Genomic DNA, 62,353 nt, shown 5'->3' on the forward strand with positions numbered 1-62,353 from the left:
TTTGGTGGAAGAGGACCTCACAGAGACATGCAACCAGATGCAGGCTGATTGCCTGGTGGGTTAAAGTAGTAGCACAGTTAAGGACACCAAGAGAAAGCCATGCTGTACTTCTCCCCCAGTAAACGGTCAGCAAACTTGTGTAGGACTAAAAAAAAATCCCTATGTTAAGCAGCCTGACCTGACTCCAGCCTGTGGACCACTGTTGGCTACCGCAAAGAGCTCGGCCTCAACGTCTGGATAAAAAGCCAAAAATATCCCACATGTGATACCCAGACTTTCAAAAATGGCAGGTGTCTCCTTTGTCTGCAGGAGTCTGCAGCCCAGAAGGCTTGGAAGAGCACCCGTGTCTTGCACTGGAGCCCTCAACATGCTTTCTAATGGCTTGCGCAGCCTGTACTCCCACTCCTGGATGGATATCGCTTGGTTCAGCAAGGCTGAATGGTGACACTTCCCTGCGTGTGGGATAACTGACAGAGCACACACGTGGGATAACACACCAGAACATCAGCCTGATTGAGAGACCAAGAGGTCACCAAGAGCTTCTTGCTTTGCTGCTGGCTGGAGATGGTCAGGAAACATTTCTGAGGGCCACAGGAGACCCACATATGAGCACTATGAGGCAGAGATTGACTGGCCTGCATTTGGTAACCTTGGCCAGCAGCCTTTGCAATCTGATTTTGCCATTTGTTTTCTGCTCTCCTGTTGCTTCCTCTACAAGCATGATATCCAGGAAAAGCCAATCCACATAGGCCCTGGGGTAATTTGGCTTCCCTTTAAGGCACTTTTCAACTGAGAAGGGTTTGCTGGAAGTACTGACCCACAAACAGTGCCAGAGAAGATGTTTAACTCCCAAGTCACTTAGTTTAATGGCACACTGTGGTCAGAAGTTCCCCAGATCTCCAACTGTAACAGGAATCATTTCATTCTCTTCATTCTGAATTTGCTCGGTTTAATGCCTGTTCTTAAGGCACATTGCTTCCCTGTCATGTCAGGAGCTCACGTCTTCACTGTGTCTTAACTCCTTTCATATTCTCCCTGTCTCAGGCCAGTAATTCCAGTTTCCCGGACTCTCTTCCAAGCACAGCTTTGGGGACTCCCATGCACATGAAGAGGCATTTTTGTCACCACCCTTTACAGTGCTCCCATTTTTAATTCTGCCCCCTCACTCTGAATTATCCCCACATGCAGCTCCCTAAAAAGCTCCGCTCTATTTGTCTGAAAGGTTTTCAGGCTGAGAGGGGCTCATCCATCAGCCGGAGATTTGGCAGCTTTCCTGGGACTGTCAGTTCCCAAGAACAAACAGCTGCAAAGGCACCATCCTCTTCCCGGAATCGGGGAGGAGCACACATGGCTTCAGCCCATTGCAGAAAACAGCCAAGCACCAGAACTGCTGCCCTCAAGCCAGCAAAGCTGAGTTCACGGGTCATCTCTGGATTGAACTGGTCTCCTGCTCATCTTGGAGGCAGCAGCATTCTCCAGGCGGCGTCTCCATGGTGTGTTCAGACCCGGAGCTGAGCCGAGCATGAGATTGTGTGCTCCCATCAGGCACAGCCAAGGACACTGGATTTGTGTCCTAGGGGACACAAATGCTTGAAGCCGCATAGACAAAAGCCTACACCTTTGTGCATCCCTGTGCACAAACCATCGCTGTGAATCTGTCAGCTGCCCACCTCCATATGGAGGGCCCCGTGTCTAAGGAGCTTGTGCTGTCCACACACTTCTCCCATGAGTGCTCTGGCTGTGAACACACCTTGCTCTGTGCAGCAGGCACCATTCCCACACCTGGCACCAAGCCCTTCACCAGCCCAGCTCTACAGCTTGTCCAGCCAGGATGTCTCTTTGTACTAGTAAATTAAATGCATCCAAGACTGTTCTCCAGCACTAACGTCAGCTGGTTTCATCCACCCCACATCCAGGCTACCAAACTCTCTTCAACCTCCACAAGTGAGCTCAACACACAAATTGCTCCTGAGCACAGTCCCTGCCCAGCAAAACCTCCCCGTGCTCATCCAGGAACAGTTCGGGAGAGCATGACTTGGCCTGAACCAAACCCACCTAGAGATGTTGGCTATCCAGAGACAATCCCTTCACACTGTTTAAGTCACTACAGCAGGCATTTGGCCTCTATATCTGCAGGAAGACAGCAGAGTTTTCCCCCAAGGTGGAAAGGAGAGTGCTGACCTATGTGTCCTGGTGAGCCTCAGCAATGCCTCCTGCAGCATGGCCTGGCAGGGGAGGCAGGCTCCATACGTACCTCCAGGGACAGGGGATGCACCCAGGGTGTCAGGAACTGGTGGCTCAGCAAGTTGGAAGCAGGAAGGCTGTGTTTACCGCCTTGCTGGGCAAGAGGTGCACACCCACAGAGGTCTTTAGCAGGTCCTTCTCAGGGAAGAGTCATGCTCTTATATGTTATGCATTTGAGGAAAAACCACTCGCTGTGTCCTGGAGGAGTATACCACAAGGAGCACCAGTCCCCTTGGCTTGCCTCTTTTCCATCCTCCCAACAGCCCTCATGCCTCGCAGACCCTCATTTCCCTCCCACCCCATTGCACACACTGAAAGCAGGACAGGGCCATTGCTGAGCTCCCCTTTGCAACAGCATTTGGTGGTAACAGTTTGCAGGTCCCTAAAGCACAGCAGAGTGGAGACAGACCAGAGGCCTGACACAAGCTCTGGCCTTTGGGGAAGGTTGCAGCTTGCAGATTCTCAACACAGCCTTGCTTCTGACTGCTAGTGGGGAAAACAAGAGCTCGAGTCACCAAGAAGATCCTTCCTTCACGGCACTTTGCTTCCCTCCAGCTCCTGTTGTGCCTGCCAGGATGATTGCTTTGTTATTTTTTTGTGTTCAACCCTGAGAAGTCATATTTAACAGCTCTGTAATAACACAGCTTACATAACTCTTCATGCAGCAGAAAACTGTGCAGCCTCTTCACTGCTGGCTCACCATCCGCCACACACTGCAGGGCTTCTCCCTCCCAACATGAGAGGACCTTATTTACACAGACAGCTTGGCACAGTGCAAATGTATTCACAGCGATACCTTGGTCACCTCAAGTTACCGCAGCCCCTGGATCTTCTACACACTCCTGGAGGGCCTCTTCCTCCAGGTCTTCCTGGCTTCCAGTCATCCTCCTTCCATCACCTGGCAGAGGTATCAAGAAGAGGCCAGGCTGCAGTGCTAAGAAGACAGCCAAGGGTGCTCCTGGGCTCTCCGGACAGCAGGACCAGACCTCAAGTACACCGCAGGCTGCTCTGCTATGGTTTTCTGGGGAGCTGCACCCATGAGTGAGTCAGTCTGGATAACCTTGACAGAAATAACACAGACTCTGGAGACTCTGGGAAGATGCACCATTGCCTATGGGGAGAGGGAAAAGCCCACAGAGGAAATTAAGGGCTGGAGCTCCCTACCTGGAGGAGCTGGGCATGGCCTGGAGGTGTGATGTCCAAGTGTTCTTAGTGAAAAGCCATCACCAGCTCTGAGAACAGCCATGGAGAAGATGTACCTGATGCAGGGCTGGGCCTCTTAAAGGTGCTCCCAGCAGGCTGACATGGATTCTGGTGAGTTGGAGCTGTTTGGCAAAGGCAGTCCTCACATGAAGAGCATAAGCCCTTTCTTGGAAAGGGTGAACGCCAGCATCAGCAGCTGGCTTACGGGTACCCATGCCAGGACTGACGGAAGGAGCAGTGTTGACTAGTATTCCTTAAATGCAACAGCTAGACACATTTCTACCCATCTTACCATATATTCAGCCTGTCCATACCTACCCAGTATGGCTATAAGGATGCTTTGTGATGTCAGAAGCCTTGCTAAAAATCAATATAAACAATATCCACTGCTCCCCCTTTTTCCATACAGCCAGACATCTCATCAGAGGAGGTAATTGGGTTGGTCAGGCATGCTTGGTAAATCCCTGCTGTTGTTCCCAGACATTTTGTGTCCTTTATGTGCCTGAAAACATCCTCCAGGAGGTGAAGCTGACCAGCCTGTAACTCCTCAGACCCTCCTTGCCTTTCTTGAATGATGGATCTGGGAAAGCAATGTCTGACTGGATTGCCTGGGGGAAGCAGACACTCTGCATGCACTAGGAGCAGCTGCTGAGCCTCACTGAAGGCCCATGAAAGCCTCTTCCCCTCCTCTCCATGCACTGGTACCTCAAAGAAGTCTAGACCTTTTTCCTGGAGCCTCTCTGTCTCTCCCTTTGGGAACCAGGAACATTTTGCAGCAGACTATGTGTCACCAATTGTGAGTATGCTGCAGGGATTAAGCATCTTTCCCCACCATCCTCACAGACAAATCTTCGTTGAGGTTCCATCCACACTGACACAGGGAATTCAGAGCCAGCTAGGCTCAGCAGACATGGCAGGAAGTGCTGGGATACCTGCACCATGAGAGCATGCAGGGAGCAGACACTATTGGAAGAGGGAGAAGTGTCCCTGGACTCAAAGGAGACCATACAAGGTTTTTCTGCACCTCAGAAAGTCAGATGACTAAAGACAAGCCTAGGGGCAATACTCTTTTCTGCAAGTGGGCAGGGGGGAGTTAAATAAACACTTTTTAGTCCTATTTGATCTGATCTGTCTCTTTGAGATATCTCTGTTAAGTATTTTAGCTGATATTACAATAAAACCCAGCTTGTTTGAGTTTAAAAGCCTCTTGGTTCCTTTAGAAAGCTGGCTGCAAGAGCAGATCAAGACGGATCACCACAAAGCTCTGGCCAGCTCTGCCTTCACATTTATTTGAACCAGAGCAATTCACCTGTCAAATAAGAGGTGCCCAGAGCAAGCTGAAACACTATTTGGTCTCCAGTGACTGTAAAAGAAGTCAAGACATCACATTCGGCACCCACAGAGATGCCTATCCCTGCACACCTACACACAGGCAGCTTAACCCAAAGCAGACCAGTCATGGGTCAGATCTTCTGGGTGGCTGCAGTGCCTAAACAACCGCACCCAGGGCCACTTGAGATGCCCTGGGGCACTTGAGACCCACCGCTGGAGGACAGGACACAAGACCACGTGTTCCACATCCCAGGCACAGCCCGCGGCAGTGGGCATAGCCGAATGGGGCCAGCCCCATCAGAGGGCCTGGAGAGGGGAGGACAGGGAGTGACGCTGCAGTGCAGCCCGAATCTGGCATGCCCATCATACCCATCACACCAGCAGGACCAGTCTGTACCATAAGAGGTGTGCTCTGCCAGGACAGGAGAGCAGCCTGCCCGTTCATCGCCACACTAATCCACTCTGCCTAGTTTCTGACAGTTTCAGACTGTTTATTTCTAACACTCCTCCTGCTTGTTAGAGCAGCCCTGGGATGACAGCAGTAAACACTTGTGTTTGGGCAAGCCAGACTTCTCATCTTCAGCATCTGCTGAGTTTTACGGTTTAGGCTAAAATTGCCTTATTTAAAAGGATCCTTTTCTGGAATTACCACTTGGTTTCTGCCAACTCAAGCCACTGTCTCAGGAACAGACCAAGCCCAGCTGAGCTCCTGCTCCAGGGAGCTGCTAATGAGCGTGCTACCCACATCCCATCCCCAACCTGCAGCCCAGCGCGATGGCCAGCAGCAGCCCTTTTCACAGCAGAGAGCACTGAGCACGATCCTGTCTCCCGGAGCCCTTGCTCACCTGCTGATGGCAAACCAAGGACCCCCTGCCTCGAGGTGTCCAGAGCCTAATACTAATTTCTACCAGTAGGCAGCGGATCAGCTAACAAACATCCATCTAGGAGTTAATATTTCACTGAGCAATTCCAGGAGGAATTATCACAAAAGTTGTAGCTGGCCTGAAGTTGAAGCATCATCAGTACAAAAGGGAGTAAGGTTTTTCCACAAGAAGGGCTGCCTGATCTTGAGGTCTGGAGTAACATCACTCCAATGCAATCTAGCAGAGGAAAGGAACAGGCGCATGCTTAGGCACTGATCCTAAGGATTTCTGCTCAAAAATGGGAGTCCATCAGAAATGACAGAACTCAGTTTGTTCAGTGCAACAAAGCGAAGGCTAAGGAGAGGCAGAAACGCTTGCTATAAATATGACAGGGAAGTAAACACCATGGAGGGAGACCTATTTAATCCAAAGCACAAATTGGCACAAGAATAAATAAATATATATTTGCCATGAACATAGGCTGAAAATTAATAGGATTCTAACCACCAGAGAAGTAATGTTCTGAAACCACCTTTTGACAAGCAAGAAACCATACTGATTTCAGGATGGCTATTGAACCATTTATAGTTCATAAGAGGACAAGGACAATAGTGGACAACACGTTTAATGTCTTAGAAATCTGTGTATACAAACATTAGAAACAGAACAAACAGGAGGAGCTGAAATTCTTCATACAAAGCAAAATTCTGATTTAATTGGCATAACGGGCTTGTTGGGATAACTTACGTCTGGAATATTAATATACAACTGTATAGCTTGTTCAGGAAGGGCGAACAAGGAGAAAAAGGAGGATCTCAAAAGGTAGGTACATTCACTGAGTAGGAGACTGCATGAGGAAATAGTCTCTGAGTAAGAATTAAAGAAGGAAAAATGGGTGCCACTAGAGCAGAGGCATACAGAAATTCAGCTAGAAAGAGAAAACAGACCAGCCATTTTAACAAGTCATTCACACTATCATCCAAAAAACAGTATTTTGTGGTAGCAAGGGATTTTAGCTAGTCAGAATTACTTGACAGGCATCCTGTAAATCACTGATTGCTTGGCAAGTTTTATGACTGCACTGGCAGAACAGCTTTTATCCAAAAGGTAAAACAGACAAACAAAAACCCTAAAGCTGAAGCTTTTCTAGATTTTATTCTGGCCAAAAGGGAAGAAAAACAAGAAAAAAAAAACCAGCTGCTTTATAAACTGGTAAAATTGGTGAGGAAGAGCCCAGGGAAGGGAAGTCTACGCAGGTTCTAAAGAGAACTCGTGGTTACTTAAAGAAACAACAGCAACAACTGAAAACTATTCCAATGAGGAAGCAGCAGGAAGAATTTAGTAAAAGATCAACTTTTCAAAACGAGGAACTTTGCATTGACGTCAAGCATAGGACAGAAAGGAAAAGAAAGGTAAAATACTTCAGGTTACTTGGGATGGACAGTTAAGAACAGCACAGGGAATTAAACACAAATTCAGAGGGTCCGGGCTCCAAACAAGACACAACCTCAGACCCACCCAAGAGCACCCATGACTGCTCCATAAGGCACTGGCAGTACACAGAGGGTGACAGCAAGGAGTGGTCCAGCAATTCACCACACAGAAATGCTGTCGAGAGGTGACAGTCACAAGCACAAGGCTCTTTTTGCTACAGCCTTTACTCAAAAGAGAGCTACTCCAGTAGCAAAGTGTGAAATCTTCAGTGATACAAGGGAAGGAGATAACAGATTAGGAAGTTAATTTTTTTATTAGCTGGGCTTGATGACTTTCATCATGGACGGCTTCTAGACTTCCAGGTCCAGAGCATTCAGCAGTTTTCTCCAAGAACCCACCCGACATCCCAGAGAAGGTGCCATGTACAGGGATTTCCACACAGCTTTTGACACCATCTTGTATGACATTCCTATAGATGAGGTAGAGAAAGTAATCTAAATTAAGCTTCTCTGAAACAAGTGCAAAACTGTCTACTACTAAAAAAATCTACTTGGGAGATGGTTTTAGCTCAAAATGTGAAAATATATCAAAAGGAAATCTGGCTGAGGCCTAGTGTTATTCAGTGTTTCATACCTGACTTTCATGCTGACATAAAGACTTTTCTTATTAAATCTGCAGGTGGATCAACTTAGAAGCCAAGAGCAGAATTAAAATTAACCTTGACAAATTGGGAGAAATAGTCTGAAAAAAAAACCAGGCTTCAATTTAGGAAGGACACATGTCCAGAGTCTACATAAGAACAGCCCATTTCCGAAACACAGATTAGGGAACAAATAGCTTGATAGCAACTCTAAAATAATATGGACACCATACCAATACAACCACGCCATGCTGGAGTGTGTAAACTTGCTTATAAGATGGGGTTGAACAAACAACTGGGAGGAATGATCTTCTCCTGGGACCCTGACTGTTACCCTGCATAGGAATTTCTTTTTCTTATTTCTACTCCAACTTTCCTTTAATGCAGCTTATGCCCATCACCTCTTGCCTTCTCTGTTTTTCCTGGGTATGTTTTTTCAGAGTTTCTTTTTATTCACTACCAGTAATTTTCCTTTGAACAATCCTTTGAATGCATTTACTTATTTTTAATGGCATTATGATCATCTGAGCAAAGAAGTGTTGCATTAACATGTAAATACCCAGCGTATTAATCTCAGCAACAAGGTGCATGCTAGGCATTTCATAAGGATGCTTTCTCCCACAAGGATGACAAAGTGTGTTTGTTTCTCTATAATTACAAGCGGGAGTACACCTCCACACTTCACACTTCAGCTCTGCTTGTCTATTTATTGCAGTTTTGGCAAATTCATATGTCACTGAATGGGACCCTCTTGTTTGGTTTCTTGAGTTTTGGTTTGGTTTTTGTTGTTTGGTGTGGGGTTTTTTTCCCTCAAATTTGTCTATTTTGCTGGTTCGAGGATTTTTATTTTTTTTTTTTAGTATTCTCAAACTTTTGATCGAGCATTTGTGTCCCTTCTTGCTGCAGCCCTTCATCATTTAGCTGATCAAGGATATCTTAGGGAGTCCAAATTAAGCATTCCTCCTAAGCATTAAACCTGCAACCCATTTCAAAGACTTTCTTGTGCCTCTTGCAATATCACAAAGAAGAGGAATCCTTCATCTTTAAGATCCTGGGAGTGAATTCCCTAAAACATAGAGGGAAAAGGTGCAGGATGGGGGGACTGGGAAGCAGTCCAAGTATCACTCATGGTATCTATGCATCACATTTGGTCCTAGAGTACATTGCAGTTAGTAAGGTGCTGACATACTTGTTAGCCTTTAAGGTGTATTAAATATGAAATGCAATAGGAAAAAAGTGACTCTATACCCTAGAGAGAGAGAATTGTAAGCATTTATGGTTATGGTGACAGTTCAGGCGGCCTATCCAAGACTACAGGGCCAGTTTTGGGTCTGTTCACAGCCCAGTGGCTCCAGGTGCTGAATCCTACCCTTAGCACAAATTTAAATAGCCTTGAAGATTTTTATTTTTTTTTAACTGAGCATCCGGTGCACACCAGTGTACTTAAAGACACCCTGAGCCAATTCTGCAGCTATTGCTGAATATTGGTCCTGGCAAATTTTCTCCAGAGCAAACATGAGAATCCCTCGCAACACCCAATACATGTGGTGAGGACTCAGTTTTCTGCAGGTCCTTATCTCCTTACAGATCTCCTCACAGTGACTTTTTGTCCTGTGATTCTAAATTTGGGGCACTGAATGCCAGGGCATTGAGTGGGGCCAAGAACAGCCATAAGACAGCAGGATCTCTTTTAGAGCTTAGGATGCAGCCCAAGGACAAGGGAGCTGGTGCAGGGCTGCACAGACAGCTTTGGATTTGACTATCCTAAACAATACTGCACCAATGAAAAATACTGCCACTTGCAACCACAAGAAAAGGAGATAATTATGTTGAGCACTGCCACCTCCAGCACAGATCTTCACACCACTCAACACTTAATTCCCCTTCCCCATGAAAACCAAATACTCATTCTAGTCTTTGGTCCCCATCCCTTAACATGCTATTAGTCCCTGCAAGTGGTCTCCCCTTAATCTGTGACCACTAAATTTCCTTCACAGCTGTCACAGGAGGGCTTTTCCCACACTTTTTATAAATCCAAATACCCACTATCACCCGGATCCCATTAGTCAAATAGCTGCTAATACCTTCTAGGACACTGCAGAAGCATGTTGGGTAAAATCCCTGCCAACACCACAACTGCCCATGTCTTAAGGCTGGTGATGTTTTCTGTTTTCCTTTTTGCCTTATATATGAGTTCAGGCAGCTAGAACTGCTCTGATGAGTCTTTCTGCAAGCTTTCAAATCCATCCATTCATGATACTCTGTGCTTCCCTTCATATCAGAGCCCCCAGAGTTGGTATTTAACACTCGTTAGCTTTTCCTCATTCCATTTTTATGTAAATACACATTTATCATGTTTGCCCAAGGAGGAAGTATTTGTGGTTTCCAATTCCCAGTGCTGCCTAATGCTTGTGCGCACAGCGTTTAAACACTGTGACCCTTCTGTTGGGAAGACAGCAGAGATTTTGAGAGGGGTCTAAATCCAATTGTTTTATTTACTGTATACTGAAAGGTACTGAGTTGGTTAAACTTGCCATTTGTGCTGCTCTAATTCCTTGGTTCTGTGTCCAGCAGTGGCAGGTATGGAGAGAGTCTCCATTCAGCAGCAGATCTCTATAGAGCTACTTTGGAAAGAGGCAGGTGAGAGAGGATCACTCACATGATAAGTGAACTGAAAAGAGCCAGCAGCCAAAGATACATGTGGGTTGGGACTTTGGCACATACCTGGGTTTGCTCCTTAATCCTAGCAAAGGGTTTACTAAGCTTGCAGGGAAAAAAATTTGATCCAAGAGAGCCTGAGACTGTCAGCAGGATTCCCAAGTTCCCAACAGCAGGCTTCTTGCTTACCAAGAAGATTCTAACTGAGAAAACAGCCAAGGAGCTCACCAGACCAAAACATGAGGAGTGGCCATGTGTGATGTACAAGAGAAACTGAGGTAGGCTTGCCAGAAGGACTGATGTGTGACCACCAACCAGGGAGCATCACATCATCAGCACGGATGGATACCACGTTCTGCCTGTCTGGAGGGCTGGAGAACTCCTCAGCCTTCACAAGATCATTGTGAGTCCAATTTTCTCCTCCTCGAAAGATGCCACAAAATTATTACAAGTTCTCTTTAGACTGACCTAGTAACCCAGATTTCATTGCAAATATTGCTCTCAGTAAGGATGTCACACCTTGATTCATAGAAAAGGAAGAACAAACCCAGGGGTGGCTCCCCACCTTTCAGGATGGGCAGAAATGTGACTTCCTTACAGGAAGAAATCTTGGAGATAAGTGAGAGCTCCTGTTCTGACCGAAGGTAAAAACCTGTGCAGACTGCCTGGGTCTGCTAGCATGAGAATCGGCCAAGGCAGATCTATGGACAGAAGTGAGAACAGAGCCAGGAGGTCCAGCAGATGGGAAAAAAAGGTATAGTCTGTGCCAATATTTAGAAAGGTAAATGAGAAGACTTGGGTAATTACAGGCCTGTCAGTCAGACAGGGAATAGCTGGCTGTTCTACGGGAGTTCACAGAAAATAGACTTCATCAGCATAACCTGTTTTCTTGATGGAATGATAAGTGTGGGTGATAAAGGTAAATTAATAATTTAATGACAATTAAATGTGAAGAGCATTTCATTTGGTCCCATATGACATTATGACCATGAAACTCAAATGGTAAAATCAACATCACCCCATAAAACAGACTGAAAGCATCACAACCCACAGGTCCCAACCTGCACTGAAAACGTGCCACCACCAGGAGGTCTCCAAAGCATCCTGCAAAATGCAGCTCTCGGACAGATACAAACAAGTAAAATGGACACAATCCTAAATCCCATCTGGAATGTTCATCTTGCATAATTGTGGATATACCCAGTGCCAGCATCACCATCTCAGCTGCCACCTCAGACTCCATTTAGAAACAGAGATCGCATTCAGCCAGGGAGAGCCAATTGAGGGGTTCAGCTCAGATTTGGACACCTACAAGGGAGCAGGATGTACAGCTTCCTACCATGGTCAATGGAGCTGGGATTCAGCTGCATACATGTTGACTCATAGTGCTGCTTTGGATGCCTTGGGGTATCCCAGACATTCACACAGTGCTGAGAGATAAAACACAGGGTCTATGGGAGACTCATGTGCAGGTGGGGCACCCTGGGGAATCTGAGATAGTACTTAGAGATTGGTATTAAGGTAACCAAACCAAGTCCTGCAGCTCTAGTTGGCAAGGTCTGGAGAGAGATTCAAGTGAAACCAGCATCTGCTCTGCAACCAGAATATGGATTCAATTGCCTACACAGATGTCTGGTGCCATTTGGGATGCCCTGGAGACCAAGCTTTGCCTCCTGCTGTCATTCCAAAAGGACATGGGACTCCAGCAGGTCCTCTGTAACAAATTCCATCCCTGGGGTGACTTTTTATGTACTCCAGGACCTCTCACATCCCTGGACATCTCTGTCTGGGCAAGCAAACTCCACCTCACCCCATACAGACATCCCACTCCAGGTTACTGGGAGCTGCACCAGAGTAGCTTAGAAGTGTCTTCTTGTGTCAGCTTCACAAGTAGCGAGTTGCAGGGGCCTGTGAGAATGCAATATACAGCTGCTGCTTCCAGCAGTGCAACCAGGTACCTCTTGCCTTGCAAGCTCTGAGTTTTACAGGAAAAAACAGTTGCTAAAAGCCCTGCAGTGTCATCTAGCAGAGCCAGCCATGGGTTGCTCCAGCCGCATACATCAATTCACAGGGCTTGGACTGATGCTGGAGCATTCAGCACTGCACATTGCCCATCAGCACAATGGCATCCATGTCCGGGCCAGGCACGTTTTGAGCAGGGATTGAACAAGCTGCCCAGTTACCTGCAGGTATGTTCACATGGCATGATGCAGTGCCAGATGGATGTTCATATCTCCTGTAGGCAGAAAGAGGCCTGCAGATATCCCATTTCCTGGGCAGATATTCAAAGTTCTGGAACATTGCACACATTTTGCTCGGCTTCCTGTTGCTGTGATTAGGCATGCTCCTAGGAAATCCAGCTTTTCAGGGCACAGGGACTCCAGGTAGCCTTTTTTCTGGTTCCCAGATAGCCTCAGGGAAGAAGTGGTCAGCTCACACGAGCTCCTCCAGGCATGCTCAGTAATTAATGCAGTTACAGGCACCAGTGGAAATTTATTCTCCTGAAAGTCAAGGTGCCAGGGAATACAGCCAGATGAAACTCCAGGATCCTGCAACTGCAGGCAGTGGGTAATTCACATGGAGACATCAACAAAGGGACTATCGTTTAGCCAGATGAGACCCTGTCCTGGCTTCTCAGCAAGCCCAGGCACAGCAAAGAAAACACAAGGGCATCACTGCTAGCAAGAGCAGGTGCTAGATTACCACACCATCCCCTGCCCAGGTTCCTGCTACGGTCTTCAAAAGCTGTTGGTTGATGGCAGATGAATGACAAATCCAACAGCCGCTGGCAAAGCTGTCCCCTTCCAGAGTCTACCCCAAGAGCTGCACCCAGCACTCACCAGCTGACCCTCCCATGGGACATGCCTCGTTTCTGTCATAACTCCTCCACAACCATTCAATAAGACAGTTAGCAAGGAAGGTGGCAGCACCAGGAACAGGGGTAAATACCTGCCCTCTAGCTTGGCTGCTAGCTCAGACCTCAAGTTAAAAGGATGGTAGTAACTGCAAACAATCTCAGACATTAAGCAATGAAACTGTTATCCCTTTTAAATTTACATTGATATGTTTTCTAACATGGAGCTCTTTCCCAATGCAGAGGCCAGAGAGAGCAGTAGATTCAGTGAGAATATAATGGGCTTGAAAGGTATTTGTCAGTGCTGGTTTCTCAGGTCAGGCTAAGTGTCTGTGCTTGAGAATTAATTTATAAATAGGAGGTTTATAAATCAGAAGTTCATCATCAACACACACACACACTTCAGGAACTCACCAAGGGTTATATAGGTGCGACCTGGATCCCTAATAAGCTTTGGGCACGGGGTCTATTACCTCTTACTGGAGGGAAGGGAGGAATAAAATCTCAATTTCTAGTTAGTCACAGAGATTTAATCAACACTTTGTGTTAATGATCTGTATAGTGCAAATTGCATGAAATCCAAAGAGACACAGAGAAGAAGATGTTACAGACTACAGGTGCCCAGACCCCCAATCCCACACTTGGCCTCTGAGCTGCTTTTGGGAAAAGGAGCATTTTTGTTTCTCTGTGCAGCACCTAATATAATAAAGTCCCAGCATAATATAAACAGGGTTCACTAGTGCTGCTACTGGGCAGATACTAAATAGTCGTAAGCAAGTGTGAGAGAACTGTAGCATATCCTTACCTGGCAGGGTCAGACTTTGCATACTGTGCTTGCAAGCATACATACTGCATGCTGCGATTAGTGTAGTTTCAACAGGGTAATTTTTCACAAATGTCTGCAACAGAACAACAGTGAGGTTAATATACAAGATCCTGTGTAAGTGCCAGCATCAGCAATTTAACTGCAGCACCTTGACTCTGTCACCACAGGGCAAGGAAGACAGGCTGACCAAGTGCCTCCCTTGAGGCAGGTCCTACTGCCTTCCCCAACCTTTTCCTCAGTTACCAAATTTCCACATTTTTCTCCTCTACCACGTGGCAGCTCTTGTCTGGATGTGTCCCTAGCTACTCCGTCCATCTGTTCTAATGCAACAGAATAACTTCCCTCCCGGCCCTTGAGCAACTGGGGGCGGGTAAGTGTTAAAATCCTGTTTTATCCATATATTAGGATGTGTCCAGAGAAAGCTGTGCCCCACTCTCTGTGGCTATGGCTCAAAAAGCAACACAAGAAGGCACAGGCTCTATTACACACTTCTGCCACCTCTGTAATTAGCAGTACTCGGGGCAGGGCAGGACTGGCATACTGGTCCCTTTCCATGTTCCCAAAACCCTAGGTAAATCCAGCTGCAGCCAAATCACCATCCACCAGAAGTTTTTTTTGCTCAGATTCATACAGACAGGAATTGGGAAGGGTGTGACCAGGGCTCTGTTGGTGCAGGATGAAGTGGTGGTGGTGCTGTGAATTACTCACTCTTCTATGCAGTCCTGTTTACTCCACAACTGCTCTATTGCTGCCTCAGGCCCCCTCCACAGGCAGTCTTATGTGCAAAACGAAGCCACATCCTCCAATGTTTGAACAGAAGAACACAACCACCTGTGAAGGCATCACATTTGCAACAAGTTAGGCCTTCTCTTGCCACAAATTGGGCAAAACACCCCATTTTGCCATCACACCTGCTTTGAGGATTTGCTTCTCAGTCTGGGAATTAAATGTAGCAGAGGATTTTTTTAAAAGCTCTCCTCACTCCATCAGAAGTGCCACTCTCACCATGTTCCCAACCAGGAATAGACAATATCTTGTTGGGAGAGTAAATCCAATATCCCACAGGTCCATATCCTTGTGCATGATGGAGCCACCAGCCCTTCTCCACAACCACTCGCTTTTAGACCAGAGGCATCAGATGCAGCTTGTCCACTACCACTTGTCTTACTGCTGCTAACCCTTACAGCGCACAGCACCCTTGCCGTGAGGGCCCACAAGTCCCAATCCATAAAACCTGATTGTTGTCAATCCCACAGATGCTCATTGCCTAGCACAGTCTATTAACACATTTCTCCAAAATGCTCTCACAGCTCTAGGCTCCTCTATAACTGCATTTTTTTGCACCAGCAGCAGCTATACCCCTGCTCTGTATGTTTGGAACAAGTGTACCTCTCACCCACCACTTCCCATGCTCCTTTAGGAGAAGGAAGAAGCCGTCTCTGGAAGCATAAATTGGTGGGATAAGCTGCTGTTAGCTGAGCCCACTGAGCTCCCCTACTTACTCCAAGTGAACTGCTCACTTTGAAGGGATAAACAGTCTGATTAAACTAACAGCTCTTCCTTCCTCGCAATGATTCTCTTTGAAGGATATAGGCAAAGCCAGAGTGAGCGCAATCTCTGGCAGCAAATCCATTGCTGACTCCTCCTGGGAGAGAACCCTCTGCGCAGAATGGGAGGAGGAGAGCCAGAGCGGGAAAGCTGGTGGAGATTTGCTTTATATCAAGTAATCTCGTTATTGCAATTTCAGAGCTAAATGGTAAATAGGCAGGAGTGCTGAGCAGTGCAGCAGGAAGCAGGCCTGGGTCACTGGGTAATTTAGCTCATATAAACAATAACCTGTGCCTGGATGGTTGGCGTCTGCTGCTGGTGCAAACCTTCAGCATCACTCAGAGTATCAGCGGAGCTGTGCAGTGCAGGTAGACAGTCCTGTTGTCTGAGGCTGTATCCAGAAGTCCTGGGAGGGCTGATACAGAAGAACTAGGAAAGATAACAGCTAATTAATGTCAACCAGTATAGGTGTACTAAGAGGCCTTATCAAATGAATAAGGAAACTCAGTGGGTCTGTTCTTGGTCTAACGCTCTCCTGTGTTCATCCCCAACGCAGAAGGGGAACAGTGGTGGGGAACACAGAGCGGATACAGAAAGCAACTCACGTGGTGGCCTGGCATAAACTTGAAGCATCTTTATACAAACTGACAAGACATAGAAACAACAAGGGTGATTTGCATTTTCCAAGGAGAGTCAGTGCTCTCCAGTCAGCTCCGGGGCACAACAGTCTCACGTGGTCCCGCAGAGAAGGAAGAGCCCTGGATGGGTATAATCTCTGTCACAGCAGCCAGACTGGGCCCAGATGTTGCTATTAGTGTTTGTTCCCTTGTTTTTCTAGGTTTGAATACAGTATATAAGGGATGACCATCCACACGAGACTTCTTTCAAGGCAGAATCACACCCAAGACACCACTGCTGCATTCCCAGGCACAACAGATTCCTTTGATAATGCATCAAAACTCCTTGATGCTTGCAGCTCAGATTGAAGGAACCACTCCTGCCTCCTCTCTCAATTTGCAGCATTTCTGAGTACCCTCCTGCCAACGAAGTGCTCAGCAGTTGCAGTGTCCTGAGTGGGTCTATCTCACTGATCCACTCCTTCTCAGGTCCCGAGCCTGCCTCCCGGGCCAGCACTTTCCAGCCAGTTTGCTCTGAGCAGCCTTGGTCCATACTGCCCCGCACACCTCTCATTCAGCTGCACTGGCTCCTTTGTGGAGCTCAGCACCTGCAGTGCTCACCAACTTCACACTGACATGGTGCACTGTCTGTGCTCCACACCTGTATTTCCAGACAGATTAACCAGTCCTTTCTGGACAGCTGCACATTACACTGTTTTGTGCTGCGTTCTGCACTGTTCAGTGCAGTTTGTATCTTCATCATTCAGTGTACAGCCTCGGGGCTTGTTTACTACACATCAAACCCTGCTCTGAATAGGGAATCTTTTGCTTCCTCTTGCATTTATCTGTTGCACTCGTCCACTCGTCATCGGGAGAAGTAAGTCTTGGAAATATCGGGGAGGTTATGAATTCTCACAGTGCCCTATGACATGAGGAGACGTATTCTCCCGCTTCTACCTGGCTCCCAGATGTGCCTCTCTCAAAGGCAGTCCTTGGACACTCAACAGCACCGAACTTTGTTCAGCACTCATGCTGCTAATGCAGCTGTGGTCCCGCCCAGCTAGACCCCCTTTGCTCATTACTTGGTGTTCTGAGTGCAGTACGTGTTCTCAGAAGAAAACCAAGTTGTCCAGGAAATTAGAGCATGAATAGTACAGTTTGTTTGCCACAGGCAAAGATGAAGTTATCTTATTTCTGGTACTTCCTAAGATCTCAGTTCTTGCTTAACCCTCTGAAGGTGTTCATAACAGGGTAAGGTTTTTATCAAATATCTTAGGTTTCAGAAACAAGAGGGATGTATCATGTCCTGCTATACTCTCCACTAAAGTGCGCCAATGCAATAATCACAAAAAGATTTTGGTCGGTGTGGACCCTGGAGGTCTCTCATCCAACCACTGATCAGAGCAGAGCTGACCTCCAGCTGAATTACATCACTCAAGGCCTTGTGCAGTCAAGTGTGGAATACCTCCTAAAATGGAGATCCCCACCACCTCTTTGGCCCCTGTCCCACTGTTTCACCACCCTAATGGGGAAGATTGTTCCCTTATGACCAACCAGAAGTTCTGCTGTTCCACATTGTGATCGTTATCTGTTGTCTTTCAAGAGTCTGGCTTCCTCTCTGTGAGTAGGTAGCAGAAGACAGCAGTTAGATCCCCCTTCACCTTTTCATAGCCTCTCCTCATTTGCTGTATGCTTAAACCCCCAACCATCTTTGTGACCCTCCTCTGGACTTGCTCCAGTATGTTGATTTATCTCTTGAACTGGGGAGCCCAAAATGGGACACTAGTTGTGGCCTCACCAGTGCTGCAGTAGAGGGATGCAGGGTCCCAAAAGGAAGCCACTAGTAGCTGGCCACCAGTTGGACTTCATACTGCTGATTGCAACTCTATGAGTTGGTAGTCCAGCCAGTTTTCCACTGGAGTCATCTGTATCTTGTGAATTGACAGACCACGTTAAACACCTTGCTGAAGACAAGGTATGCAGTATCCATCGCTCTCATCTGTTGACTCCTCTCACACAAGGCAATCAAATTGGTCAGGCACAATTTTCTGCTGGTAACTCCACCCTGGAGAAAGGTCAGGTCTTCCTCAAGCAGAACAGGGTTACAACAAGTCATCAGCACCCTGAAGTCATTGCCGAGAAAAGTCTGCCATTCACGGTAGTGATTTCTTCCTCCTCACTCTTGTGCATGCTTGGATTCATTTTCATATGTTTTGCTAACACTGTCTTCTCGCTGGTTCCCAGCTGAAGTTTGGAAGTTTCCCAGTAGCCTCCTCCAGCTTCATTTAACATAAAGGGCTGTTGTTTGCTACACAGCAATGCCTGGGTTCACCAGTCCTTTAGCACATGTTCACAGAGCTCAAGCTAGAACAAGTCAGGCAATAGTTACTGACCAAAAGGCAGCTGTTAAATGCAGATAAAACCAGCTGAAGCCCAAACAAGACCTGAGACTTCACACTATCTGGTCAATGCAAAACCCCTGGCCTTCTGCAATAAAAACAACAGGAATATTACTGGGAAACTAATAAAATCCAGTGGTCCCAGTTTGGTCCCTGGCTGCAGAAGTGCTGTACCTGCTTACCAGGACTAAAAAGCCCTGCCCACCCACAAGGCCAAATGACATATTTGTTTTGCAGTCTTACATTTGCTTTCCAGAGCTCCATGTGACAGCCCAGAGATGTCCGCAGATGTGTGCCATGCTCCATCATCACTCATTTGTCCATGGGGTCAACCAGCTCAGCAGGGTCAGCTCAGTGCAGACTTCTTCCTTATTGCAGGTTTTCCTAGCCTGAAACTGAGAAAAAAATGGTTCTACAACTAATAATAGAAGCTGCGAAGAGTTAAAATGTCCCAGGAGTAGAGGAAGCTTTGATTCATTTCTCCACATAAAAAGTTTCTAATTATACTGAGTCTTATCTCTGTGCTAGAGTGGATTCATAACACTGCCTTTGTCCTTGATGTTCAGCAGCAATGGCTAGATTTCGGACAGTGCAGGGATGACAGTTTAGGAAAGAAGAACAGTTACCAGGCATCCTTCAGGGAGGAGGGGCATTTGTCTGAAGCCTCAGGAACTCCAGAGATGGGTATTGAGCAAAAGCAGAATCGTTGATGAACATACCCCATAGCTATAGCCATGGACCAGATGACTTCCCCAGGTCCCTGCCCACCTGAATTATCCCAGGAACGTCTGATCTCAAGCAGCAGGGTCCATCCCCAGGAGCTCCCAGTGCTGGGCTAGCAGGCTTGCACAGCAAGGATTAATGTGCAAATGGAAACCCCGCCTTTTCACCATCGTCAGCGTCAATAGCAGCTTGGCACTGCATCCCAAACTCGCCGGCATCTCCTGAGAGCTCACACAACAGGAGAAGGCGCAGGCACTTCTGTTAGGACAAACGAGTCAGCCAAGCTCTTAAGCAGCACTCAAAATCTCCTTACATAACTTCCGAAACAAAGGCTGCCCGTGCAGCCTTTCTACTTAGGCAATCAAATACACTCCCTCTTGCTCCCTCCCACATAGAGGGCATGTTACCATGATGGGTTTCTGCATTGCATTTCCACCTCGGGTTCCTGTAGAGCACATGGATACACACGAGCACACACACATACACTCTCTCCCTCATTTTTATACAATTTTTATACATTTTTATACAACTGGTGACCTGCAGTTTAACACAGAATGTAGCAGATATGAGATACAACTTAAAATGCAAGTTATACATAGCTCAGGCAGTGACAACAGCAATATTAACAATGACCAAACCTGCTGCCATAGGCCACAGACTGCAGGGACCACAATATGGAATAAAAGCTGTTGCACTCAGCAGTGTTAGAGAATGAGCCAACAGAGAGTCCAGTCCTTTCTCCAGACCCTGCACCCCTCACAGTCTGCCAGGTGGTACCAAGCTGTAAAGGCTGATGCATATACCATGTGCTTTAGAGAGTGTCTTCCCAGGAAGAACACAGTGAGCAATGGTGATATGGACAAAGATGGAGAGTGAGCAAATGCTGTAGGCACTGGTGCTCGAGCTGGGCAAATATCTGAGGCCAGAAAAGCCAGTGCTTGTGATTGAAAGAGCTGGTCCTGCACTGCCGTGTGAACAGTGGTGGACAGGCCACAAAGACATTCCCCTATGGGGAACTGGCACAGATGAAAAATAAGTGGCAAAAAATAGTGATTCTGCAATAGGAGTAACTTCTCAGACCATGTCACCTTACAACCACAAACTCACTTGTGCCAACATGTGAGCACAGCAGGTCTGCAGGGTAGGAGGGAGGAGCAGGGAGGGGCAGAGACTCCTGCTTGCAGGGACACATCAAAAAGCAGCAAAATCTACAAAGTAAATGCCATTCCTGATGTACTTCCTCCTCTTTGTGTCTTCTCTCTTCACTTTCAGCCTCTCTCCGTAGCAATGCCCACAGAGGAGTGATGGGCTCTTCCCCAAAATCCCAGACAAGGCTGTTACACTAGCAGCAGAGAGCTGCTGTTAGCACAGCAAAGGAGCCATCTCAAACACTGTAAGCCGCAGTGAAAAGGTTTTTTCTTGCTGGCTGTTGTTGCACACATGGGGTAAGGATGCAGGTAATGGTCTACCATCACGGGACATGCTTGGCAAACCTATTCAAGCAAAATTTTCCGGCATGAATTTATCCAAAGAGAGAAGCCAAATGTGGGAGTCGGAGAACATCCCACTCAAATGCACAGGCACGCACACTTGCTGCCTACATGGCTGATTTCAGCTCTGGACAAGGGCCAAATCCCTATCAGTGCTGTGAGTTCCCAGAAGACTGGGGCAAGGATGCTGCTCAGGGCTGAACGGGTAAGGCTTTCCATCCAGAACAGAGCAGCTCATACTGAAACACAGTACAGAATACTGCCGCAGCTCTCCCAAATGATTTTATTTTCCCATAGAAGTTTAACATCTAAAAAAGTAGTTTTAAAATCAACTTTCAAAAAGCGAGAATCCAAAGTTTTAGTCACTGATAAATATTTTGGTTCTAGCTTTCCAACTGTGTCTGCTCCTACAAGAAAACAACGTTTGCCCTCATCTTGGGGTCAGGGTATTTTGTTAAAAGCACACTATTTCAAACGAATCTTGCTTTTCCTCTGTGCGAGTGGCTGAGCGGTCCCATGACAGAAACACTTGCAAGTTCTTTGGTATGAAAGGAGAAGTGGCTTTCCAGGGCAGTGCCACAGCAGCCCCAGAGATCCCCTATCTCAGGCTGCCAGTTGCAATGCTGCTCACGACACCCTCCAAGAAGCACGTGCTCTGCCTGATCCTCCAGCTGAGGTTAGCACAACCCTGCAAGCAAACTAAACTGAGCAGCTGTGCCAGCCCTTGTGGCTCTTACAGCTCCAACCTTGGGAGCTCCCCTGAGTGCATCAGAGATATTCACCTAGCCTAGGGCTCTGTCTCCGTCAGAAGCAAAAGGAGCTGCTCTTTAGGATGCACACAAGCCTGGGCACTCTGCAGGCATCCTCCTTGCTCTTCCCCTGCATGCACAGTTGTTGTATCAGGGATGTTAGAGGAGATGTCCCTGCCTGCTGCCTTCAGTCTCTGCTGATGGACCTGTTGCCTCTGAAGTTTTCTGATCCTTTTTTGACCCTGCTGTTACTGTCTTTCCTCTGCCTCCTCCAGTAACAAGTTCCTCACTTCCACTTCCTGCTGTGTAAAGATGAACTTTCTTTTACCTGCTTTAAACTGCTCTCCTAGATTCATCAAGTGCACATAGTTCTAGTACTGTGAGATCTGGTGAATGACAGCTCTGCTTTCATCTTACTCACCACCTCCCTAATGTTATAAACCTCAGCCACATTCCCCTTCTTACCACCTTCTCTGCAAACGGGAGTCGGGGTCTTTTCGGTCTCATAAGGCAGCTCTTTCATCCCCTTGATCATTTTAGCTGCTTCTCTGCACCTCTCTCTAACTTGAGATGCAGAGACCAGAGCTACACAAGGTGCAAGACAGCTGCAAAATTATGCCTGGTGTCTCTGTGAGGATGCCCAACACGCTGTTGCCTTTTTGGCTGCTGCTGCTGCACACAGACCTCATGATTTCAGAGAACCACTGACGGCTCCAAGGGCTCTTTCCTGAGCTGTACGTGCCAGTTCCACATTCAGCATCACGCAGCAGAGTTTGGAGGGAGTTAAACAGAGGAATGGTTGGTGCAACCTGCTGTGGCTGCCTCCTGGAGCAGAGACCTCACAAAGAAGTTGTACGCTGCAGTGAACAGTGAAACCGCTTGAAAACAGAGCATGTTCCTAATGCAGCCCCCTGCCCTGCAGGTCTCCGGCTTCCTGAGCTAAGGGTCTAGCAAGCACAGAGGGTAAGCGAAAAGCACCTCGTTGCCCAGGCTAAAGTCTACCACCCTGGACCTAGATCTGGTTCCAGGTGAGCCCAGACGTTTCCAGAAAGACCTGGGGTGCTCAAGGACAAGGGGGATTTTTCATATGAAGGAGCAGATAAGACATGTTGGGTAGACACAAGACTAATTAATTACAGGAGAAGTAAATTATTTCACTGCTACCACACATGGAAGCACAAAACCCAGCTGTAGTGGGAACAGTCCAAGCCTCCTCAGGCCATTTACCTCTATGGCAGATGGGGATTAGCAGCCTTCTAAGCCAGGCTAAGGACTCCACAGTTAAGAGTGTAGTTTGCGGTTATTTATAAGCCTGATTTCACAGCCTATATTTCTCAAAAAATGTCTTTGCGTTTGAATTTCACACACATTATCTGTGGCCAGAGCAGAATTTTGGCAAAATGTGAGCTGAAAGGAGGAGAGAAGAGGGATAAGAGAGACGAGAGAGGAGAGAGGAGAGAGGAGAGAGGAGAGAGGGCAATGTCTTCTCTGCAAACAGCTTGGCATTTATCACTCTTGGAGAGCAATTCCTAATGGCCAAGGATGAGATCAACCCAAGGCTAAGGGAGAGAAAGCCATCCTAATCACACCAATTTCAGGACAGCTGGGTATCTGCTAAGTAAAGCCTGCATTCATGGCAGGAGAGTAAAACTGGGACCACCAGCAAGAGTTACTGATGTGATCCTGGATACTAGAGCTTCAAAGGACCAAGCTCATCATTTAGCCCCAAGTCCAGGCCTTCATGGACTTCAACCAGAGATTCCTCAAGCACAGCACAGCCCTCCCAGCTGGAAGGCCACACATCTTTTAGGAAAGAAGACCCTAAATGGCAGAGAAGCCTTCACAGCACCCCAATGGTCAATTCTCTGCACAGCTAATATTTTGCACCCTCTTTCTTGTTTGAACCTATGCTTCACTTCAGCCACTTGACCTCACTCAGTCTCTAGCTGGGATTATTCAGTCTTCCACTGTGACAAACCTTCCACCCTTGCAGTGAACTGCAGGTGAAAATCAGATCATTTTTTGGTCTTTTTTGTAAAGCACTTGGAGCTCTTGGAACTTTGTTTCAAAAGCAGATATTTGTGGCTGTTTTCTCTGCCATTTCCAAACAGACTTTTTAAACATGTAAGTACTGTAGCTGGATGCAGCATCTATATGATAGGCATGAACAAAAAGACAGTTCCTCTTTCTGCTCTTATTCAGGGTTTCCTTGCATAAACAACCTTCTATCCTCGGCCACCAGCTCACATCTCAAGCTCATACTTGTCATTTATACTTCAGGATCCTTAGCTTTCTTCTGTGTCTTCTTCCCAACAATAGTCCCCACTGTTTAAATGTGAGCACCATTTTTCTGTATGTCATTTTGCAATTACCCATACTAAAATGAACACATCGTGCTCAGCAAGTCCAATTCACCAGCCAGGCCAGATGAATCAGTATAACTGAGTAGTTGCTACCATTTTCTTTTTTACTGATCCAGTGTCTTTTCTCTATATGATACATGAGAAAATAGTCCTGCAGCAATTAGCCCCATATCAATAGTTGTGGTCATTGATAATTAGGGCATCAAAAAGAGGCAGGAGTAGCTGTACTGAGTCGGACCAGAAGTCTCTCTGACTCACCGGTCTCCTTCCAGCTGTGGTCACAGGCAAATGCACAAGAACAGTGAGAATGAGGCAGACACGTGTGACACCTTTCCCAATACCTTCCCAGTACCTCAAGTCAGACGTGTTTTCTATGTATTTGCAACCCTCAGCTCAACTCTCCTGCATTAACTTGTCAAGTCTCTCCTTGAACCCACAGTCTCTGCAGGTCTCCAGCACACAGAAGGACTGACTATTTACTCCCACCTTATTTCTGACCTTTCAACAAATTATTTATACTTCCCAGCACTTTTCTTGTTATCCTATGGCTGCTTATTTTCCTTATAGCCTTTGGTGAAGGACACTGTCAAAAGCATTTTGGGAATCTCAATACAGTCTATTGAATAAATTGCTCATCTGCCACATGAGAGAACACCACTGCCTCTTCTCCCATGAATCACGTAAATCCATGTGCCTACAAATACCATTTTGTGATATTATGGGGTAAACGAAAATCAACGAGATCTTTTCTGAAGCTCTTTTTAAAATTTTCCACACTTCAGCCTTTAGATGCAAAGACAGTTTGGGAAAGGACTTGCACACCACCATTTCTAATTCAGCAGTCTCATTCTTGGCTTTCTGAAGAGTCTGAAGCAAGACAACCGGCCTGGATGGCTTATCACTGTCCATTTCATCAATTGGATCCATAATCTCTGTTCCAGGCTTTTCAGTTTTGAACATATCCTCTGATGAGTCCCCACGAAGGTTAATTACAGCATGGGAATCTCCATGTTTTCTTTTTCAATCAACAATAATGCAAATAATTGCTTCAGCTTCTCTGCAATGGGCTCGTCTTTTCTAATTGCTCCTTTTATACTCTGATCATGGGCTGGCTCTGTCAACTCTTTGGCACACTTCTTGTTTCTGATATATTTGAGGAAAATCTACTCTCTTCTTCTTTAGCTGTTTCTCAGATTCTTTCAGTGTGCCACTTGGGCAAGGAACTCAGTGATGCATACCCAATACAGTGATGCAGTACTACCATCGTCTTATCTAGGTCTGGCCTTTCTTTCCACAAGGTTTCTCTGGTTTTTACCAGGATGGTTAGCCTGCCCACTTCCTTCAGTTTACAACCCTCTGTCAAACAGCATCACTCAGCTTACAGTGCCCCAGGGATTGTCTGCCTTGCCCAGGTTTCCAATATGCCTGTTGTGTTCATGTCTTCGTTTAGGACCTGCCAATCCACGCCCCCATTTCCAAAGGCTCTTGGAGATCTAGAATATACCTGAATTTTAATCCACTGCATAACTTTCTCCTAGGCTGTGTGACTGAGTCTAACTCTGTAATCAGACTGTGCAGCAAAGGAACTGAAATGCCCTACAGAAGCTTTAACATACAGCATTAATACATTTATATATTTTCAACAGCCAAGTTTGTAATCTGGCCAAGAGATACCACTCAGGTTTGCAGGGCAGAACTTATTTTCCACAGAACAGAACTGGCAGGCATTAATCATGCTAGCAATCTGTAATCTGCTACAATCTACTGTTTCCAGAGCTCCAGCATATGACTTTGGCAGGAGGCAACCTTAGGTCAACAGCTCAGATACAGGGCAGAGCTCCGCACCCAGCACTATAGCGTGCTTCAGCACACGTGCCATTTCTCTGCAGTGCAGCTGAGACAGTACTGTCCTCTGGCAAGACAGCACCCTGGCCACCAGCATCACCAGGACTGTGGCAGTTGGTCATTTAGACCCATAAAAGTGGAGAAGTCTGAGAACATTTGTCCCCAGACGATAGCTTTCTGTTGTCTTATTTTCTGGCAAGGTTGCTGAGGGCCCTGTGTAACCATGCTGCTGGGGATTTAGCTGCTTTAACCATGCAGAAGATGTTACAACAAGCAGAGCTGGCATGTAAAAAAAACATCTAATTTCACAGGAAAGCAAAACCAAGATACAGATTTGCCTGTTCAGTGGCTTGACGTTTGTCTTTTGTCACAGACTCAGTCAGTCAGGAAAAAACATGTCATATTCCTATTACCTACTCCTTTGTCACTAGCCTACAGGCATGAGCCCAGGCACTGCAGAGAGGGTTCCTGCCCTCACACTCAAGGAGTGATTTCCTACTCATGTAGGAAATGCCACCATCCCCTTTGGGGGCCAGAGCCGCGAGAAGCTGTGAAACATGGAAAACCAAGCAGAGCAACCAGCATTACCACCAATCCCAATGAGATTCAGCTTCAGGGACCTACCTGTGCTGGTAGCAGTGAGCAGAGAGGCCTTCCACACAGATAGACGAAGCAACCTTTCTATGTCCCCTCCAGTCCCGCCAGCTACTATGCCACATCTGTGCCTGAATTCATGTCAATGATTTCATGTAACTGAATTTGTGCCAGTCCTTCACCCATGGAGAGGACACACCAGGCTGTTCTGACTCACTCATCACTGGAAATGTAGAAGCTTCCATCCTGGACTAAACTTTCTGGACCATCATTTTTGCTGTGAACTTGTCTAACCCCTTTTTGAACACATTCTGCTTTCCACCCTCAGCATCATGTGAAGGTGGATTCATAAAGAGATGTGAATGGATCACATCCATTCACGCACCCACTTCTCACACAGTGGGAAATGGCAAAACACTTCCTCTCTTTCTACCACAGATGTCTGCTACACTCCCTTCAATTCACCCCATCCCAAGCTGGGCGCTACGCCGTAAGCTGTCCTTTATAGAGAAGCTGGCTCTGGTCTCCTTGCCAGAATTTCTGTACCTCCTCCAGTCAGCTCTAATACCAGCTGCAACAGATACTATCAACACCCTGTACACACCACTCTCCTCTGAATTCGGCTTCACATGTATTTGAATTGAATGTAATCTGCCATTTTATGCATGAGCATCATGGGACCCTCTTCAGCTTCTTGCATTCAGCCCTACATTTGGCTCTCCTGAATCATTTATTTTTCCCTACAAATTTGCCAGCTCACTATTCACAGTCTTCTCTGCATCTTCTATGAATGCACTGATTGGCATGAATACCAGCACAGACCTCTGTACGCTGCCACTGGCACCCACTGCCACTGTGAAAATGGGCTCAATACTCCTGTAAACAGTTATTAGTCTATGGGCCTGCCTCTTCATCCCTTGAAAAGCTAGTTTTCTTGTAGGTCACTGATGCAGGAACTCACTCAAAACATGCGAACCCCCATGTACAAGTGTACTAACTGTAAATCACCCTGCTCGCTCACACCTTCAGATAGCTTGGATACACTTCTGTGCTTTGACTTCCTTCTCTAAGAGCCAAATAAAACTATTCCCCAGTATACTGTATTCATTCAAGCATCTAATAAAATTATTCTACATTGTTGTTTCTAACAATTTGAGGCTGTTTGAACACTAACTCTGGTTCCTAAATCAGTCCAGGACTCCTTTCACTCACTGACATCACACTCCTGCATCCCTCAAAAACTGGTTTAGGCATTAAAGCACAAGCCTGTTAGTAGCTGAACAGCTTTACTACTGCGCTTCTCCAGCACCATTGGGTGACTGCAGTTGGCCAGGGCAATGCACTGATTTGCTCCAAAACCTCTTTCCCAACACTTCAGTTTGAGAGAGTCCCTCAGCCCCGTCTCCTTCTGCACAGCAAATAAAGGAACCTTCCTGGGATGCCACTGCAGCCAGCAGTAACACAAGGAACTCATTTGCTTCTGCACAATAGCTTTGTTTTCTTCGTGTGTCCTCCCTGCTCCTGATGTGCACACCTCAGGACAGAGCTGCCTGGATGTATTCCTGAAAATTGGCCTCATAAAAGGACTTTTAACCTCTAAATATATATAGTGTCAGAATGTATATGAGAACAAAATGTCTCTTGAAACAGGGGAAACTCAGACCGGTGTCCCTGAAGAGTGAATTTGTCTTTCAACCTCAATTCAGCAACTTTGGGTGGCTTCCTGGTTTCCAAGAAACTTGAGTCCCTCCTCCAGCTCTGCAAAGGCTCTTTCTTCACCGTCAAAGCCTGGCTGTGCGTCAGCTCCCCAGTCCCCTCAGTATCTCCTGGTCCCTTGCCACGCAGCACACTCTGCCCTCTCTGGTTGTCCCTCTGCTCCCGCAGCTCCACCAGCTGCTCCAGATGTCCCCCCCACCAACCCACCATTCACTCCCCAAGACCATGCAGTACATCCATGACAGCAGAGAACAAGGACTATTGACTCGAGACCTTCACACAGCGGCTTTAAATATTCTCCATGGCAGAGCCAAGGATTTTATTCATTTAGCTGTTCCCTTTAATTTCCTTCTAACTGGCCTCCTCTTTTTATGTTATTTAAAGACTTTCTCAAATTCCTGCTGCTGCAGTCAACTTTTTTGGCTCTTTCCCCTCACAAGGATGTTGAATTTAAGTACTTTACAGTCAGTATAAAAAAGAAAGCGTATCTTTGATAGTGATATATTGATCCAGGTTCTGTGTATTACTCTGGAATAAATCAAAAGTTACTTCTCCCCTTGTAAGGTCTTTCACCAGTTGCTTCACAGATTGTCATTTATGGTGTCTAAAACTCATTTTCTCCCCCAAACAGAAGCAGCTTCTCCAGCCTCAGATTTTGCCCAGTTGTTCAAGGCATTTCCCCATAATAACAAAAATCTAATTTTCAGTAGCTGAGGATTGCAAAGCTGGATCTATAAAATGTCAATGTTTCATGGATTAAACCATTTTAACCAAAAATTTATTTCACTTATTACATGCTCAGTTGACTAACTAGTTCCCAAGTAACATAGGACTTGCTGGAGCTGGTGTTACCTTCCTATAACCGAGCTTTTGAATTCTGAAGTTTGAGAGTTACCAAGGAGAAAGTTCTGTTGCATTTGTCTTTTTCTGTTAATTTTTATGCCAGCTTTTCAAAGAACATTTTCTTTTTGACTGGCGTTTTGTATTGTTTTGTTTGTAGCTATTTAAATGCATTGTTTTGACATCATGTGCATTTATACTCAATACATCATTAATTGGGGCAAATTTCATTCCTTTGCAAAAATAAAATCCTCCAGAATTAATTCCTACGCTATTTGCAACATTTTCTACACCAAAGCTACATAAACCCACTGTTCAAACTGCAATGGAGACTACAGGGGGATCTCAAAGAGGACTCAAAGCTCTGCTGTACCTGTCCTACCAGTGCTTGGAAAAGCAGTCCGCACAATTCATGAAGAGCCAATTGCCAGCCAGGATTTGGAGTCAGCTCAGAGCTGTGCTGTAAGCCAGAAGCTAATAAATGTCACCGAGCCCGCACAGAGTAGATTAGAAATGGCCATTTGGATTTTGGCCATCAGCCTGTGCAGTGCAGCCACACCACCTCTCTGAATTCCTGCTGAACGTGAATGGACTGTGCGAAAAGTTCATCTGTAATTTAAAAATTACCTGAGTGGGTTAATCTGCCTTGGGAAGTCACTCCAATGGTCAGGACCTTCTTCCAAATCCCAGCTGTCCTCTGTCAGCTTCCAGCCACTGGATCCTGCTCCAGTTATTGCTGTCGTCCAGACTGGAAGACCTGTTAACAGAGCAGGATTTTTTGCTGAGACACTTAGGTACTACGGCTAAGTAAGCCCTTAATGCTCTTAGAAATTCAATAGTTAAAGTAGATAAAGGTTATCTGATACTCCAGTGACCTCCAAGTCTTCTCTGGTCACTGTGGCTCAGAGCAGCACCATCCATCATTTGTTCCTCAACCGCTAACGCTATATTCACCCTTATTAAAGCACCTATTTAGTTCCAGCTTAGCAAATCACCAGCCCTACCCTCCAACCGTTTTGTTATCTGCACAGTGCATCAGAGACTTTTCTGCTTTTTTCTCCTAGGCTTTTGGTAAAAATGTTGAATGTAGCCAGACCACAATACAGGTCATTCTAAGACTTTGCACGTGAATACAGTGTGAAGCCTAGAAGTTACAGAAGCAAAGGACAGTGCTGGAAAATCTGAGAGTTAGTTGGATAAAGGAGATGTTGAGGGCTTGCTGCAACACAACAGACTATGCAGCTGCTGGAAGTCAGGTTGAACCCACCATACAACCATGCCACATTTGGGGTTTTGTATTCACTCCCCACTACTGTCATTTCTGCTGCTCTGGGCTCGCTGCAGTCAGCCATGAGTAAATCCTGCCTTGATGAAAATTGGTTCAAATGAGATAGCCCCTAAATGTACGAAACCCAGTCTCTGGGAGGAATCCCCAAGGACGGCCATTGGGTTCTCGTTCCTGACACACAGCAGAGCTGTGATCTGACTCACAGCAACGTGACTCAGGAGTAACTACCAAAGCCTTAACAGAAGCAAATCAAGGACAAGATATTTCTGTACAGAATATTTCTGTAAAATCAGCTTGGTTGCAGGTTAATGAGTTTGGTAAAAGCCTGCACGGGTCTGGAACAAGCATTATGAATACCTGGGCAGTGTGCAAACATAGGTGAATTGCCTGGACCTTGATCTTGATATAAAAGGAGTTACAGAAGTCAAAGAAATACCAAAACATCTGGCTGCAAGCTCTGCAGGACAGCTCAAGCAAGCTGCTAAGAGCAGCAGTCAAATGCCCAGATGAAATCACATCCCTGCAAGACTCTATCTCCCCACCCAGATGGCTGCAGAGAAGTGGCAGGCTCACTTCTTTGACAAGAGAGATCAAATGGCATGAGACTCCAGCAAAAGTGCGATAACAGCAGATGATAGTAACGGACTTGAACCACCCACATACAAACACGCAGCACAGTGGGACACAGTTCAGAGACAGAGTAACTCCACATGCGACACGCTGCTCTGTGCAATCGCTCACTTGGAGCAAGGAGAGGAGCAGGAAGAAGTGGGGAGGCCATTCTTGACTTAGTTTTAAGTGGCACACAGGAGCGAACTCATAAAGCAATAGTAGCTGAGATGCTGCATAATAGCAGCTCCAGTGCTGTTCAGTTCAGCATTGCGTTAGGGAAGCCAAGACCAAAGAGCAGCAAGTGACACCAAACGGAAGCAAATGCTAAAAATCAGTGTGAGGCTAATTAAGCGAAGCCTAAAGGGGTTCTGAAGAGCAAATCAGTAAAGGTATAAAAACAAACAACAGGGCTGAGGATGTCAAAAAGCCATCAGGAAAACATGGGGCCGTTAGACTGTCAGAGGTTACAGGAAGCAATTATGGTAGATGAGGATATTGCAGAGATGCTAAATGACTCTTCTCCTTCTATCTTCCACACCTATGGGGATTTCTATGCCTTTGCAGAGCCTCCAGGGAGATACTATCCATGGCTGGGGCAACAGCAAACAGAGGCTAGGAAACATGATTGTTTAAAAGGAAATATGTTATCGAGCCCATTTGATGATTTAGAAGGCTTCATTCTCACTCCATCCTCCAACCCCACTTCCAGAGAGAGTATCCATTGGAGGGACTACAAAGGAAAGGCAGGAGCTTCTGGTCTGATCCTAAAAGTCAGGAGACAGGCAGCAAGACACCAGAAAAGGCCACATTCAGATAAACAGAGGGGAAAAATCTTCTCCAGAGGTGTGATAAGAGAGTGGTCAAACAGACTGGATTTTTTAGATCGGGGGGGGGGGGGGGGGGGGGGGGGAGAAATTATAACTGGCATTGCTAAGGTATTTTGGAAAGTGTTTTAGCTCTACATTCCAGCTGGTCCTGAGTGGAAAGTTAACACCAGAGTGGTTTATTCTTCCTCTGTGGCATTAATATTAGCTGCAGCCAGGACATGGGGCTGGAAGTTTTTCACAGATGATCAGGACTGGCAGCTCTTAAACTGATGTCAGTGGGAGATGAGTGAGATCTGGTTGCTTCTGCCCGAGGGTACTATACCTAAGTGGCACAGCTGAAAAAAACAGTCCTGCACCCGCAGTCTGTATGTCCATACCTTGCACAGTCCTTTACACTTGGCTGGAGGATGCTGCCAGACCACTGCTGGCACATGTGGGAGGGACTGGAGGACTCGAACAGCCTAGTTCAAGAGAGGCACGTGGTCCCAGAGAGCAAGGAGACCCAGAAGCCAACACTGCTTTGAATGTAACACCCACCTTTGCAGCCCTGCATTGTCATCAGCAACAGAGAACCAGAAAGATTTAGGCCAGCAAGGACTTCTGAGGGTCTCTCAGGCAAAGCAGAGGTGAGGAACACCAACCTTCCTGAGCATGGCAGAGTGAATCCATGCAGGGGAACTCCAGTTCCTGGGGGCTCCAGGATGCCTTGGCAGAGGCGGCTGCGTGACATCAGCCCCCTCAGCCGTTTGTTGCCGTTTGTTAACATTCGGTACCCGGCGGTGGCAGATGCTCTGGGGCTGAATCACAGGGATTTGTTGTGGCGAGCATTGCCTCAGCACCTGCTGCACACTGAATACCTCCTCTTGCTCTGCCTCCAGCAGCTCTGCCCTGCACTGGCCGCCACCTCTCGGAGCCGCCCACGTGATGGAGAGTGTGGGTGCTGCACCCACAGAGGCAGGGGCAGCCAGGCTATCTGCAATGCACCTGCCTTGCAGGAGACAGGGAAATGGTTAAAAGCCCCACCTGGAGCTATGAAGCCTCCAGGTTTCAGCAGGGAGAGGGGACAGGCTGGGGGGGGCGCAGGCTGGGGAGATGGGGGGCGAAGGGCGTCGTTCACTGCAATGGTCTCCCATGACAAAGTCCTGCCACGCTGTAGCCGGTGCTGCAACAGGCAGGCAGTGTGCCCTCCCAGTCTCCCTCCTCTGTAGAGGGAACTGCAGCACAGCCCCATGGGACACGACATTCCTGCACGTCCTCCTCCAGCAAAGACATCTGAGGAGAGGTTGGGGGATCACAAAAGGCCCTAAGAGACCCAGTGTCACCCAGGACCCTCCTCTCTAGAAGAAACTGTCCCCCCCCCCTCCTGCCGCATGCAGTGCCAGGAGCCACCCACACCCTCCCAGGGCCTGACCCAGCACGGTCCCCTGCCACGAACCATGCTACGAGACCCTCTCCAGCTTCCGTCCCCAATCTCACCCTCCCACCAGAGCCTCCCTCATGAGGCCATGCTCACGCCTCAGAGAGGAGCCATGCTTGTATTCACTCTGCTCCTGGGGGAAGACCTCATGTGAGCTGCTGTCACATCCCCCGGCTTGCCGGAGCCATTTTCCAAAGGCAGCCCCTTCTCCAGCTAAAGACCTGGGGAGACCCTCCAATGGCCTCACTTGGCCCACGCTGTCCCCAGATCTGCCCCACAGGCCGTGGCTCTGCACCCTGAGCACTGAAGTCACAGCTGGGGCCAGCTGCAGCTCCTCTAAGGCTGGCTGGACAAGGCCATAACACAAGCAGCATCACCTTTAGGGCCACGTCCAGACATAGATGAAAATTGAGGCAGAGTAGCAATCTGATCTGACCACCAGAAAGCTGTTCCTCCCACAGCCCCTTCCCACAGAGACTGTGACTAACGGAGACATCCCTCTTGCACAGCATTTGTGCAGGAGAGCATCAGGGTGTGGAAAAGCTCAGCATAAAAGCACGTGAGGAAGAGTTTATGCTGACATGTGAAATGAATGTATGCATTTGTTTCAGACCTACTAAAGCAAAAGGGGTTAATTTCTCCCCTAGGGCTGCAGCAGCAGAGTCCGAGCTAGAAATGTTTGGGCTGGCGTGAGCACTCGGGTGTCATCATCTAACGGATGATAACATGGATGGATAACAGCGGATAAAGGAGTTGCCTGGGAGATGCCGTGGGATAGCAAGGGCTGGACACTGATTTTTAGGGATTGGCAGCCAAGGACTGGAACAAACACAGACTTCACCCCAAATGTGATTCGGCTGCAAGTCTGAGCGAGGACCGTTCATGTGACCGGGCAGTACGTGGGCTCCCGCAGAGACAGAGAGGAAGTCCTCAGCCCTGAGGACCAGAGAGACACTGAGCCACCCTGACGGGCACGGGTCACACCCCAGCATTTCAGCTGTAGTCTTCTGACCCCACGAAGCACTGAGGAGACCACCTTGCATCGATCAAGCTGCACGCTGCCTGCTTGTCTGTGCTCGACGGGCTGGCCGCAGGAGCAAGAGGAGAGCCAAAGCTGGGCCTTCAGCCACAAGAGCCATGGGAGTTGCTTTGCAAATCGACATATGCCGAGCACGTGGCATAGAGGAGAGCGATCCCAGACCAAGCAGGGCCAACTACCCTAGAGAGCAGCAATACATGGCAGCAGGCAACCCTGCCTCCCGCTGCTTCAATCCCGCGGCCAACGCGAGCCGCCCATCACTCGGTCTGGGGCTCTGCCAGGTGCTTCCCAGACCACAGATCCCAGACCCACCTGGAGAGTCACCGCACAGAGGGGCGCGGCCTGGCAGGCACACCAGCCCGCCCTGGGGACAGGGCGCGGGTACCCGGCTGTGCTCCCGGCGTGCGGGGCAGAGCCATGGCGGGACAGCGGCAGTCCGCGGCCTGCCCCGGGCGCCTCGCTGGGGGCAGCGGGACGCGGTGGGCTCCGACGGGGACAGGGCCGAGCCCCGAGGGAGTGCCCGGGCCCGGGAGCGCCGGGGCCGACGCTCTGGGAGGACCCCTCACGGGGCCGGACGAGGCTGCGAGGCACGGGGCTGCGAGGCCCTCCGCGGCGGGGCCGGGGCCGGGGCCGGGGCCGGGGCCGGGACCTCCCCCAGACCGGCACCCCCTCAGGGCGGGACCGCCCTCAGCCTGGGATCGGGACCGGCGACGGCACCCTGACAAATCGCGACTCCGCTCGGACCGGGCCCCCTCAGCCCGGGGACGGGACGAGGACCACGGGGACCACCGGGACACCCGCGCGCCCCCCCGCCGCCGCCGCCGCCCCGCGCCCACCTGCCTCCCGCGGGGAGCGGCGCATGTGGAGCGCACCACCGCGCCTCTGGGCGGGGGGGGGGGGCCGGCGGCCGGAGCGGGCATGTTTACACGGGGGCCGAGGGGGGTGGCATCGGCGCGGCCCCCCCGACCCCCCCGCCGCCGCGGCACGAATGGTCTCTTCCTCGCGCTCTATTTAATCCCCGCCGCTGCCGCACCGCCGGCTCCAGTCCGGAGAGCAGCGCCGCGCCCGGTGCTGCCGCCGCCGCCTCCGCGCCGCGGCTCGGCTCGCCCCGGCCCCGCGGGCACCCGCCGCCACCATGTTGCCCACCGCCCTTGGCCTCCTGCTGCTCCTCGCCTGCTTCGGCGCCGCCCGGGGAAACCTCTCCCGCGACGGTGAGTGGCGGTACCGGGGCTGGGCAAGACCCCCCCGCCATCGCTCAGCCCCTCGCGGCGGGGACCGGCGGGGCGCGCCCCTCCCTCCTGCGGCCGGGGGTACCGGCCGCGCGCGGGCCCCGCGGGGAGGGGGAGGACGAGGACCGGCGGGGGACCTGCCCCGCGCGAGCGAGCGACAGGTGCGGGCGCGGCGGGGCCGGGCTGCACCGTTATGTGGGTCAGGCGCGGCGGGGACCGACAGGTGCCGCCCGCCCCGCCCCGCCGCCCCGCCCCGGCCCTGCCTTCGGGGCCCGCCCGCGCCGCCGCCTCTGCCAGCCCGGGGCGGGTGCGGCTGCCGCGGCCCCGGGCGGCCGGCGGGGCTCAAGGTCACGGCGGCGCCGGTGCTGCCCGCTGTGTGTCCCGTGTCCCCGTCGTTTCCCCCCCCCCCCCCCCCCAATGCCGCGTACCGCCCGGGGCGGGGCCGGGGCGGCGGAAGGTTCCAGACAGGCCCCGGCGGGCGGCGGCGGAGCCCGGCCCCTCCCGGCGCTGCCCGCGGCGGGGCGGGTGGAGTCGCGGGGGGGCCCGGCGGATGGAGACTCCCCAGCGCCGTAGAGCCGCCCCCCCCCGGGAGGATGGCGGGGGGTCGGTGGTGACCCCCCCACGGAGGGGGGGCGGGGGGGAGACACCCCTCTGGGCGGGGGATGGAGTCCCCGGGGGGGCGGCGGTGACCTCCCCGGGATGGGGCGGGTCCCCCCGGCAGAGCAGGAGCCCTCGGTGGGAGCTGCCCTGTCGGAGTACCCCCTCCCTGGGGCGGTGGGCTTGAGGAAGGGTCGGTCTTTCCCCATCCCACCGGGATTCCGCCGCTGCCGGGATGGCTGGTGGCATCCCAGTGCCTGGTCGCTCCTCGGTGTCTGTGTGCGGGAGGCGCGGGGCTCGGCTGGAGCATCAGCCCTTGAGACAAAGGGTGTTTACCCGCCATACAGCACAGCGGCGGGCGGGCAGCGCGCCGCCGGGCGAGGCAGCTGGTAATGAAGTGCCGCAAAGCAAATGTAATTTTGGTAAGGGCTCATCAATGGCAGCACCTTGTTTTCCATAACCGTTCAACTGCAGAGTCCTCGCTGGATTACCAGCACTCGCCGCTTAGGGCCTGTAATTCCTGTCGGGTTGCTGGCAGCTGTGTTTGGGATGTCAGGAGTCGCTGGTCGTGATAAAATTGCTGCTGTGTGTGGTTTTGGATGAGGAGCAGCAGGTCATGGGGAGATGCAGCAGCTGTCTGGGGCATGGCCTCTACCCCCTGACTGTGTGGTGTGTTTTGGGGGGTGTTGCGGAGGCTGGCAGTGGGGGAGGGTCCAGTTGCCATCCGAGTCCCTGCCTGTGGCTTCATCAAAAGCAGGGAGGTAATCTGGTATGAGTATGTGCCCCTGGGATCAAGGGTCCCAAGGGCTGTTGGGGCAGAGAGGGCATGGCACAGAGGGTACGAGGTGGAACCTGGCAGCCCTCCTCCCTGCGGCTTGGGCTGCCCGTGCTGGAGTGAGGCGCAAGCCTCCCACCCGCCATCCCCAGCAGGTGCCTCCCCTGTGGCCTGTCCCTTTGCTGGAGGAGGTCGCTGTCACAGGCAGAGCTGTTCTGGGGGCTGGTGCGGGTTGGTGGCTGCGCTCCCATCCACGAATCCCAGGATTTATTCTGGTTACAGCCACGGTCCTCCCACAGGAGCCCAAAAGAGTCATTTGGGTGTGGGTGGTGCTCAGTCCCACAGTGCAGGGATGTCCTGGTATCCTGTGCGTGGTGATGCTCAGTGTGTGGGTCGGAGCCGGGCAGGAGGGGGTGGCTGAGCAGCCTGGCAAGTGCTCACATGAGGAGGGGTGGCCATGACCTGGAGTTGTGTGTAGGCCTAGGGCAGGATGCAGCCTGGATGATGACACTGCAAGATTTCCTCCAGGGCTGGCCTGCTGCTGTGGCCCAGCCCTGGCCATGAGCTGCCAGGCTCTCTGTTGTCCAATGCGGCTAGACAAACAGACCCCCAAAAAGAAAAAGCCTTTGGGAGCAGAGGAGACTGATGGCTGGAAGATGCTTGAAAAGAAGCTTCTGGCATGTCTTTGTGGTTAGTGCCTTTCCCTCGTGCCCCTCAGCCATCAGCTCCCTGTGTGGCTCTCTGGCTAGGAAAGTCCCTCCGCCCCACCCTTCCGAGGGCAGGGATGGAGTAGGTGTCTCCTCTTCTTGAAGATACGCTCCTCCAGCACTCTGGATTTCAAAGCTACAACTGTGGTGAGGCCCAGCAGAGCCCCTTGAAGCTTCCTGAGCACTGGAAGCGCTGGTACTTCACACTGGGGCTGTGCTTGTGCACTTGGCTGGTGTTGTGCTGCTGTCGGCAGATTTCTGAGTGTTTGGGCTGGTTGCGTGGTTGTCCTTGCTGTGAGGATTATTCCCCCCACGGAGTTATTCCACTCTAGAGTTGTGTAACCCTTTTGTTTGAACAGTGCCCTACTGTTGTCCCATGGAAGGCCACAACATGCCAAAACCAGACTTCGCAGGGCTGTTTTTCCCTGTGCTCAGTAGAAACTTCATCCTGCTGTGGCACCAGCATCGCAGGCTCAATGTGCAGCACAAGGAGCACCACCATCCTGTGGCAGCGAGGGGGGAGGCTGGGCAGCATCAGTGGCACAGCAGGGAGCTGAGTTCAGGTCTTGCATCCGGTTACCTCCCACTGTACCGGAGCTGCTCCATTCATCATGTATGTTTCTCTTGCTGGGAGAAGCCTCAGTGTTGAGGGTCTTAGAGCTGAGTCTGCCTGACCAGGTATAGATGCCACAGCAGGATGGCCAGGGCTGCTCTGTCTCCTCCTGTAGATGCTGAGGCTGGTTAGATGGCTTATGCCCCTGCATCTCCATTGGCTGAGGAGAGCCTGGATACCATCTTGAGATGTCTGAAGCCAGGTGAGATGAGCTCCCTGCCTGGTGTTTACAGAGAGGCAGGTTCAGGAGGCTGTCCCCTTCTTGGAAGGTGGCTTCATCTTTCTGAAGCTGGTGGAGGTGTCTGCTCAGCCAGACCACATAGGAGGAGCTTTATCTGTCTTGGGGAAATGCCCTGTGCTTCCAGCTGGTGTCCTTTATGTAAGGAGGACGTCCTGTGAGAAGACGTCCATCCACCCTGCCCTGCCTTTGTAGGAATGGTGTCTAGTGGTAGGAGCATAGGGCTGGGAGAGATGTTTGGACTCCCACAGGGCTCTTACCATCTCTAGCCCTAGAGCAGATGATGGCTGCAGGTCCTGTAGTCCTGCTCCCTCAGGAGGAGCTTTGAAGACAAGTCAGCACCAGTCCTGAGCCAGATTGCAGGAGACTGTGTGTGACCTCCAGCCTGTAGCATCGGCCCTGGGCCCATGGCAGGGAGACCCTGCGGAGGGAGCCCTGGTGTGCAGAAGTGGGATGGTGGAAGCCCAGTAGTTGTCTGAAGCTAACGTAATCCTTCGATTGCTGCTTACAGCAGTGTTTTTACCCAACTAATGTGTGCAAATGCCCTGTTCTCGCGTGTCATTAGGACTCGCCATATGCTACAAGTCTCCTTCTGTGCCAGCACCAGCCCTTGGCACTAGAGTAGAGGAAGCGGTGACATCCCCAATGAGATGGTGGTGTGCAGGCATGAGAAGAGGGAGTGCAGCCTATCTGTATCACTCGATACCTGGATGGCCTGATTTTGGATGACTGATCAGCTGCCTGGGGGAAGTGAGCTGTTCTTGCAGTGGTGATGCAGCTGGGATCAGCATGTCAGCCGGAGGAGAGTGTCCCTCTGTGAGCAGCTGGGCAGACAGAGCCGGACGGGGAGTGTGAAAGCCACCACTCAGCTGTCTGGCACAATGTGTTAGGCTCAACAGGCAATGCTGGATTTTAAGACAATACATGGGATCAAGTGCAGCAGAGCTGCCCCACCGCATACCCAGACAGTGAGGGGATGTGCTGGCACTGCTGCTGTGTGACAGGAATTTTGCTGCTGTCCCAATAACCCCTCAGGTTTTGGCGTGGTCTGTGATGCTGAGGCCCAGGTGTTTGCTGGGAGCGTGGCAGCTTGGTCTGCTGGCCAGAGGAGAAATCCCCAACAGACCAGGGCATTGCTGCTCAAGTATGAGTTGAGTGCCTCCCAAGTGTGGGTACTTTTCCTTCTCTGGAAGGAGATGGAGGGAAGCACCCTACTTGCCCAGGATTCCCTGCTTGTGAGGTCTCCTGCGTGCTAGACACTGCCACTTTTCCCTCCGCCTGACGTTCTCGCCTCGCCAGGGGTGTCGAAATTGCCGGTGTAACTGGAGGCGTCTACATCTGGGTAGTCACCCTGGTGCTGGCACAGCCAGGCACCTAGCCAGATGGAGGAATCTGCATTAAAGCTAACATTCTTGTTTGTTTTCACTAGGTTGATTTTAACCTAGTTTTACCTCAACCCAGGGTGTTGCGTGACCATTGAGGTCCTTGCAGGAGAGGAGCAGCATGAGGGAGGAGATGGTGCAGGATGTGAACATGCGTCGAAGGTGCCTTTGCTGGTGGCAGTGCCAGTATGGTGGTCTTGGATCTTGGTGGGCTCTGCATGTGTGCTGCTGGGCTTGGTCACTTGGGTCCCGTGTGTTTGCTGCTGTGTCAAAGCCACTGCAGAGCATGGTCAGCTTGTGCAGATGCCTTCTGGGAAGTGCTTTGCTCCCTGTGCTGGCATTTGGCATGTTTTGCCTGGTGCCCAGCCTTGCCTCCATCTGAACTGCTCTCCAGGCTCCTTTTACAGCCCAGGCAATGTCTTGGCCATCTGATGCTGTGTCTGCACAGATTGAACTGCCGCCTCATTGCTTGGCTCTTCAGTGACTCCATGGGACCTTGAAGGTGATGCCAGTGCTGTAACACCCACGTAGTCAGATGTATCTGATCCTCCTCCTCTGAATTACTGGGTCAGCTCAGCTTGAACCATCTGGTCCAGTTCTCTTCCCTCTGCTCTTGGCCAGGCACCTGCAGCCATGAAGCGATGCAGCAGCAGAGCCTTCATCACGCAGTGACGGTGAGGTGTAAATGATCTCCCTGGTGACCCAACTTATCTGTCCACCTGCGAGGGCAGGTGGGGCACAAGGCTCTCCATCCTACTCTGAAAAAGCTCCTGCTTTCACCCATGGCTGTCTCAGCACTGGGCTGGGCTGTGCAGTGGCTGTGGCAGAGGGAGGGCTGTGCTGGCTGGGGGGGAAAGGAGAGGAGCCAGGCAGGACACAGTAATGCTGTGTTGTGTTTGGGCAGCCCTGATGCCAGAAGCACTAACCCAGACGAGGCTACCTAAAACAAGCAGTCAATAGCAGCAGAGGGAGGTGGAGAAGCTGAGATGTGAGATGAGGGCTGGGCAGGAATGTGCTTAACCATTCCAGTCACCTGCCTGGCGTCACGCTCTGCCTCCACTGTAATGCAGGCTGAGGGCACAGGGACCAGTGTGCGCACGGGCAGGCATTGGACTCTGCAGCTCCCACCGCTCAGGGATTGCGGAGGCTCCCTAGTGTCACAGGGACATGCTGGAGGGCAGCAGTGCTTGCCGCGGAGCCAGACGGCAGATATTTCCAGGTGACCCTGGAGTTTGCCTATGGCTGTGGAGCAGCAGAGCTGCGAGCTTCCCCTTATTGCTGCAGGGTCCTGCTCAAGGGGACCTGCCCCTTCCTCAGGTAATGCTCCAGGCAGTGTTCCATCTACAAATTCTCTTCCTCGCCTTACAACGCTTCAGATGGCGTATTTACTGGCAAGCCCAATGTGGAGCGTTAGCTTTCCAGACCACTGCTTTTGCTGCTGCTTTTAGGCCATTGTTTCCAGGAGAAGCAAGTTCTGACACTTCTGGTCTGAGTGGCCAGTGGTGCAGAGAGCAGCAGGCTTCCTGGGCCACCTGCTGTGTGGATGCTGCACAGGAGCTGGGTTCACTTTCTTAGTCTGGAGACAAGCACAGGGCTGACCATGCCAGAAGACAGGGCTTGTTGGGACCCCGTTGCCCCATGCACCCTGGGGACTTGTTTTCCAGAGGTGGGATGTGTTTGGTGGTGTCTGTGCCAGTGCTGTGCCCAGGGCAGCAACTCCTCATGCTCCTTTCTGCTGCCATCAGACTTGCATTCTGCTCTCCTCCCAGTCTGACATGTGGTAGAAGCTGTGGGGAGATGGGCCCAGTGGTACAGTGTGCTGCTGACAGTGCTCCTGCCTTGGCTGTGTGTTGCAGGGGTCTGCTCTTAGCTTGTCTTTAAACAGCTTCACCGTGAGCAGATGAATGCAGTAACAGGTCAGCATTGTGGCACTTTCCTGGGGGGCTCTGTTTTGCCTCTCTACATCTCACCAGCTTTGGTTTCTGGCTTTTTTTTTGTCTCCCTGTGATGCTGGGGACTTCATCTCCAAAAGGGACAGACCATGGAACAGCAGAGATGACCTGGTGGGCCACAAGCTGAAGCTGAGAGCGCTCCGTTCTCCCTGGGCATCCATTGGGATCTGTGGACTCCCTGCTGCAGCTGGGCACAACAGAGTATCCACTGCAGTCACCTGAAAGACCAGTGGGATTGAACCTGTATTTTAATCTTTTGAAGTTACTCTTCCCTCCTGTCTTTCTGGGAAGTCAGGAGGAGGCATCGGTGTGGTGCCCATCAGCAGGCATGCTGTCCCCTAGGAGGGGAGCAGAGCTGCCAGGGTTTCCCCACTTCTTATTTCTGTTATAAATATCCTCTTATACAACCTTGTGTGTTTAATCCTTGGACAGTTGGGAGTGACAATTTCTCATGCCAGCTTGGACAGAGCTCTGCTGCAAGTGTTTAGATGCCTGCAAAGCAACAAGCGATGTACCAGGGCATCCAAAGCAACCATTTCTGAGACACCTCGCTGGGCAGGCGGGAGATCCTTAAAACAGAACTGTCAAAGCAAAGAGCTTGTTCCCTTGGCAACAGTCATGTTGGAGATTGGCCTTAGGGTAGGAGCTAAAAAACATGCTCAAAAAAGTAGTTATCAGCTGTTTGCTGTCAAACTGGAGGAGGGCCCTGGGAGAAGGGTCACCCTGCCTGGCTCTGCTCGCTGCTGCCCTGCACCGGAGGGACGCCTGAGACAGGAGGGTACCAGTGAGCTTGCTGCTCATTCGCAAGGCAATTAGTCCCCTTTTGGAGGGGCCCAGGAAAGCTCTGTGACACTGGGGATGGCTGTCATGGTGCTTCTATGATTTGTGGTGGCCCAGAATGGGGCTTGTCCCCCTCATCTGTGTCCTGCCTCCTCCAAGGACTTGCCTGTACTCTGCAGGCTTGCATGCGGCATGTGCCTGAGCTGGGGTCTCGGCTCTCCCTGGGCAGGCTGCAGCTTTGGGCTTTGGCCTGTGACTTGCAGGTCGAGGTGGCAACAGATCCTCTCAGCCAGGGGATTGCTGATGGCCTCGGAAGGAGGCAATCATCATGCCTGGTGCTGGGATTCCCTGACGATGCCACTGCCTTTTGCTGAGCTAATTGGCCACCAGACCGGTGTGAATGTGCAAACACGACTGAGCAGAGCCGCCAGCGGCGGCCTGCGTTTGTGCAGCTGCCAAAGCTGCAGGCAGGAGCTGCTGCTGCTGCCATCAGAGGGGTTCCCCAGCTCCCTCGTCCCCCGACCAGCCTGCTCCTGTCCCAGCTCTCTGCAGGGGCTCATCCGGCCCTGGGGCAACTGGAAGAGCAGTTGATGTCTGGGGGGGACCAGGCTGTGTGCTTTGAGAGGGCAGAAAGCAGAGTCCTGCTGGTCCCAGAGGAGAGTCTGCTTCCCAGCTCTGCTCTGATGTGTGGTGGCAGAGGAAGGTGCATGGCGAGGACATAGCCGAAGGCATGCAGGAGGGGCTCTGACAGTTTGCTCTAAAAGCAGCTCGCCAGGGCTGGAGGAAGAGGGCATCCTGTGATCTGAGAGCCTCCGCTGCACTTGCAACCAGCCTCTCTCTTCAGCTGCTGCTTTTTTGTGGCTGCTCTTGGCTGCTGATTGATTGCTAATTGCTGGCCATGTTTCAATTGCTTAACCCTGGTCAGGTGTCACAGGCAGCTGTCAGTTTTCACCGTATCCTCGGGCAGGGTCTGTCAGGGAGGTGACCGCATCCCCATACCCTAGGGGACGGACACAGCTCTGCAATTTGCCAGCAGTGCCCCTTGGACCAGGACCCTGCTGCTCTCGCCTGTAGAGGGCTTAGGGCTGCTGGAGACCATTGATGGGGTCCTGGAGGCTGTGACCAAAGTCTCTAGTGTGGTCTTGGGAGAACCCCAGCAAAGGCCCAGGGTTCAGAGCAGGCTGTGATGAGCAGCTTTGCCCTTTTCCCAGAGAACGTTCATGTACATGTCTGCTTGCAGAGAAACAATACAGAACTTGGTGTTTAGGCTGGGGAGTCGGGGTTTTTCATGTGGACTGCACTTGAAGGTGTGAAGCCCCTGTTCTTAGCTGACTGCTTCACTTGTGAGGAGCAAGTTCCTGTCATGTTGGAAGCTTGGATGGCAGGTCCCCTTGTTGCTCCCCCCATTAACCTGTGGATCTCGCACCCCACATCATAAGCCCCCAAAGCAGAGGGCTTAGCTGTTGCAGAGACAACTGTTGAAGAGTGGCATGTCACAGCATCCTTGTCTACAGGAGGTTTGGAGCAGGTTCTTAGGGTTTGTATGTTTTCCACTTCTAGTGAGCATTTGTGTTAATGTGACAGTCTTTTGTCACCCTGAGGTCAAATCCTTTGCTTTGTGGGAAGGATGGGTCAGATAGGCTGGCTGTTGTGGGCTGGAGGTACAAGGGTGGGACTTGGTGGAGGGGCCAGAGGGGGGTTTTAGCACCAGAGGGTGCAAATGAGGATCCTGGATGGATTTGTTCCTGTGAGGATGAGGAAAATGTGGGAAAATTCCCGAAGTGCCTGGATGCCACAGCCTCTGTAGCCTTGCAGTGGTGGGGAGAATCACCTGTCCAGCCTGAGAGCGGGATACCCCTGCTCACTGGGAGAGCAGCTGGGTGATGGCACACTGGGATGTCCCCACTTCTAGTCCTCTCCTAGATCAGCCTGGCTTCTTGCATCCCTCCCACCACCACCTTTTGATCCGAGTCTGCTTCAGCCTGCAGCCTGGCCCTCCATCTGCTCCCTTTACCTCCTGCTGCCCATATCCTCCTCTGCCTTGCTTTTGCTTGTCTGGTGCAGAGCTGTCCCATTTTGCTAGCTGCCTCTTGGTGACAGCACTTGATAAAGTCTTGTAGCCATGAGAGATGTCTAAATGGTGTGGAACTGGAAAAGGAGCCGGCCCTGGAGGTGTTGCAGGAGGGCCCCTTGCCCTGTACCTCCCAGAGGGATGCGTCTTCTGTCTGAGGGCTGGAGTGTGCCAACAAGGCTGGCTTCCACAGGCGAGCATGCAGGGAAGAGGAACATGGGGTGGCACTGAGCAGATGCACTGAAACAAGAGCAGGTTTCCCCCTCTAACAAAATCTGGAGCAAGTCAGCTGCCGGTGAGGAGGAGCCTGGAAGTTGGGCTCTGGGTATCCCAGACTGTGGATTCACATGCTGCTCAAATCAGCTTGCAAGCAAGCTTGCACAGCAGATGTCTGAGCCCGCTTGGCCGGGTTTGCAATCCACTGAGTTCAAAACTGCCACCTTGGCTGGGCTGCTCCAGTGTCACTGTGCGGGAAGGATGCCTGCGGCTGGAAATGGAGCTTTGCAGTTCATGGCTGCTGAGTGAATTATTAAAATACGGTCCTCAGAGAGGAGATAACTTGCCTTAGAAAATGTCTGTGTCAACAGAGATAAATTGGATCTTTATGATGATGAAACTAGACTAAATAGAAAAGAATGAGGAAAATGACAAGTGTTGTTTTTTGGGCCACGGCTGTGGACTGGAGGTGTTTCAGGGATCTGAGCAGTGGGTGTTTTCCTCTGGGGCTGCTTCTGCCCCAACAAAAGCTTTTGCAGCCTGGAGGCAGGCTCAAGATGGGCATGGGGTGGATGTGCTCTGCAGAGGCTGGGAGAGGGTCCTGGCAGCTCTGGCTCATGGTTGCTGCTGGAAGTACCTCCAGCTTTTGGCAGGCCTGGGCAAATGCTCTGCCCTGCAGAGATTGGTGTGGGCAGCGGGATGTCGTCCTGACGCACTGTGAAGTCTGCTGGGCTGCAGTGCTCTTCCCAGGCATTGCTCGCTGCTTCCCTGAGGATGCTCCAGGTGAAATGGCTCCTGGAAGGCAGAAGGCTTGCCATGGCATCTTGTTGCAAAAGCCCCCAGAGATGCAGTGCTGCAGAGGATTTGGTGTGTCTGTGCATGGGAGTGTCCTGGGGCTGGAAGCAGCAGAGCTGCAGACCTTTGAGAAGTGTCTGTGCTGGAAGGGGGTGTGTGTGGCGGCAGGTCCTGCTGCTGGGCTCAGGTTGCTGGGAGAGATGTGTACATGGTTTTTTCTCTCATAAACATGAATCCAGCCCCCCTGCAAAAATGCACAGGTTTAATTAATGAAATACTAATTTTCCTAGTGTGGTGCTTCTCTGATTTCACTGCACTAACTGGGATCCGAAACAAACACAGGCATCAGCTCTTGGCCAAAAACAAGGGGCCTGGCGAAGCCTTTGCTGTGGTGTTTTGTGGGGTGCCTGAGTTTGCTCTGCCTGTTCCAAGGTCTGAGGTAGTAACTGAGCCTTTTCACTGACCCTGCCTGCAGTGGGTCTGGCCCCCTCCTGTGGAGGGAGAGCTGGGTCCTCTGCCTGCCAGAAGACCTCACTGCTGGCTTGCCATCTGCAAAATAATTTTTCACCCTATTGCAGGATGATGGCAGGGCCTGAGGTGGCCAGTGAGGCTTGGATGGCCCCTGGGAGCTAGAAGGTGTGGATCTGAGGGATCTGCTTCCTTCTCCTGGTGAGGAAAGCTGTGAGCACGGGAGGGCTGTGGAGGCAGCGGGGGTCCTGGGGTGGCTGCACCTGCCTGAGCCCAGCACCATGCAGGGAAGGCTGGATTCAAATACTGCATGCTTCTCCTGCCTTGCCTCATCCCTGCAGACCAATGCTGGAATCCCTGGGGCTGTGCACGCACCTCCTTTGCCCCGGTGTGAGAGCAGAAGCCATCCTCCGGTGCAGCTTGGTGCCAAGCTCTGCCAGCGTGCTGGGGCTCGGGCTGCACAGCCCCTCAGACCGTAGCGGTGGGGCAGTGCCAGGGGCTGCTCTGGCCATCATGCGGTGTCGCAGAGGGAGGGTGAGGGGACTGTGCCAGCCCAGGCTGTCAGGTGGCAGTGGCTCTGCGCTGGCAGCAGTTGCTGGCACAGCGAGGGCGGATGCTTCCCTAAGCGTCCAGCACCTGTCTGTGGCCTCGCGGGGGCTGTTTTAACTGGTGTGCCAGGAAGACCTGAAAGCTTTCACTGCAGCCAGCTTGCCAGCTTCCCGTGCTCCTCCATGTGCCTCTGAGCCCCCGGGATACTGCCCAGGGCCCCCCAGGGGACTGGGACTCCTGTGTGACGGGTGCCTGCTTTCTCATAGCAGCACCCTTTGCAATGCTGTTGAAGGGCCATTGCGGTGTGAGCAGCGTGGCCTAAGTTGCCATTCGTCTTCCTTGGGAACCCCCAGGATCTAACCGGGAGGATGCACTGGGCTGTGCCAGGCTGGAGCTGCTGGATTTGGGAGCAGTCACGTTGCATGACGCATCTTCCTTCTCAATGTGCTGCTGTCCCCAGCTGTGGGATGGCAGCTTTGCCCCTTGTGCGCCCTGCTTGTGCTGCCAGAGGGTGTCTTGCCTGCGAGGGTGGCAGCGAGGCTGCGGAGGGATGGGGACCCCATAGGCCATGCTTTGTTCCTTGCAGGTCATGGCAGGAGCGCGAGGTGGTGAAGCTCCCTGTGGTGGGACTCGCTGCTCCTGGGGTCCTGCCGCCCACTCCTTTCCTGGCCCCACAGCAGGTCCCGTGGCAGCTCTGCCCCTATTCTGTCAAGGGCCAGCAGGTTACAGCCGTGGCGGTTTTTAATTAAATCAAGCCGCACTGGCGCAGTGGCCCAGCCGTGCCCATCTGTTCCTCCAAGCTGTTGGGCGCATGGCGCGGAGGCGAGCTGAGTATCTAGGTCGTGCCGGAGGGTGCAGTGCGGCGGGCCAGAGGGGCTCTGCCACAGGGGCCGACGGGGGGGCTCTGTCCCCCACCCTGCACAAGCCGCTAGCACATGCCCATGGGCAGGAGAGCCAGACACGGCTCTGCAGCTCTCACAGAAGCATGGTCTCCGGTGGTCCCAGCTGTACAGCTGTGAGCCAGGGAGGAGGAAGAGAGGTTGTCAACATGGCCAAGCCAGATCTTGGGTGGGTCTGTGTGGTGCCCTGTGTGTCACCCAGTGTGGGGGTGCAGGTGGCATCACCTGGCCCCTGCCCTGGGGGAAACACAACCTGCTCTGTTTAACCTCTCTCCACACTAATACCTTAATGAGGCCAGTGCTGTGGCAGGTGATGGTAATTGTATTAATTAAGAGATTGAGTCTGTTCTCTCTGAGTTTTAGACCCTGTTCTCAATTCCATGCAAGTTGGAGTGTTTTGAGTTTGGACAACAGTGGCTTGCAACAACCTAATCCCCTAATTAATGGTAGTAGCAGGGCAAAGGCATCAGTAACAGAATTAAAACAAGCTGACAGACAGATCTCCCCAGTCAGGAGGAATGGACAGAGAGCCATGGCTGAGCTGCAGACCCCAGTATGTGATGTAGCAGAGACCTGTCCCCCACAGTGGAGGGGGGGGTGCTGCTTGCCTGGTGTCATCCCAGCAATGGGGGTCCTGGTGCTCCTTGCTGGTGCTCCTGCTATGCCCGGGCCTTGAGTGAGCTGGAGATGTATCAGGGTAGAGCCTGGGTTGTGATCAGCAGTTGGGAACGGGCTGTGGGCACTCTGGCTTGCTGGTGTGTGGGGAAGGTTTGATCACCACCTGTAAATATCTGCAGGGAAGGAGATGTGAACCAGAGGCTCTTCAGCTGACCAGGCAGGAGTGTAGCAATGGCCGAGGGCTGGCTGTCAAACTCAGGCAGGTGGAGAGGAGCAAAACTTCCAATAGCAAGCATGAAACATAAGCATTAGTGATGGGAAGTTTCCTGGGGCTGGAGAGGGAGTCTTTACCCTGGGAATATTTTTAATCTGAATTTGATGCATCTCTGGTAATCATGGCTGCTGGGAGTGGGCAGGGAGAGATTCATGCACTTTCCAGCCTGGGCTTTCTTGGAGTTTAACATGAGCCAAGCAGTCCCTGGGAAGCCCGGCAGCCTTGTCCTCCTGCCCTCCTCCAAAACCTCTTCACTCCTGCCTGCTCCCTGCGATAGCTTTGGGGAATTTGCAATGTGAGCAAAAGAAAATATTTTCCTTCACTGTTCTGAGTGGAAAATGGGGAAATTCAACTGAAGCTGCTCCCACCCCTCTCCTTCCAATAACTGGCACTTCTCCCAGGCAGTGAATATCATGCAGGAAAACAAACATGAAATTAGGACTGCACTGCTGGCTGTGTGGGCACGCAGGCAGGATCACCCAAGGCTTGGGGGTCCTGAGGCTGAGTCCCTGCCTAAACATAACTTGAGCTGAGGCAGAAGATGACAGTTTGTGAAGCCCCATGTCCAGCACATGAGCAAAGTGCAAACAGCAGCAGCATCTGTGTTCCTCTTGTCCATGTGGCTGCCTGTGGGCCCAGCTGGGAGAGGAGGGTGCGCAGCCCCCAGGCTGGGAGAGCCAGTGTTCCCCTTCTCCCTGTGCAGCTCAGCTCACTGGCACATCAGCTTTCCCAAAATAGCTGTCCTTGGGGCAGGTGGTGAGGGGGGGTGGTGGTTTATCTGATACTGTTGCTGCTCTTCTCTGCCCTTGGGCTGCTTGGCAGTGTGGAGCCCTCTGAGGAGCCTGAAGGAAGCGAAGGACAATGTCTTAGCTGAGGAAACGCAGTCTGGGAAGGGAGGTGCATAGCCCAGGAGCAGCGTGAGCAAGAGAAAAATCCCCTTAAGGAATGACATGGAGAGCGGGCCACTGACTGCACCCCACAGGCCATGCTTAGTGGACCATGGATGCTTTTGCTGGAGGCCAGGGTGGAGATGGCCAGTGGAGCATCCCATTGCATGGGATGCTTGGCACAGAGGCACCACGGGTGTGAGCTCCGGCTTGCTATGACTGCCAAGGTGGTAGAGCAGAGCTTGCTGCCTCCCCAGGTGCCTGTGCTGGTGCCAGGATCTCCTGCTGCCTCCTGGTGTACGCCTGCTCCTGCCTGGATCTGCTCATGCCTGGTAGGCACCAGCTGCCTGTATCTTCCAGCAGTCCCAGGGACTGTGCTTAGAGCCAGGCCTGACACTGATGTCTGTGCAGGTTGGCATGGAGCCTACTGCCTGGGGACAGTAGCACCCCAGGAGCAGCCATCCCAGCAGGTGCTGCAGGTTGGGTGGCAGGATGTGTCCAGCCTTCTGTCCTTGTTTCTGCAGCTGTGATGGGGCCATTCCATGCTGGGGAATGGGATCGCAGTGGGAAACCCAGCCTGACACATGCCCATGGACAGGTCCCTGTTGTCCCCAGGGTGCACAGGACAGCTCTGCTCCAAGCATGCTGCCTGTGCAATAGAAGCCCTGGAGAGGGACACTCACCCATGAGCACATGTGTGTGTGCACATCTGTGCTCAAGGGGCTGTACAGATGCTCCCAGATATATACATGTGCACACTGGGATATACTCACACTGACAGTCTCCCTGGATCTGGCCAGACCTCTGGCAACATCTGCTCCTCTTCCCCATGCCCCTCCATGCTGCCACTGAGAGCAGCTGACCCAGGGTGACCTAGTCCCCCTACTCCAGTCTGTGTAGCCTGGCCATCCAGGGCTTGGGGTCAGCTGGAAAAAAGGTTGTCCCAAGCAAGCTATGTTCAGCCCAGCACTGGAGCCCTACTTGTCCCAGGGGTTTTGGGGACACTGCTGTGTTCCTCCCTCCCTTCACTTGGTTGCTCAGTGATGCTCACGCACACCTGGGGAGAGGCGATGCCCAGGGCCCCTGCTAACTTCTCCTGTCTGTGTCCAGAGAGCCAGCCCACGACGTCAGATGAGACTGTGGTGGCCGGTGGTACAGTGGTGCTCAAGTGCCAGGTGGAGGATCCTGATGACTCCTCGCTGCAGTGGTCCAATCCTGCCCAGCAGACCCTCTACTTTGGGGAGAAACGAGGTACGTGTGCAGGAACTGGGGATGGGAGAGGGCTGCCTGGGGAGAGGAGCCAGCTCCAGGACCAGAGCGATGGTAAGGCAAAGTGGACCAGGGCCGGTGTTGCCCCAGAGGGTGATGCTCCCTCCTGTTCCCCACCTACAGTGATACCACCAGGCACAATATGAGCTAGCAGAGGGGTGTGGCGATACTGAACCAGTCACTCACCCTATTGTCCCTTTTCCCCCAGCCCTGCGAGATAACAGGATCCAGCTGGAGAGGTCCACACCTAACGAGCTGACCATCAGCATCAGTGATGTGGTGCTGTCAGACGAGGGGGAATACACCTGCTCCATCTTCACCATGCCTGTGCGGACTGCGAAGGCCCTGGTCACTGTGCTGGGTAAGCCACTGGTGGCAGCCCCCACACCTGCTCCCAATCTCCTGCCAGCTACTGCCCTGCCTGCGAGATGCTGTCCATACAGCTGTTCGTATCTGCTACTCCTATATACCTACCTACCTGTTAACTCATCCTTGCAATGTTTATTGACATGTCTCTGCATGTGCATCCATCTCTGGGTGGCAGCATACACACAGCTAATAGGCTGTTGTATTTCTTGCCTCTTCTGCCAGGAATCCCCCAGAAACCCCAAATCTTCGGCCATGAGCAGCCCATTGATGAGGAGAAGATAGCCCGGCTGACCTGCCGGTCCTCTGGCAGCAAGCCCGCAGCCCAGCTCCGGTGGAAGAAGGGCAACAAGGAGCTGACGGGTGGGTGCCCAAGTAGTGGGTCTTTGCCCCAAGGGACTGAGGTGGCTGGGGAACACCATGGAGGCAGGTGGGACACCGGGGGTTGCAGATTTGCCCGGCGCTTGACCACACTGGCATCCTATGCTACTGCCAACAGAGGGATGGGGTCAGGATGTCTCTTACTCAGCATGCATGTCAGCTTCATGCCTCTGCTGGGGTACTGTGTTCATCAGCTCTTAACAGTCCGCTGTCCCCACAGACGAGGGCACCGAGGTGGTGGAGGACCCCAACGGAAAGACCTTCACTGTGAGCAGTCGGGTGGAGTTCCGCGTCACCAAGGAGGACAACGAAGCTGAGGTGACCTGCACCGTGGACCATGAGTCCCTGCAGAACTCCGAGAGGTCAACCACACAGAAGCTGCAAGTCCACTGTACGTGGTGCATGGGGATGAAGGGACAGGGCCACCTGGGGAAGGGGACAGGGCTGTGGAGAAGTGGGAGAGATGGAGGAGGCCTCAGTATTACCACAGTTCAGTAGACATCACACACGTTGCCCTACACTTATATGTACATACAGCCATTACGCATGCATGCATACAAGCTCATCAACCTGCATGCACAGCGGTCACATGTAGGGGAACTGCGCAGTGACACTTCCCCTGCATGTGCCCACCCTTGGTTTCCCCTGCCTGTCCCTGTTTCCTGCCTGTCCCCATCTCCCTGAGACTTGTCTGTGCCATCCCCTGCTACCTGCCTGCACCATTTCCCATGTCCTGCCTGTTCCCATTCCCCTTGTCTTGAGTGTCCCCTGTGATCACAGGGTGAGGGATGTGGGAACTGCACTGTGCACCCCCAGAGTGCCGACCCCCACCACTGTGCACCCTACCATCCACAGGTGCACTTACACTGCACCCTTGCAGATGCAGAGCTGAGGCCGAGGCAGGGTGCAGGGGCAGGGTTTTGGGGTGCCAGCAGGCCCCTGCACAGTGTTGGGCAGGGACAGGTAGTCACCCAACTGTGCCTTTCCTCCTTTTTCAGACAAGCCGACAGCAAAGATCGAGCCGCATCCCCAGTACCCGCGGGAAGGCGAGAAGCTCCAGCTGCAGTGCGACGGGCAGGGCAACCCCATGTAAGGCCCCCTTTTCAGCCCCACCAGGCCCTGGCCAACTCCTCCTCCCACTGCCAGGCTCCCGAAACCACCACTTAGCTCTCCCCAGAGCTTGGGCAGGCATTGCAGGTAACACTGTATGGGCTCAGGGCCAGGCACTGGCCTTGCATTGATGCCAGGCAGGGCCAGGCACCCCCACAGAGAACAGGCAAAGCCTCTGTTTTCTCCCTCGAGCAGCAGATCCATCTTGGCTCATCTCTAAATGGGGTATTTCCCTCCTGTTTAAATACTTCCATGCCTTTGTTGCCCCCTCCACTGCCCGGCCAGGGACTCCACTTTGACCCAGCCCACCCAGGGTGCTGGGGAGAATGGCGGTGCCTCACCACTGTCCCACTCTGCAGCCCTCAGGAGTTCCTGTGGGAGAAGGAGGGCAGCGATGCGCCCCTGCAGCTGAGCTCTGACAGCGTCCTCATCTTCCCCTTCCTCAACAAGAGCGACAGCGGCACCTACGTCTGCACAGCCACCAGCTCCATGGGCAGTGTCGTGGCCAAGTACAACCTCGACGTCAGTGGTAAGCGGGACCGCAGGGCACCTGGCATCACCCAGTTTCTCCTGGCAGCTGCTGGTTGGCACAGCCGCTTCCGTCGCAGCTGCAGCTGCCTGTGATGTGAAGGGGTGCATGGATCCAGGGAGGGCTATGGTCAGAGCGGGGCTTTGTGGTGCAGGGTGAGTGCATGCATGCAACTGGGTCTTGGTGCGCTTGCTGGCAGAGCACTGCATCTCCAGCTCCTCTGGCCACATCCAGCCCCTGCATCCTTCCCTGCACTGTGCAGGGCCGCTGCCTGGGGCCGAGAAGGGCAGAGAGCAGTTTGGGGGGTGTTGGGGTAGGGACACCTCACGGCCCAGGCTGAGCTCAGTCCCTGTTGCCTCTGATGGGGAGTGGGGGTGTGATGGGGGAACTGCAGGGGCTGCAGGCCGGACTCTGCTGGAGTCTCTGGGACAGGAGGAGAGACCAGTGCTCCTGAGCCTGTCAGAGGCAGGAAGCCTCTGCATACTGCCACCGTAAGCCAAAGAGGATTTCCAGACAGCGCTGACCATTTCAAACTGTGAGGTGCCCTGGCAGCCCTGTCCCGCTTCTGGAGATGGCTTGCCCTGAGCTAGTGGAGCTAGAGGCTTGCATTGCATCCCGTGTCCCCAGAGTGTATCACCACTCGACGCCTATCCTTGCGTGGGAAGGGGCAGCACCTGCCACCTCCCCGCACGGTGCTGTCCCCTCACCACCACCCCCACCCTGGCTGTGCTCTGCTGCCATGTTTGCTGTCGTTGTGCCCTGCTATGTCTAAGCACCGTGCATCACACGTGGAGCAGAGCTGTACGCTGCACAGGGCTGCAAGCGCTTCTCCAGCCCATCCCCAGCTGGTGGCAGTGCTGCCCTGGTTCCTGTGCTCAGCACCCAGGCCCTTGCCCAGCAGCTTTCCCATGTTGGTAGGAGCCTGTTTTCCTGAGTTTTTGGCCTTGGATTTGGGGTTATCCTCCTCTTCTGCCAAATCTCTTGCTATCTCTCTCCTCTCTACCAGCCTTGGACTTTCCATCTTCCAGCACTCCTACATGTTCCAGCTCTTCCCTTTCCCATCCCCTTTCCCTCCCCTCCTGTTTTGAGAACTCTTGGCGTCCTTCCCTTCCAATAAGGCTGTGGGTAGAGGGAGCACATGGCAGCAGTGTGCACCTTGGGCACCCTGTCTCCCTGAGTCCCTTTCCTCTGCCTGCCCAGGATGAGCCCCTAAATGCCTAAGCCTGTGCAGTCGTTCCTTCATCACTCCTTGTGTCCTGCCCCTGTCCCCCTGGCTGTGGGATCTGCCCAGGGAGCTGGTTCCTGAGCCTGGCTGTGAGTACCCAGCAGCACCCAGAGCCCTCCGCACCTATCTAGGAGCACAGCAGCCCCTGGGGTGCTCAGCACCCATCCACTGGCTCACAGCAGCATCCAGGGTGCTTGACACTGTCTACGAGCACACGGCACCCAGAACACCAGTGTCCCCCACCTGCTTGGTGTCACAGTTCCTGGCAGAGGAGCTCCACACCTAGGTCAGTTCCCCTTGTCAAATCCCACGTCTTTTTGCACAGAGCCACTTGTGTCTCGGGCATCATCACTGGAGCAGCCATCTTGCCCAGCTGAGCCCTCAAGCCTGCCTGCTGCAGCGGCCACCTTGCTCAGTAGCAAGGGAGAGCAGAGGTGGAGCGATCCGTGAGGGTGTGCATAGAAAAGTGTAGGTGGCATCTCATGGTGGGTGACACTTTACAGCCACTGCAGTCCCAGGGTTCCCAGGCAGGAGGGTCCCAGTGGGGTGTCTCATGAAGGAAGGTGTGACTGGGTGTGCTGGTAGGGTAGGAGATGGGGGAAGATCTTCACAGCAGTGTGTCCCAGAGGATGGTGGCAGGAGAAGAGGAGCAGGACCCATGGCCAAGAAAGGGGTTGTGGAAGGAGCTGCTGAGAAGAATGGGTCCCATCAGGCTGGGGGGAGCCAGGGTCCTCTCCAATGAGCTGTGTCACCCCTCACTGGTACCTCCCAGGGTTGATTCGTGTCCCTGTGTTTTTGTCGTCCTCCCCAGATCTTTCCCAGCTCCCCACCCCACATGTTCACTCCACTCCAGCCCCTCCGCCAGGCCCTTCCCAGCCCATCTCTCATGCTTCCATGGCCACCGCTTCATCCTTCACTCCAGCTCCCATCCAAGGTACCGTAAGCTCCTTTTCTCTCTCTTTATGGACCTGCTGCTCGCCAGCCCAGCGGGAGAAGCTCCACAGGAAGATGGTGGCCCAGCCCTGGACCAGGGACACCCTTGCCACGTCCCAGGCACCCAGCCAGGCTCCAGTCCCTGTGCAGCTGCTTGTTGCTGTGTGTGGACCCTGCAGCCACCATCTCAGCACTTTGAGGTGGTGGTATGCAACAGAAAGAGCCAAGGCCCCAGAGCCTGGGCTGCGTAATGGTCCTTCCAGCTCTTCCTGGCAGGTTGTGGCAGCAGCTGCCTGTGAGCTGCAACCTGTGCCTTGTATCTGTGTGAGATGTTGTCCCTTTGCCCTGTTGCCCTCCCCTGTTGTCTTTCCCACCCTGTCCTGTCTGAATGCCCCCTTTAAATGTTTCTGTGGCTGTGTCCCCTCCAAGCTGACAGGGCACAATGAGAGTGGAATGGAAGGAGGATTTGTCCCTGTATACCAGGGCTAATGCAGGATCCCAGCGCAGACTGTGCTACAAGATGCAGCTGACTTGGGACTGGCCTTGGGGTCCCACCTTGGGATGCAGTGTGTGGCCATGCCAGCCTGCACGTCACCTTCCTGCTGGCACAGCACGGGGAAGAGTGAACCAAGCCTGGCTCCACAGTGTGCTCAGCCTCCCCTTTTGGGGCAAAAATCCCACGGTGAAGGATGGGGTGGTGGGATCGTGGCCATGCCTGAAGGCAGAGGTACTACAGGCTGCACAGAGCATGTTGCCGGTGCTGCTCTCTGGGGCACTTCACTGGCAGCTGGGCACGGGGATGGGTTTGCCCATTGCAGCTCTTGGCTGCCTTCTCACCCAGGCAGGGCTCCCAGCACAACCATTGGGGCTCGTCTCAGCTCACTCCCTGCAGGAGCCTGTACCAGTGGCCATTGCTTCTCTTCCTTGCTTCCCCCGCTGCCTTCCCTTTTCTTAACTCCCACCTTGACAGCTTTCGTCTGCAGCAAGATCAAGCTGATGGCACTGAGCTGAGCAGGATTGGGCCCTCCAAGGTGACTGCTTGCAGCCCTGAGTGGTCCATGGGACAAGCAGCAGCAGCCTCTGCTGCTCAGCAGGGTGTGCAGCATACCTTCTCTCTGTTTTCTCTCCCTTTGCCATCTGGGCAGATGCCAGCCCGGTGCCCTCGACCTCCAGCACGTACCATGCAGTGATCGGTGGGGTGGTTGCCGTCATTGTCTTTCTCCTGCTGAGTCTTCTCATCGTGTTGGGACACTACCTGATCAGACACAAAGGTACGGGGCAGGGGAGCTGCACGGGGGCCGGGGGGCAGAGCCAAGACCCCTGTGCTGCATCAGAGCAGGCAGCACAGGGCATGCTTCCTCCTCGATGGGTCGCTGGTGGCAGGGATATATCCCCGAAGCGAGCAAGCAGCGTGGGGCAGGCGTGAAGAGAGGCAGCTTCCCCATCCTGCAGACCTGCCCCTGTCTGGACAAATGCAGCACAGCCAGTGCTCCTGGGTTTGGGAGCTGCTGCCCGTGCCCATGCTGGCACCAACCCCAGCGTGGAGATGTCCCAGTGAGTCCTTGGAGCTGAGCAGCACCAGGTGGAGGCAGCTCCTACCCTATTTCTCCATCTCTCCTTCATGGCTTGGTACCCACTGCCCTGGGACTGCCCGTGTTACTGTCCCTGTCTGTACCTGACCCCATGTCCTCCCTCTCCCTCCCCTCCTCGCTATTCCTCCAGCCCTCTGCCTTCCTCTTCCTTCTTCTCCACCATTTCCATCTCCCCATCCCTGGACTTTTCATCCGCCCAGCAGGTATGTGCATAAGACACGGGGAGACGGTCACATCCAGACATCGGCAAAACCCAGCAGAGGTGATGTGTGAGTAAGAGCCCCCCATTCCTGCCCTCTGAGCTCAGCCAAGCTGCTGCTTCTGCCCTATGCCGTGCTGGTTCCAGGGGCAGCTGGGAGCTGGAGCCTCCTTGCAGATGGCAGTTTTGCGGAGAAACCCTTCAGTTTTCTGAGGAGGAAAAGGAACAGGGATGCAGGGAGGGGCAGATGGTGGGGAGGGCAGGAGACATGCCTGGAAATGCAGGCAAGGGCTGCTGCCTCCAAAGCAGGAGGCAGTTTCATCCGCTGGCTAGAGACAACTGTGAAGGCCTTGAGCAGCCCAGGCAAGGTTCAGTCCCCAGGCAGAGCTTGTCCCAGGGAAACTGGTGACTTTTCCATTTCAGGCCAAACCCAAAGGACTTTTCTCTCAACTCTGCTTTCCAGCCAGCCCTCAGGCTCTGCCACGGGGGCCCCTCAGGCAGCCCACCCTACCCCTGCTTGCATGGGAGCAGGGTGTCAGCAGGTCCCCCCGTGACGCTGACCCCCTCTCCCCACCCAGGTACCTACCTGACCCATGAGGCCAAGGGGTCAGATGACGCCCCAGATGCCGACACGGCCATCATCAATGCAGAGGGCGGCCAAGCCGGCGGTGACGACAAGAAGGAGTATTTTATCTAGAGGCGTCGGAGAGAGCGAGAAATGGAGCCAACAGACCCTGATGGAAATGGAAACCAGACCACAAACCCCACTCAACCCAACTGATTTTCTCTCGCGCCCAGCACGGGCAGACAGATGGACAGAGGGATGGCGGGACAGAGAGCAGAGAGCGACCAGCCTGAGACATGATGCTTCTTCTTGAACTTGTACAAAACGTTATTACTACGAACAGCGAGAGCCCCGGCCCTGTTTGCTTGCTTGCACCTCCATCCCTGCGACCGGCGCTCGCGCAAAACACAGACCAACCAGTGAGTGAGCGACTTTCCTTCTTCCTTTGGACCTTTGCTTTGGTTTCGTGGCTGCTCTTTGCTTTGGGCCCTTGGTTGGGATGTTGGGCTGGGGTCGATGTAGCTCTTCCCTTTGTTTCTCTCCATTTTGGTTTCTTTGACATCCAAGGATAAAATCAGCTCCAGGCTCTGGTGCAAGCTCGGGGCAGCTGGGTGGCCCCTCTGTCATGAACGCTCGCCCCGTGCCTCCCACTGAGAGCTGGGACCCATGTTCCCACTGCTCCCCCCAGCCTTGGCTGCTGTGTGATGGCCCCGGCCCCAGCTGGGACGGGGAGCGTGGCCGGCGGGACAAGAGCGGGATGCCAACAGGCAGTGTCTCTGCCTCTGAGGTCTTGGCTCGTGGCTGGGGTCAAGTGAGGAGGGACCCCAGGCCCCTGCCCTGATTTTATCCTTGGTGGTTCTTGTCGAACAGTGTCCATTTGGGAGGAGAGCTGTCCTCGTGCGCTAGATGTGTGAAGGGGGGGGTGAGCTTCCAGGGTGGGAACCGCTGAGGCCCCCAGAGAGACTGGGAGCTGCCAAGCATTGCAGCTCCCTGGTCCCACCCCAGCGGGAGGGGGGAGGGCAGAGATTTGGGGGCGAATCCAGAGAAAAAGCCCCGACTTTACAAATTCTCAGATTGGAAACATCAATTCAAACCATCTATTGAGATGTTCAGTGCAGGAGGCCACCTGCGCTGGGAGCACCAGGCAGAGCCGGGAGAGCCGGTGGGCCTGCGACCACTGCTGCTTCCCTCTTCACTGGGCTGGCTCTGCGGCCCCCAGAGCCTCTGGAAAGGTAGTTTAGACCCTGAGAGTGGCTTGAACTAGAGCTGACACAGCTGATGGCACCACAGGAGCTGAGCTGAGCTGGAGACAACCTGCTCCCCAGTGCTAGCAGCCCAGAGTGGCACAAGGCCTGGGATTCCTCTGGCCGAGGAGATGTGCAGAGAGGGGCTCCACTGGGGTCTGCTTCTTGGAGCTGTCTGTCCCGCTTCCCTCCCCAGCCTCTTCCCAGAGCAGTTGTGAGCTTAGAAAAGACCGCTTCCCGCTCAGCTCCAAGGGCTGCAGCCAACAGCGGCCAAAATGCCTGGGTTTAGTGTCTCGGTAGTTTGGGGGTCTCCAAGGAAGCTTGGGGCAGGGCTTGCCCTACCTCCTACCTGTTTCACTGTCTCTTCCAAGACAAAAACAAGAAGCTTTCCCAACCTCTCCAGCATGTCCACAGGGTTCGCTTGGCCCACCCCAACCACAGACGCACAGGGTGGGGCTGCAGGGGGCTATGCACTCCAGCATCTGCAGGACACCCCATAGCCCCTGGGGAGCCAGGCCCCATCCCTCACCCTTGGGATGAGCTTCCCAGGACCTCTTGGTCTGGACACAAGCGGTTTGCAGGAGCTGCCCTTTGGCTGGGCACCCCTTTGATTTTGGGCTGTCTGGAGGAGGAGAGCCCTTTGAGAAGGAGCAAAAGCCCTCAGTGGTGTGGGTAACCTCACCTTGGAGGTAGGAAGAGCTTGTGTCCTCTGCCGTGGGGTACCAGGGGCCTGTGGGGCAGGTAGTGTCGCTGACATCCAGACCCTGCGAGCACAAGGAAGATGCCGGCAGGGAAGCCATTGCAGAGAAAGCGAGGCTGGAAGGGGGCTGGGGCCAAGCAGACGAAGAGGCGTGGCTCGGCGGCAGGCACAGGGTGTGAATGAGTGATGCATTTGTGGCACGTGCACAGATGTGACTAGGTTCACCGTGGCTAAATCATGTGTCAGGAGCACACAGGCAGCAGTGTGTTAGCATCTCAAGAGAGAAGTGCACAAAGCCTTTGTCATACATGGTGAAGAAAACCTGCAGTTTTCTCGATGTTGTTCTTCCCTTCCCATCTTTTCGGAGAAGGATGTTGGCCTGGAGTCCCAACGGTAGCTCCGAGCTCATTTCGAGGGATGCAACCGTTGCTGCCGGAGATAACACTGCAGATGTCGATGCTGTTAACTACTCCACTGCACACTGAGCATGTATGAATGTGCGACCTGACGCTTTGCTGAAGATCTTTAACGTCCACTGTTGAATAGACGTAATTCCTTCCAATAAAAATGCAAGGATGTGTTTTCAAGTATAATTTAATCTCATTGTAAGTCTACGTGCTGTAGATGGTTACAAAGAAAGCCCCAGCCTGGGGGTCTGGGAGGGAAGGGGGTTAACTGGTCCCTAGGGAAAGGGGTGTGGAATCTGAAGTCAGACAGGGAGGTTTGTGCCCCTTAGAGGCAGCGTGTGCATGGCTGTGGCCAGTTTCTCCCCAGCACTGCTGCTCCAGAGCTGCTTCAAGGGCTGGCACAGGTGGTTGCCACTTTACCCTGGTCAGAGAAGTGAGGATTTGGCCTTTTTGAGATGCTGCATGGTATGGGATGTGGCAGAATGCAGCAGGGGGAGGACTGGGCACAGACAGGGCATTGGGGGGGGGGGGGGGTGGGGAGGGAGGGATGACCTGCTGCCTGTGGCAGATGTCATCAAAGGCTGGGCTGGGTCTCACCCCAGGTGGGCCCATTGTCCTGCCACAGCAAGAGGCTAAGCTACAGCCCCAGGTGTTGCAGGTCCTGGGAGTGGTGGGGAGCATGAATGTGAGGCTGCATCTGCAAGCAAGAGCCAAAGGGCTCTTTTTGCAAGGGAGCAGTAGTCCCACTGCCATGGGTGTGAGGGCAATGGAGACCCTGTGTCATGTGAGGGGTGACAGATACACCGGGTCACACGTGCGAAGAGGGAGATGCTGTGAGATAAGCGCAAGGGGTGATGGGGACACCATCGTGAGATGATGTGTGCTGCAATGGGGCATGTCATGGTGTGGGAGGGTGCAGTGATGGTGCACCCATCATGATGCTGATGGAAGGTGTGATGGGACACACCATGTTGTGAGCATGATGGAGAAACCATGTTGCAGGTTTGAGGCACTGATGAATAGATTGTCATGGATGTGAGGTGTGGTGGGAAACACCATTTTGGGAGCCCAGGGGCATGGTGGGGTATGCCATGTGTTGAGTCTTTTGGGGTTATGAATACACCATGTCACAGGTGTGCAGAGGAACAGCAACACAGCCATGAGTGGGGGCACGATGGGTGTCAGTCGTAAGCTGTACCACACCGTGTGTGTTAGGGTGATGTGAGGCAGGGGTGATGGGGTGCACCCTGTGTTAGGTCTGGGGCACGTCCTGCTTGTACCACAGTGCTACGCACATGTACACCAGGTCAGGGCTTGCAAGGGGGGTTGGGTACACCATGTCGTAAGTACAAGAGGTGATGTGGGTTGCATGAAGGGATGAGAAGCTATACCTTGATGCTTGCTAGCGTGGGGATGACACCACACGCTGTCAATGGTACGAGGAGGCAGTGGGGTACATGGTGTCACTGATGTGGCTGATGGTGTATGTGCTGCATTGCAGAGGGAAGAAGCAATGGGGTGAGTGGTGCTGCTGGGGCGGTGATATGAGGGACACTGTCACGAAGGAGTGGGGACACCAGGCTCCTGTCCCTCCCTGCCAGCACCCAGCAAAGCCAGGCACTGTCACTGCATGGCTGGGAGAGCTCAGGGCACTAGCCACCTCCCTGGGCCTGGGTGACCACTTCAGGAGCAGGGGGTCCTTGTTGGTCACATGAGCAGGGGACCTCCAGGCCCGTGTCCTCCCTGTGCCACTACATTCACCTGTGCTGGGGCGTCCGAACCGGGATGTGGCCAGGGCTGGCGCTGGGGGAGCGAGGAGGATTTGGGACCCTGTGGCCCTTGTTTGCAGCCAGGCCTGTTCACTCCCACTCACCAGCCCCAGCGAGGCTCCAGCGACTTCCCAGCCGGCACTGAACTCTCAATAGACACGAAAGCCATATTTGTAGGGAGCTCTGGAGACGCCGTGGGGTGGCAGTGGGGCAGGGCAGAGGACGGTCTGTGTTGTGCTGTGTTCTTGTATGTACATAAAAGGGAGACAACGAATGTTGATGTGACTTTATAACCTTTCTAATATCCTGTGCTAATCTCGGAAAATAATCCTATAAATATATCTGGATTACACGTTACCTGCCTGCACGTCTCTGCTTCTGCCTGCGCGTGCTGGATGCTGCTAGGGCCTGGGAGGTGTCATGGCTGTGACACTGCCCCAGGGTGACGGGGAGCTGGGGGCACCGAGGCCAGGGGAGGGGGCAGAGCTCAGCCTAGTGGGTGGACACAGCTCACCCTAGTGCACAGCATGGGAGGGCTGCAGCTGAGCCCATCACACAGTCCATGGAGGCATAGCTCAGGCCCCCTCAAGCCTTGACCCTCACCCTACCTCAGCTCCCCAAACCATAGTCTCCATCAGCTGCCTGTCCCCAGACCCCCTGTGCAGACCCCTAGCCCTTTCACCCCCAAATCCCCCCCACCTAGTCCCCCAAACTCCCACTGCAGACACCCTGACTCTCAGCTCCTCCCAAATTGCCAGCTCTGCCAAACAACAGTAACCCTCAACCCAACCCCCTGAGTGCCCCCCAGCCCCACTGCTCTCCACATGAATGGTCTCACTAGGCATGAGGGCCACCAAATGCCCCTGGCCCTTGTCAGTCCCCTGCCAAGCTGG

General features: G+C 52.5%; 1 protein-coding gene across 5 annotated transcripts; it reads left to right on the top strand.

Annotated features, from left to right (window-relative positions):
* The first annotated feature begins 35,128 nt into the window (after window positions 1-35,128).
* Window positions 35,129-60,211, top strand: CADM3 (cell adhesion molecule 3). 5 transcript variants are annotated; one of them, XM_049805695.1, is made up of 11 exons: window positions 35,129-35,332; window positions 50,282-50,422; window positions 50,649-50,801; window positions 51,032-51,169; window positions 51,408-51,578; window positions 52,186-52,276; window positions 52,657-52,826; window positions 54,863-54,985; window positions 56,130-56,255; window positions 56,780-56,845; window positions 57,354-60,211. In XM_049805695.1, exons 1-11 carry the CDS (start codon window positions 35,257-35,259, stop codon window positions 57,470-57,472), a joined length of 1,374 nt encoding a protein of 457 aa, XP_049661652.1. In that variant the 5' UTR covers window positions 35,129-35,256; the 3' UTR covers window positions 57,473-60,211. The 5 variants fall into 5 exon arrangements, with proteins under 5 accessions (XP_049661652.1, XP_049661653.1, XP_049661657.1 ...); XM_049805696.1 differs by lacking the exon at window positions 56,780-56,845 and having other exon boundaries at window positions 35,132-35,332; XM_049805697.1 differs by lacking the exon at window positions 54,863-54,985 and having other exon boundaries at window positions 35,133-35,332.
* Window positions 60,212-62,353: the final 2,142 nt, after the last annotated feature.

This window comes from Accipiter gentilis, chromosome 7, assembly GCF_929443795.1.
Source record: "Accipiter gentilis chromosome 7, bAccGen1.1, whole genome shotgun sequence".
Lineage (NCBI taxonomy): Eukaryota > Metazoa > Chordata > Aves > Accipitriformes > Accipitridae > Astur > Astur gentilis.

Coding starts and splice junctions, on each gene's coding strand:
- CADM3 (XM_049805695.1), top strand. CDS start 35,257: ATGTTGCCCACCGCCCTTGGCCTCCTGCTGCTCCTCGCCTGCTTCGGC. Junction 52,277..52,656: donor GACGGGCAGGGCAACCCCAT/GTAAGGCCCCCT, acceptor CCCACTCTGCAG/CCCTCAGGAGTTCCTGTGGG. Junction 56,846..57,353: donor AAACCCAGCAGAGGTGATGT/GTGAGTAAGAGC, acceptor CTCCCCACCCAG/GTACCTACCTGACCCATGAG.